Source organism: Crocuta crocuta, unplaced genomic scaffold (assembly GCF_008692635.1).
Source record: "Crocuta crocuta isolate KB4526 unplaced genomic scaffold, BGI_CrCroc_1.0 scaffold46, whole genome shotgun sequence".
Classification (NCBI taxonomy): domain Eukaryota; kingdom Metazoa; phylum Chordata; class Mammalia; order Carnivora; family Hyaenidae; genus Crocuta; species Crocuta crocuta.
Window position 1 is genome coordinate 1,009,434 of NW_027530975.1, and position 72,089 is coordinate 1,081,522.

General features: G+C 39.5%; 1 protein-coding gene across 2 annotated transcripts; it reads left to right on the forward strand.

Moving 5' to 3' along the window:
• Positions 1 to 4,934: 4,934 nt before the first annotated feature.
• Positions 4,935 to 57,614, forward strand: SLC16A9 (solute carrier family 16 member 9). Of its 2 annotated transcripts, none has more exons than XM_077770145.1 (6): positions 4,935 to 4,966; positions 28,515 to 28,747; positions 40,746 to 40,889; positions 51,614 to 51,709; positions 54,179 to 55,096; positions 55,505 to 57,614. In XM_077770145.1, the coding sequence occupies exons 2-6, from the start codon at positions 28,552 to 28,554 to the stop codon at positions 55,681 to 55,683; spliced, it is 1,533 nt and encodes a 510-aa protein (XP_077626271.1). In that variant the 5' UTR covers positions 4,935 to 4,966; positions 28,515 to 28,551; the 3' UTR covers positions 55,684 to 57,614. The 2 variants fall into 2 exon arrangements, with proteins under 2 accessions (XP_077626271.1, XP_077626272.1); XM_077770146.1 differs by lacking the exon at positions 4,935 to 4,966 and adding an exon at positions 6,196 to 6,274.
• Positions 57,615 to 72,089: the final 14,475 nt, after the last annotated feature.

Below are 72,089 nucleotides of genomic sequence, written 5' to 3' on the forward strand. Positions count from 1 at the left end.
TGATTCATTTATGTGTAGAATCTAAAAAACAACAATAGACAGAAAAGCCAAAACCGCAACAGACTCATAGATACAGAGAACAAACCAGTGGTTGCCAGAGGGGAGGGGCACGGGAGACAGATGACATAGGTAAAGGGGATTAAAAGGTACAATCTTCCATTTATAAAATATATAAGACATGGGGGATATTATGTACAGCACAGTTGTTACAATATTGTAACAACTTTGTATAGTGACAGAGGGTAACTAGACTTATTGTGTGGCCATTTCATCATGTATATAAATATTGAATCACTATGTTGTACACCTGAAGCTAATACTATATTATATGTAAATTGTCTTCAGTTAAGAAAAATAGAATAAAATAGAGCTTGTCAGAGTAAGGCAACTGAAGAATATTAATGGTCTATTGCAGCAAAAAAGTCACTAACAATTTGATCATGCGTTTATGCATTCATGGCTCGTTTGGTCATTCATTCATTCAACAAACATCTACTCTATTGCTGCCACTGTATTCTAGGGAGCAGTGATGAACAAGATAGGCCACGTACGTGCTTTCAAGATTTTATAGTTTCTCTGTGCAAACAACTAATGAGTGCATTATACATGTTGGGAGTCCTACATATAGATATATGCTGGATGCTTTGGAAATTGGTATATATAAAAACATAAGTTATTTTTGGTTATGGTCTTGGAACTGCACAATGCTAGTCAGAAGGATGTGAAGTGGAAAGTGTATATATGTGTACACACATACACACAGAAGAACACACAAGTTCCATATAATTTTATGTTTCCAATTTCCACTTTTATGAGAATGTAGAGTGTAGTTCAGAGCACAGTTCTCTCTAGCCTGGATTCTGGATTCAAACTCCAGCCTACATGTCATGAACTGTGTGATTGAGGACAAGTTAGTTAACTTCTCTCTGGTTAATTTTCATCAGCAGCCAATGTGGATGATAATCATAGCACCTACTTCTTAGGTTTATTGTGTGTCATAGGGAGCTTAGTGAGCTGGCAGTGTTACCTCTTACCAGCCTTGAATCCTTTTACTAAGGTAAAGTGCGAAGGGCACAGGCTTAGCAATCAGTCAGACCAGAGCCTGAGCCCTACTCCATCACTTACTCGCGAAACAAGTAGCTCAATCTATGAATTCCAGTTTTCTGATCTGTGAAATGAAGATAATACCTAACGTCAGGAGATAGCATAGTTCTTGGCAATTACCAGACACTCAGAGAACACCTTTTATCCCTCTTAACCCTAAGAGGGTTAAATAATCTCCTAAGATTAAAAACCACTTCAGCCTAATAATATGATAAAAGTAAAGGGAAGAAAAAGATGAAACAATGTTCTGGAGAATTACAAGCAAAAATATGATATAGTATGTCTTTAAGGTCATGTCTAACATTTGAAAATTTGTGTCTTAAACAAATGTCTGTAAGTAGGAGAGAGAATGGTTTACCCACTTTTGGTATTTTTTTTTTATCTTTTATCTGTTAGTGTGCAAGGGAATGAAATGGAATTAATGGAATCATCTTTAGATCTGAGCTAACTGCTATAAAAACTCTAACGTCTGTTTTCTTTATTTTTATTTTAAAGTGTAGTGTCCATGTAGCTATGCCATCACTCACAAAGAACAGCATGTAAAAGAGAAAGAAACCTGTCCTGGTATAGTAAGTCAGGGAGGAAAGTCTGGTCAGCTGGACAGGTGACTCAGGTGCTGTGGAAATGTCCCTTGCTCCCCTGACCAACTGATGCCTTCACCTGCTCTCCGTATTTCTGGCCTCAGGGCTAGGAGGAAGTCTGCAGAGCAATTTTAGGTTAATTTCTCTGTCTTTTCTCTAAAGGACTGAGTCAGCAAATGGCCTAAGAAGGGGTGGAGCTTTGGCTATTTCCCAAGTCACAAAGTTCTTAATAAATGCTCTATAACAATAATAATAATGCAAGGCAGAAAAACAAACTTCAGCTAAGACATCACTTCTGTATCAATTTTCCTTTGAATGCATATTCAATTTTCTTTCTTCCCAAGGGGGTTTCATTAAATCCAGCTTAGTTTTTAAAACAAATTTTAATGTTTGTTTATTTATTTATTTAGAGAGACAGAGCACAAGCAGGGGAGGGACAGAGAGCGAGGGAGACCAGAATCCAAAGCAGGCTTCAGGCTCTGAGCTGTCCACACAGCATCCTATGTGGGGCTCAATCCCACAGACACAAGATCATGACTTCAGCTGAAGTCGGACACTCAACCAAGACACCCAGGTGCCCCTAAATCCAGCTTATTTAATGACCCATCTTTTTTCTTTCTCTCTTGAAAGCACACACACTTTTGGCCCAAGAGAGACCCAAAGCAAAGGGCAGGGGTTGCACAGAGCTATAAAGCTAGCAATATTGAACTATCTGATCCTCAACTCGCTAGCAAATCTTGCTTCTTCCTGTCATTGGGAACAAAAACTCCAGATGGTAGGAAGGTGGTTTTACTACTGTCTCTGTGAACCTACTCTCTACCCCATTCTGTGCAGTGGGCTGGGCGGGGTGGGGGTGGGGTGATCAGAACATCCCTAGCTTCTCTGGGTCAAATTCCATTCATAGGTAACGTGTCAGGGCATGGATTAGATTTCTGAGTTCTCCTTCATGTCTAATTGCTCTGCTGAGGTGTGACTGAACGATGAACCTTCACAAGAAAATAGGGGCATTCTCACATTCTAGCAAGGAAAAAATTCTCTAAGCCAGCAGGCCACCTCTCCCAGAGTCATCTTCCATGCTCCTTAAGTTCTCCAGGCTACCTTCTGCCCACTTCATTCATCACATTATGAGTCTGGGCCCCTAGCCATTTGAGTTTTTGACCCCTAGGATCCAGTCTTACACTAAAGTTGGGACCATGCCCCGGTGTTTAAGAATGAACTCATTTTGGGGGCGCCTGGGTGGCTCAGTTGGTTAAGCATCGACTCTAGCTCAGGTCATGATCTCAAGGTTCATGGGTTCGAGCCCCCCGTCGGGCTCTGTGCTGACAGCTCGCTCAGAGCCTGGAGCCTGTTTCAGATTCTGTGTCTCCGTCTCTCTCTGACCCTCCCCTGCTCATGCTGTCTCTCTTTCTCTCTCAGAAATAAATTAAAACATTAAAAATTTTTTTAAAAAGAATGGACTTATTTTGTTCTTAACTGATAAGCGAGGACTGGCCTGAGCAGACATGGAGTGCTGGTCACATTCTCTCTATAAAGGAAATCTAGGGAAACTTGGTGGAGACAAGAACAGAGAGAAGACACCTTCAGAAACCAATTGGTGAACACAAGCAGCTTTCAAGCAGTGATTCCTTGTCCTCAAAATATAATTTTACAAACATGGATTAGTTTGACCAAACTAACTGTCAAGATGACACTTGCTTTGGTGGTTAGAGGGTTATTGAATAAAAAAAAACACTTTCTAAAATATCTTTTATCAAACATAAACTATCGGTGTACAGGTCAATGCATCATTTTAAAGCGAACACACTGGAGTAACCACAAACTAGCTGAAAAATAGAACATAATGAGAACTCCTTTTTCATCCTCTATCCTTTTCAGAAATAAATTTTTGATGGTGTTGACAGCATCACCTCTCCATTTTTCCTTCCAGAAACTGTTCCTGGGAGCACCTCCCTCTCATTCTTACTGTTACTTCATTCCACCAGCCCACCCCACCCCCAGAATCTTTCTTCCTCTTAAAACAGAAGCAAATATGCACTGACCATTCTCTTTCTCATAACCTGAAAGTCAGTAAATTGGGTAGAAAGGGATGAACCAGTGTTTTCATATCTGTAAGAAAACTTGACATGTGTAGTCAGGATCCTCAAGATTTTTGGAACTCTCATTTCACATTGACACCACCATGCAGGCAAGGTGAGAAAAAAGAAGCTCAGGAAAGTTAGGGAGCCTAATTTGGACTTCAGAAAGCAGCCCTATGCAAGGTGTAGAGCTTTTGTCTAGGCCAAAACCAGAAGCCTCGGTTTATAAAGGGAATTCTCATCCCAGTGATGGGTGACCCTATACCTGTTTGAAAAGCTAGTACAAGTATAGACTTGGGAACCCCAAAAGTGCATTATCACTTTAAGAGTCCCCTCACCCAGTGAGCCACTGGTACCTACAAACTGCCCCCACTCTGCTTCAGTGATTCTCTGTGGGGTTACAGCACGTATCCAGTTCAGCTCCCGTGCCCAATTATCTTTCAGCCAAAGACAGGACTGAACCGTCAGTGCAGTCCACCTGCCCGACAGTCTGAACTTGTGTTCAGATGCACCCTCCCTCTCGCCACGCTGTGTTGCACTGCGGAGCGCCCTCCTTTCCCATGGAGCTGCCACAAAGGACAGCACTTGGCATCCCCACTCCTCACTGCCCAGGAGCACCAGCTACACAAAGTTCTGGTGCCTGTTTCTCTGGGATCCCTGCCAGCTGGGTATACAGCTCCGGCCAGGAGGGCGCCCGGCGGCCCCAGGAGCCTGGGAGACCGAGGGCGACTCGCACTCATCTCTTCACGCCGGCTCCCCACCAAGTGCGCTGGGCCNCGAGCCTCGAGAGCGGGAGCAGCGCCCCTACCGCTCGCTTTTCCGCCTCCATCTCCTCCGCCTCCTCCTTCCCCGTCACCCGCGCAGTCACAACCGGTTCAGACTGGCCAGGGTGCCCCGCAAAGCAGGGAAAGAGAGGGACCAGACCGCAGGGAAGAACTTCTCGGGAAGGAGGAGGAGGGAGAGAAGGTGGAGCCCAGAGGAGGGGGCCGGGCCCCTCTCTGCAAGCACGCGGCCACCGCAGCCGCCGAGGGGCTCGGCGGGGGCAGAGGGCGGCGGCTCCCGAGGCCGCGCGTAACGGGACCGATTGCCCAATACTCCGACAGGGGCCGGGGCCCCGGATAAATACAGCCCGGCGGGCCCCGAGCAGCAGGGAGAGCGGCGGCCGCGGCCCTCCCCGCCNAGCCCCCAGCCGAGGCCGCTACCCAGGTAAAGGGCTGGAGCTCGCGGGAGGGCGCCGACGCTCGGCGGCCGCCCTCGCTGCCTCGCCTCCCGGAGGCTAGAAGTGACTCCTCGGGCTCGGAGCAGCGGGAGGCGGCGGCGGCGACCACGCTGTCCCTGACGGCAAGCACTTGGGAACGGGTTTTTGGTTCGGCTGTGTACCTGGAGCCGCGAGTGTCCTCAGTGCGCCCACCCCTTGACACGCTCCCCTTTAGATGCGGTGCCTGTCCGCGGTCGGCAAGTTTCCCCAGGAGTCCGAGGGAGGCATTTTGCACGGAGCCCGAAGAGACAAACAGCGATACAGAGAAAGAAAGGGGGTCCTGGAGGGGGGACCGTGTCACGGGTTGGACTCGGGGCCGAGGTCTGTCCTGGAACTCCCGAGACAGCTTCTGGGACTGCTGGCGGCAGAACGGGGGCTGGGAGGAGCGCGACCAGGTGGGCCCTGGTCCTGAGGGCGGCAGGGCCTCCAGGTGCCCCGGTGGGGAGCCGGGGCCGCTGTCCCGGGAGGGTCTCGGCCAGGGCGCCCCGCGGCTGCAGGGCTGCGAGGAAGGCGGCGCGCGGGGCTGGGGGCCCCTGAGCCGCCGCGCCAGGTTCAGCACCACCGGGTCCGTCCGGGCGACCGCCGCGGGAGGCACGGGCACCTGGGCCGCCTGGACACCGAGCGGGAACCTTGGGAGGACTTGGTGCTTAACGTTCCAGCTGTGGCTCGCCCCACGTAGCCTGCTCTGGCTTCAGCAGCACCCAGAGGTTTTGGAAAGAGCTGACCACCTTTTAAGAGCTCGGCCATCAAAAACAAAGCAATGCTTCTCGGGGTCCCATGTCTGATTCAGCACAGGTCAATCCATCCTGGAGGTTTAGGCGGGCTTTACACTAAATACATTACTTACATACTAAGTTATTTGATATAACAGTTTTTTGGACTAATTTCCTGGGTCACAATTTGTTTGGGTGTATTTTTTTAAATCTTGGATTATCTGGATAATAGTGTATTTTTTTCTCTTATCAGTAGATTATCTGGATAGTAGTTTGTTTGTTTGTTTTTAATCTTGGATTATCTGCATAGTAGTTCAGATGGATTATCTGGATAGACTGCAGATGGATGTTGACTTCCAGAGTAGGATGTTTAGTTGTTCCATCAAACTGTGTTAATTTGGTACGTTTTAACAGTTTCTTCGATTCTGGTTGGCACTAGCTCTGAGAAAGTGTTCTGGCTGGAGAAGATTCTGAAGTGAGAGTACCCATCTTCATGATATGATCACACCTTCTTTTAAATAACATGTGAATGCAGATAACAGGGTTAGTATCAATATCATTGCTAGAAAAAAGTTTGTTTCTTTTTAAGGCCCTGGGAAATAGAAATTATATAATAAAATAGTTTAACCTGCCATCTTGCAACTACTCCTAATTTTAGCACCATGGACTAAGAACATCGTTCTCTGTTGCTTTCCATTTGTGTGTGGGCAACAGAGGGAATAAGGACCCTTCCTATCTATAGGATGAATATAGGGAAGGACAGGTGACATGGGGAAGTGCATCAGGACACTAGAAAATCTATTCCAGCTCTTGGCTGTGACTCTAAAGGGATGGAGGTGACAATGAGTGTTGGTTGGTGCCTGAATCTGTATCAGGGCAGACTGTGGGGCTTTTGGTTGGATCTGGTCATGAAGCTGAAGCTAGAGGATGACAGTTACAAAGGTGAGGTCAGATTTTCTTTCTTCTTCTTTTTTTTAAATGTTTATTTATTTATTTTGGGAGAGAGAATGTAGTCCCTCCCATGTTCTCCCAGGAAGAGAGAGAAAGAGGGAGAGAATCCCAAGCAGGCTTGGTGACGGGCAGAACGCTGTGAGGAGCCTGATCGCCCGAATCATAACCTGAGCCAAAATCCATAGTTGGAGACTTAACAGACTGAGCCACCTGGATGCTCCCAGACTTTCAAACTTTATTTTCTCACTCCAATGTTTTGAATCCCGAGGTTTTCTGATCTTTTTCTCAACTGAGATATCTCTTGAATTTAATTTATAGAAAGAAATTGAGTATAGAAAGCCAGTGGGTAGTGCAAAAAGCCACAATGCTTTGCTTGTATAACTATAGCTTTTCAAGAAAATTTCGCCTAGTGACTTTACTTTTAATTAAAGATTGCAAGAATGCACATATTTTGAGCTATTTGGCTTTTTCTTTGGGGGGTTCTTTGTAGATACCAAAGTCTTCCTTGTATATAAAATGAGATTGAACTAGAACTTACAAGTGAGTTCAAGCAAAGAACACATGGTCCCCACCTTTAAAGAGTTTAGTTTAGTGGGAAAGATAGGTATGTTTACAAATATCTATAATACAAGATAGTATAAATGGAGTCATGTGGCAGTAACATCAATAGAGTCCTATTGAATGGCAGAGAAAAGGAGAGGTTCACTCAAGGTTAAGAACTAAAAAAAGGTACGTAGCAGGTGGAGTGTTTGAGCTGGGATTTGAAAAAAGAAGAGATTTCCTCGGTGGAAAGGATCCTCACTGGAACAAGCAAATAGTACAGAGTCCTGGAAGTCTGATGTGTCCAAAGGAAGCAAAATAGTTTGGAGTTACTGAAGCCTGGAATTTAAGCTAGATAAGGCTGGAGGTAGGATGGGGGTAGATTGTAGAGAATATAACAAGCCATGCAAAGAAATTGAAAATGTGATTGAACATTATTATTGTATTTATACCAGCAATGTTAATATCTTCAACTGTAGTTTGTACCTTAAAGTTCAGTACTGTTTATAACCTAAAATTAAAAAAAAATTAATGTTTATTTATTTTTGAGAGAGAGAGAGAGAGAGACAGAATGTGAGTGGGAGAGGGGCAGGGAGAGAGAGAGGCAGACACAGAATCTGAGGCAGGCTCCAGCCTCTAAGCCGTCAGCACAGAGCCTGACGTGGGGCTTGAATTCATCCACGAAATCATGACCTGATCCAAAGTAAGACGCTTAACCAACTGAGCCACCCAGGCACCCCTGTTTATACTCTAAAATAAATAAATGGATAAAATCTCAATGATATTTGCTTTCTGTAAACATTAGTGTAAAAGAGTAATGTATTTTAAATAGCCTTTAAATGTATTTTAAATGTATGCTTTATGTAAGTCCAACAGTTTTCCCCCAAAGTCTGCAGTCTTATGGACTTATGGTATACCAGTCTTATGGTATACCAACTCTTAGTTTGATGAAAACTTTGTGCAGGAAAACACCTCCACATTCCTGGGCAATATACAGAGCAGAGCCGTTGTCTATTTTGTTTCAATTGTTTACTAAACATGATATGTCATTTAAGCTACATGCCTTATTTCATCTAGGGAAGCATCATTTTGATCTTAGGCTGATAATTTTAATGAGGCCAGTCAGCTAAGTAAATGATGGGACCAGGATTTGAAGCCAAGAAGTGTCTCGCAGAAGCTTATCCTTTGAACTATTCTGCTATCATTTAACAAGGGGATAATACATCATAACTTATTAAAAGAACTTGGGGACGGGCACCTGGGTGGGTCAGTCATTTGAGCATCTGACTTCAGCTCAGGTCATGGTCTCGAGATTTGTGGGTTGGGGCCCCACATCGGGCCTTGTGCTGACAGCTTGGAGCCTGGAGCCTGCTTCAAATTCTGTGTGTCTCCTTCTCTCTCTGCCCCCTCCTTCTTGCTTGCACTCTCTCTCTCCCCCAAAAATAAACATTAAAAATTTTTTAAAGATTTTAGAGGGGCCGGGTGGCTGAGTCTGTTAAACATCCAACTTTGGCTCAGGTCATGATCTCATGGCTCCTGAGGTCTAGCCCTATGTCGGGCTCTGTTCTGACAGCCCAGAGCCTGGAGCCTGCTTCAGATTCTGTGTTTCCCCCTCTCTCTGCCCCTGCTCTGCTTACACTCTGTCTCTGTCTCTCTCTCTCAAAAATAAATAAACATTAAGAAATTAAAAAGAAGTTAGAGGGGTGCCTGGGTGGCTTAGTTGGTTAAGCATCAGTTGGCTCAGTTTGTGAGTTTGAGTCTTGCATCTGGCTTGGGATTCTCTCTCTCTGTCTCTCTCCAATTCATGCTTTCTCTCTCTCCCTCTCTCTCAAAAAAAAAACAAAAACAAAAACAAAAAAACTTAAAAAAAATAAAAGAAGTTAGAAATTGAGCCTTCTAACTGTAGAAGTGTTTCTCTGTTTTTAAATTTGGACCTTCATTCCCATTATCCTGATTTTGTTTGTTTGTTTCTTTATTTAGAGAGGGTGCATGTGAGGGCAGGGGGCAGAGACAGCAAGAGAGAGAATCCCGAGCAGGCTCCATGCCCAGCTAGGTGGCTGACATGGGGCTAGATCTCATGACCATAATATCAAGACCTGAGCTGAAATAAGGGTTTCAAGCAATTATTTAACTGAATGAGCCACCCAGGTACCCCAGTTTTAGGGTTTTTTAAAAATTGAGTTATAATTGACATATAGCTTTGTATGACTTTTACATGTACAATGTAATGATTCAGTATATGTATATATTGTGCAGTGATTACCACAATAAGTTTAGTTAACATCCATCACTACACAGATTTTTGTTGTGTTGTGGTGTTTTTTTTTTTTTTGGTGTTGAGAAATTTTAAGGTCTACTTTGTCAGCAACTTTCAAATATATGATATAGTATGGTAACTGTAGTCCTCATATTATACATTGCTCATCATTCTGATTAATTTTACTTTACAAATCAACAATGAGACATGTAAATTTTTTAACACATCTTTAAACTATTATATGATCTTGTGCTTTTATGATCCACTCAAAAGAAACTCATAAGCTTTTTGAGAAGAGATGGACTATGGATGAGAAAACATTAGTGAGTGTGACAGCATTAAATACAAGGACCAGATCTTCCAGATTCTCTGGAAGGGTGTCAGTTTCAAATATTCTTGTCATCCCCAGTAGCCCCCAACCCCAAATGCACCAGATCTTTTTGTTTTTCAGCATCCTGTATATGTTGCCTCATGTCTTGAGTTTTTATTCTGAAAGTCATTTAGCAAATATACCAGCTTGTACATGGTATACTCAAGTGTGTGTTCAGACAACAGATTGGACTGTACATAATCATGTACAAATTATGCAAAACATATACCAAGCAAAAGAACACACCAGTGTAGATGGCATCATCATAGATTTCTTTCAGAACACTACTACTTGGGCCAACCTGTGAGTGATATGGTTTGTGTGGAATAGAGAAAAGCTGAAGCAAAAGCCCGCAGCATACGGAACATGGCAAGAGTATGAGACGGATGCAGGGAAATGATTATGCCAACTTGTATTGAAGTGTCTGGCCCTCATTTTGCCTATACTTAACTCTGTTAAATCTAGATCTTTTCATCTTTTCACAGGTTCTGAGTGGTTTACAAATTCTGCTACTTTCTCTTCTGAGCCTGAGAGCAGGACTGGAAATAAGTGACCTTTCACTGGATTGGTCAGTGAGGGACCTTGGTACTGGTCTCTCCTCTAGTGTGACATCTCTAAACTTCAGTGTCTTCATACAGAGGAAGCAACTGAGTCATTGATGAGATCAGTGGTGGCAAAGTCCCAGGGCTCACCCAGGGGAGATAGGTGTCATATATAAGAAAACCAGACCAGCAGTGGTGGGAGGGGAGAGGATAGGTGAAACTCAAAATGCCAGTCAACCTCCATCGTATGTCAGGGAGATGTTAGGAAGTGGAAGGAACTGGAGAGAACATGCCCATTCGATGAGGGTGAAAGTTGCTCAGTTCTAGCCAGTTGTTATGTAAGAACAAAAACCCAGTGTCTCCAGATCTTCTGATTTTTTTAAAGAATAAAAAAATTCAGGTTTTTATGTGAAATACTCATTTTAAATCATTTGCAATTCATTAAAAATTGTTAAAAGTAAAATAAAAATAAATTAATAAAATAAAAATTGTGCAGGCTAAAGAGAGTACCTCTGACCTAGAGATTAGATTTGGCCTGAGAGTTGTCAATTTCTGGATGATTTCCAGGGCTCCTTCTGGCTTCAGGCTTCCATGATCCTACATGAATCCATTTTATCTCTAACCCATTTCTTCTGCTTTGTTAACACGTAGTTATGCTTTGGGGAATAACTTAGCTTTACAGGAGTTCTTTGGCAAGTGCTGAACTATGATAGATCTGTAAGGCTTATAATGTCCTTTTTTGATGGCCATGCTGTTTTCATAATTCAGAGGCTCCAGCAGTTAAGTACCTGTGTTAATTATCCCTTTCTGGGACAATTAATGTGATTCAATTCCAAGGCCCAGAGCTATTTCTCTAAACACTTTTCTTCTGGCTCTTCCTTCTCACCCCAATAGGAAATAATATCCAGTTGGAAAATTGATCTTGGTTCCCACTTGGACAAGGTATATTTGTAGCCTGACTTATGGTGCTCAGACAAAGAAATCTTCATCGTCTTTACCCTGGCAAGATTTTGCCATGGAGTCTGTCTCTGCTTTTAAACTTAGAAATGTCTGGGAACAACATTCTCGAACTATAAACTGAATTAAGGGTTAATTAAGGGTTTGGCTTTTGAGTTGTGTTAATACAGGAGTTTAGGCTCCTTTTTAAAAAAAGCATATTTATATGGGCCCCAAAGTAAAAATGAAGACCCCAAACCACAGATTTGCGTATGATCTCAATCCCAAATTATTTTTAGTAACACTGGTTCTTTTGCAGTGAAATTCTTTAGTATATATATAGATATATATAGCTCCATCTATTGAATTTGACTGGCTAAGATGTGTTCCTCACTTTACATCAATGAGCTATTTCACAAACAAGTGAGTGTGACTCTAACTGAAAAGTTCAGACAGATGTTGACAATGAGAAGGAAGCGTCTGAGTAAATAAAACAAGAATGGCATGTTTAGAGAAACCACATATCTTCTTGAGACTGAGCTGATTTCAAGAGGATGAACAGAAGGCTCTGGTTGACAATTCTGAGCCACAGTTTATCCTTGTTCTGGCTCCAGTAGTGAGTCAACACCACACTTCAGAGTGTGTGAAGTATAGACTCTGGATGTTTAACATTTAAAACCAAATCTGAGAGAACCAGGTTACTGTCTGAACCATTAAAGACATACCATTTGATGTTATACTGGTAAAAATTTTGAATTAAAAAAATCCTATTTCTGTATTTCTACCCATGTATTTGGCTAGTCCTTCTGATTCAATGATAGAGCAGGCTCTAAGCTCCATGGAGGCAGGGACCACATTGTCTATTAAGTGCATTCAGTTCATTTTCTTATAAACAAATGCACGATGCCTTCTAAAGGCACTTAATTCATTTTGTTGAATGAGAGATGTTTAATTAATCATTTTAATATACAGGAGAGTTAGGTAAGTAGCTTTTCCAACATTCATTAATTTCATAAAGATTTATTGAGTTTTTATTATGTGCCGAACACAATTCTTAGTGCTAGGGATGTGAGATGGGCTTGGAGGTTAGATACTTAGCAAGGAGTAGCAATATATTGTGATGAATGTTATAATAGCAAGATTGCCCAAACTGATGTGAGATCTTAGATGAGGAATGACAGACTGATGGAGATTCAAGAAGGCATCAAGTTGGAGGAGACATTTTAGGCTAAGTCTTAAAGGAAAAGCAGGAGTTTGTCAGTAGGCAAATTGGAGACAGGCATTACAACCTCTCCCTAGAAGAGGGAGGAAACATGGCTTGAGTGTTGAATTGCAACAGTGGCTTGGGGACCACCGGGTTGTGGGACATCTTAGAGTGGTGTAGTTGGGGACTGCATTGTTGCAGAGCTTTAGAGAAAAACAAAAAGAATCCAATAACTTGCTGGGTATTTAAAGATCTAAATATTGAATATATTGAATATATAGACAAAACATGGCTATGTAAAAACAATTTTTCGTTTTAATTTATAATTTTTGAATAACTTTATTGATGGGGAACTGTAAGCTCCATGAGGCAGGAAAAAAATCATCTTTGGCTTTCTTATATGCTTATGATAATGAGTTAAATTTGACCTCTGCTAGTGGATACACTGTGGGTGGTGACAGATTTAAAGAGTAGAGGTGGAATTGGAGAGGATGAGGAGCATGGTTTGGCAGCAGCCTGCCAGATGGTCAACGAGTAGGTGGCTGTGATGGTGCAAAGATTTGCAAAGAAGAGGCACAGGAGGAGTCGGACTGTAGAGCTCATTGTCATGACCCTGGTCCTGGCTGACCTGGAGTGCAGGGGAGGAGGAGCAGGGAGGGGATAGAGAGGGGGGATTTCTGCTTGGGCAATGGCAGGTCTGGTTGTGTTTTTTCTCCAGATGAAATTCAGGAGGAGGAATTATGGATTTGTTCATTGTGAGGGGCTTGAGCACAGCCAGGTGGGATCTTGACATAAAAACTGGTAAGAAATTGTTGAACATATGGGTCTGGAGTTCTGAGGAGAAGTCAGGCCTGCAGATGGAGACTTGGGACTCCTTCCTTTGCATACATGCAGTCACTTGGTGAGGCTAGAGACAGCTGGTGGGGTCCTGTGAGAGTGGGCTCAGGAATGCCAGGGGGCACTGGTTTGCAGAGAAGATAAATGTGTAAGGTGTCAAGATGGTGATTGAGTGCAGGCCAGAACTGACTTAGAGATAAGGCAGTGGGGGCTCCACAGTAAGAACATTTCTCTTGTTTGGATGCCTGGAAACCAGGGAACAGTTGAGGAATCATCAGGATGTGAGAAAGAAGAGGCAGGGAGAGTGTTCCTTCAAGTTTTTCTAAGAAAACCTTTGAAAGATACAACAACAAGAGCTGCAAGCATTTGCTCTAGGCCAATCATCATGCCTGGTGTTTCACAGAGATAATTTTCCTATATTCCTCCTAAAAATCCTAAGAGAAAGGAGTTTTACTACTTCCATTCTATAGATGAAGAAACTGAGAAGATTGTTAACGCGCTTAAAGAAAGTCACACGGCTGATGGCGGAGTTCAGTCACAAACCCAGGAGAAATGACTCCAGGGTCTATGTTCTAGCCCAGGGACTTTCAGTGTTTTAAAATGACCTACAGGAATATGTGTTTGTGAGTCCAGCCCTGCACACATATAAACACTGAAGCCCAGGTTCACAGAATGGTACTGAAGCCTTACGGCCATGCAGGAGGTATTCTTATGTTTTAGATTCTTATCTATTTTATTCTATTCTAAATCCCAATTTTAAAAAATGCTACTCATAACCCACAGTTGATTTCATGACCCGTGATGCATTGAAGCTTCAACAACACTGCTCTAGCCCACTGCTTTGCATTCCTTCCCAAACTATAGCTTAATACTATTTTCTATTACATTCAACAAACATTTATTGAGTGCCTACTATATACATATATGTAGAAAGAACATATAGAATATAAGATGTGCCCTGGTCCTGGGAATTTTCTGTTAGTGAAGAGGATGGGAAGAAAGCAAGTAAATGGCTAATTATAATGTCACACACACACACACACACACACACACGAGTATTACTCAGCCATAAAAAAAAAAATGATATCTTGACATTTGCAACTATGTGAATGGAGCTAGAATGTATTATGCTAAGTGAAATAAGTCAATCAGAGAAAGAAAAATACCGTATGATTTCAACTCATATGTGGCATTTAAGATACAAAAGAGATGAACATATGGGAAGAGCGCAAGAGGAAAGAGGGAAACAAACCACAAGACACTCTTAATGATAGAGAACAAACTGAGGGTTGATGGAGGGAGGTGAGTGGGAGATGGGCTAGATGGGTGATAGGTATTAAGGAGGGCACTTGTGATGAGCATTGGGTGTTGTATTTAAGTGATGAATCACTGAATTCTACCACTGAAACCAATATTGCACTAGATGTTAATTAACTAAAATTTAAATAAATTTAAAAAAAAGAATAAAGGTCAAAGGAGATTTGAAGACCATGGTATTCTGTGTATTTTTCTCAAAGGTCTTGAGGTGGTCAAAATATTATTATTATTTAGGTATCAATTTGTTTAGTATAAGCCCCTGAGTGATGTCAGCAAGTTCAATCATTTTAAAGTATATCCATTAAAAAAGTTTTAAAATGAAAGAGTATCCAATAAAAAAAAATTACCATCAACTTTCCAAAGTAAAGTAATGCAACCATACAGACCACTTAAGAAAGAACCTGCTGGGGCGCCTGGGTGGCTTAGTCGGTTAAGCGTCCAACTTTCGCTTAGGTCATGATCTCGTGGTTCGTGGGTTCGAGCCCCGCGTCGGGCTATGTGCTGACTGCTGGCTCAGAGCCTGGAGCCTGTTTCAGTCTGTGACTCCCTCTCTCTCTGACCCTCCCCTGCTCACGCTGTTTCTCTCTCTCTCCTAGAAATAAAAAAAAAAAAAGAAAAAGAAATTTAAAAAAAAAAAGAAAGAAAGAAAGAACCTGCATTAGGTGGTCACTCCTTGGATTACATAGAGAGAGCTTGAAGTAGAATCTAACAAAAAACCTAGGGACACTGGGACAGAATGAGGATTATCAATACCTACCTAACTTTTATGTAGAGTTGTATATCAATTAAAAAGATAACATTTGAAAGTCCTTGGCATTGTGTCTGATATACAGAAAGTGTTCATAGGAAATGGTAATTAGAAGTTATTCCATGATATGGCTAAATAATAGTACAGTTAAACTGTAGAAATTTTTCTTAATTCCTAAGAAAACATGAAATTATTTTTGGGATTTAAGGACATTTGAAATATTTTTCTATAGCCACAATTGAAATGGGTAAAAAAAAAAGAATTTAAATAACCAAAAGCAGCCAAGTCTTTCAATTTATGACTGTATATTAGGACGTGCAGTTGTTTAAGATGACCTGTAGTGCTGCTGTCCCCTTTTGCTTAGTAACCACACATTTAAATCACCTGGAGCCCTCTAACAGCCTGGCCTTCCCTCCAAACATCCTGTTTGCATTGCTATAGGGTGGGCCCAGGCATCAGGGATTTTTAAGCTCCTAAAGTGATTCTACTATGTATGCAATCCCCTTCGTAATCCCTGCAGGTCTTAGTGTGCTAAATGCTTAGTATGTAAGTATGTGCTTAGGAAGTATGCTTAGTATGCTCTGATGATTAGAAACAAGCTCATGTGGAGATACAACCTTAAAATGAGGTTTTTCATTTGCCCTTTTGATGCACATGTAGTTATCACCTTTTCTTGAGAACTGGTTTAGAAAGGAAGATCTTAGGAGTCTTTGGAATAAGAAAGGGGTTCTTTGAACTGGGAAGATTAGAAAACAGGGACATGAAGAATACAAAGAGAATCTTGAGATCGTGTAGCGCTTTCAGAGACAAAGTAACTGATTTTTAAAGCCGCTTGTAGCCCTTGTCAACCCTCATGATCAATGCTCACCTCTGCCCCACCCATTGGCACACTACAAACCATGGTGGCTGGGAAAGGTGCTGGAAAGCCGTGTGGCTTTGAGTTGGGAAGAAAAGGAAAGAAGGAAATGAAAGGGAGAAAGAGAGCAAAACCCTTCTTTGGATTTCAGTGCCTCTCTGTTTTGTCTTCTCTGGGCTGTTGGTGACCTAAGAGTAGACTGCCATCGTCTTCATGTTCTCTCCTCACTGAGACATCCCTCTTCCCATGTGCCAGCTTTATCTTACTGTCAGGACATTATCCAAGATTTGAAAAATGTCACTTCCATATCACCACCCCCCTTTTCTTTGGAGGGAGGAATTTGGTAGCGGAGTGTGTGTGTGTGTGTGTGTGTGTGTGTGTGTGTGTACGCACGTGCTCACTTGAGTGTGCTGTTGTGGCAGGGAAGGAGGGCAGTTGTGGATGTTCTGGCCAGCTGTATTTGTAGGGAGGGTATTTTCAGATTTTGAGAGGGTCTCTGCCAAGATAAAAAAGAATACTTTTATGACAATTATGTTTAAAAGGATAAGAAATAATAATATACACTGAAATTACTGTGTGCCAGGCACTGTACTAATAGCACAATAGTCTGGTGAGGTAACTGATATCATTCCCCTCACATTTTGGATGAAGAAAGTGAGGCACAGAGATATTGCAGTAATTTGCTGAAGGTCACACGTTTGGCCAGAAATGGGACATGTACTCAGGTTTATCTAGGACACACGCCCAAAATCTTATCCTCTATTCCTCAGTTTTTTAGAATAGATACCTTCATATATTTATAGATGTATGTGTATGTATTTGTATGAAACTGTAGCTACTGACATAACAAAAATGTGGAAACCCTATCAACCATTCTTTGGGACCACATAATACTACTACAAGAAGATCTTGACTTCTCTCCCACTACCTTCCCCAAACTCAGAGATCGTTTGGCTAATTTGAACAAATTAATAGGTGGCCTCATCATTATATTGACAGCTTTATTATAATTATCACCAGCAGCAGGAGACTCTTCTCAGAGTTTTAGCTGCCAGCTGCATGCCTGCTCCGCTGGGGAATGCGGACACTAGCTGGGGCATATGACCTAGATCCAGAGAGATGAAGTGACCATTTTTGCATTGACTATCTGGAGATTTTTGGAGGTGCTTCTTCCCAGGTTTTTTTCTGGGCTGCTGTACAGCAGAAGGATGGCATTATGGGTGAATGAATGATTCTCTAGAAGCAGTGCACCCAGGCTTGGCCATTTGGGACAAAGGAAAAGAGGCAGGAAAAGACTTTTCTTTCCTCCGGCTGGCAATGGTGTGTACTTGCTCTCTCTGGAGCCACAAGGGTGGAACTGGGCTATTTCTCCAGCTGGAAACCATCCAACAGATTTTGGGGGTTTGCCACATCAAAGTGTGGGGTTAATAGCATTGCCACCACCAGTAGGGACAGAGCCAGATGTCACAAATGAAGAGGGAGCAGGCAACCTTCCATTCCTTTGTTCTCCCTTTGCACTTCAGGGTGCTTAGAAAAATAATTGGACCTCCTGAGAAGGTCCAATTATTCTGCCTTCTTGTTTTGTAAAGTTAGGATTCTTTGGAGAGAGATGCTTACTTTTCTATAGGCTTCCAATTCACTAGGGCCCATGTTGCAAGTTGTTTTTTGAGTTGATACACTTTCTGAAACCATTTTCTCCTATTTTCATTAAAAACAACTTTTGCATATCTTCAGATAAATGGATGTAATAATCATCTTTTAAATTTTGTATATAGGCAATGATCCCCTTTGCATTTTCTCAAACATTTTATGGGAGATCAAGAATATAGCTTTTAGGAGTTTTTGCTTTTGATCAGTAGAGATTTAGGGGTAAATAAGCATTGTCTTTGACCTTACTATAGATGACAGGGTTGAGCTAAAATAACAGTACAGTGCTGGCTGCCACTGGGGTGGGTGAGCTCAGAGTGACAGAGTTTCTGAGTGCTCCAGTCCCCACTTCGTCCCCAACTCTTAGCCTTTTCCCTCCCTCGCCTGTGTCCCTTCTTCACTGGGAAAGAGGGTGACAGTTGGTCAGAGGTGGTCCTTCTCTCCTGTAGGACAGTGATTCTCAGCCCTGGCAAATGTGTGGCTGCACATTTGGGTGAAAGGAAGGGTCAGACTATACCCAGAGAGTCTGGGGTGGGCCCTTCATCAGTGATGTTTTAAGCTCCCCAGAGCGCAGTCAAGCTGGAGAACCATTGTGGTTGGGCAACCATTTTGAGTGTATCTGTGGATGACCTTGGTCAGAATCACAGAGTGATTTTTTTAAAAATCCAATTTATGTGATTCCTAACACACTAACAATACTTAATCATCATCATAATCAATTCTAAAGCATTTTCATCAACCCCAAAAGAAACTGCATACCCATCAACACTCACTTCCCATTTCCTCCCAAACCTCCTAGCCCTAGGCAACCACTGACCTACTTCCTGTCTCTATAGATTGCCTATTCTGGAAGTTTCATATAAATGAGAATCATCTAATATGTAGTCTTTTGTGTTTGGCTACTTTCATTTAGCATATTTTTAAGGTTCATCATGTTGTAACATGTATCTGTACTTCATTCCTTTTTTTAATGCTTATTTATTTATTTATTTTGAGAGAAAGAGAGTGGGGGCAGAGTAGAGAGAGAGGGGGAGAGAGAATCCCAAGAAGGCTCCACACTGTCAGCATAGAGCCTGACATGGGACTCGATCTCACGAAGTGTGAGACCATGACCTGAGCCAAAATCAAGAGTTGGACACTTAGCTGACTGAGCCACCACCCCCCACCCCATGTACTCCATTCTTTTTTTATTGCTGACTAATATTCCATTGTGTGGCTAGACCACATCTTGTTTATCCATTCATTAGTTAGTTGATGGACATTTGGGTTGTTTCCACTTTTTTGGCTATTAGCCTTAATTTTTAAAAATATATTTATTTATTTTTGGGAGAGAGCAAGCAGGGGAGGAGCAGAAGAAAGGAAGACAGAGGATCCAAAGCAGGCTCTGCACTGACAGGCTGACAGCAGTGAGCCTGACACAGGACTCCAACTCACGAATTGCGAGATCATGATCTGAACTGAAGTCGGATACTCAATTGACTGAGCCACCCAGGTGCCCCTGATAGCCTTAATTTTTAAACTGTATCTTCAAACAGATATATTAATTTATTTAACCTCACTGTGGCTTTTTTTCCTTCAATATTAGTATACCAGAAGTCTGAAATGACTTCTGAGACAGTCCTATTAAGGCCACCACGCTTGGATTCACAGTCATACAAAAATTATTTGGAGTTCACTTCTTGTTATAGCAATGTCATATTGTGGAAAATGCTTACAGAATTGTAGATATGTGTCTATAAATATAAACATATATATATTTACATAAAACAAGGATACCTCAGTATGATTTTACAAAGAGTTTTAATAGTTTATAAGAAGGACAGTGGGGGTTCTTTTCCTTTAAAAATGACATTGATCTATAACAGCTTATTTTGCTTCAGAAGAGAAGTCATAAACTGTACTCACTATGAAATATCATTGGAAAAGTCACAAAATTAATCCAGTTACTATAACTTTTAAAGGACTAACACTGGTGTTAGTGTAACCGTGTTTACTAATATCCAAAACAACAAATGGAGCAGATTCACTTGGAAGTTTATATCTTTGACTCAGAGAGACCTGACACTGTTTTAAAGCTTTATGCTACTCCTAGATGGTCAACAAGCAGTCATAGGTATGTTGACTCTTTGGCAAGTGGTGACTGCACATGCTGCACTTTTTACTCAACACGCGCTGTGGAACGCAGCTCTTTGAGAAACAGGAAAGTGAAAGTACCAGCAGAGTGTCGTGTGATAGAGGCAGACTCAAGCACCAGTGACTGCTCTGGTTACTTGTACACCTGAACGGCCTCTATGCGGCTGTCTCCCATTAAATGGAATTGAATTAATGTATATTTGAATTATGACTATCTGTGTATGTCAAAGGATATTTTTTATTAGAACTCCCAAATAATTATTTGCTTATTTTTTATTTTCACAAAGAATGATTTGTTTGCCTGTATTTTTTTAAATGAGAATTTGTCCCAATTTTTCTCAATTCCTAGCATCCCTTGACAGTGGTGAAGGATGCGTGATACATGTTTGGAAGGGCAAATGTCACAGGAGGGAAAGAGCAGTATCAATCAGTGCTAGAACTGCTTCTGGCACAATAGATCTGCTCTGTAGTTTATAAACTTGTTACCCACAGTAGATTCAGAACCAAAACATCATTTCCAGTAGCTTTTGAATATGTTTTACTTTAACAGCTTTGTGGAGAAGTTCATCTATTTATTTATTTTAAACATTTTTAATGTCTATTTTTGAAAGAGAGACAGAGACAGAGCACAAGCAGGAGAGGGGCAGAGAGAGGGGGAGACACAGAATCCAAAGCAGGCTCCAGGATCCGAGCTGCCAGCCCAGAGGCTGACACGGGACTCGAACCAGACAAACTATGAGATCATGACCTGAGCTGAAGTTGGACACCCAGATGCCCCTGAACTTCACCTATTTAATATATATAGTTTCGTGGAATTTTTTCAGGAGTTGTGCAAACTGTACCATAGAAAATAACTTAAAAACATTTTCACTACCTCAAAAAGAAATCTTGTGCCCTTGATAGTCTATATTAATGTCCACCTGTCAAACTGTTTTCCAGAGTGGCTGCTGCATTTTCATCCCCACCAGCAGCACCAGAACAAGGGTTCCAGCTTTCCTCAGCTTGGCCTGTGGTTTCGAACCTTCCATTTAACAGGATAGCATAAATGTAACTGAAGGAAGGTCACAAAGCCCAGGACGGTTTCAACTTTTGACACACTTGATAGACGACCAGGTCAAGACAAAATTAACCTGGAATCAACTATCCCCCCCCCCAATGTAATCACATGATCCTAGGCCCTTAATTGAAATAAAGTGCTTGATGGGATTTGCTCAGAGGATAAAAAAGAATGGAATCTTGCCATTTGCAATGACATGGATAGAGCTAGAGAGTATTATGCTAAGTGAAATAAGTCAGTCAGAGAAAGACAAATACCAGATGATTTCACTTATATGTGAAATTTAAGAAACAAGTGAGGAAAGGTTAAAGAAAAAAAGGAAGAGGCAAACCTAGAAGCTGACTCTCAACTATAAAGAGCAAACTGATGGTCACCAGAGGGGTGGTGGTCGGGGTGGGGGGAGGGTTTCAATAGCCAATGGGGATTAAGGAGAGCACTCGTGATGAGCACCAGGTGGTGTATGGAAGTGATGAATAACTATATTGTACACCGGAAACTAATATTACGCTGTATGTTAACTAATTAGAATTTAAAAGAGAAAAAAAGAGAAGAAAAAAAAAAGTAAAGTACTTCAGGACCAGGTAATTTGGCAGTGATTGAGATTTTTTAAAAAGTTCTGTTTATACCTCCTATGATTCAAGTGAAAAATGTACCTAGGAGTCTTTAGTGAGATATAGGTAACAGTCAAAAAGGGTTATTAGAGAATGATTATGGGGGAGGGGGGCCGGAGGCAAGAGGGACCATCAACTGAAAAGAAGGTCAATAGTAAATTATTCTCAATTTGGCAAAAAATAGTATAATATGTATGTATACACCTCAAGGACAGAAAACTTCTGTGTCAACACTGAATGTTCATAAATGTCAAATATGCAATTCTGGTATTCTATATGTGGAGAATAGACATTTTTAGCCAGTGTAGACTTGAGGAAATAATGAAGGATTGGCATTATTTGAGCAGAAGTAAATGCATAAAGTATTGGGATTTAGCCACCTTGTAAATCAACAGTAAAATGTAGACTTTTCACTTTTCAAAGAAAGTGGTCTGGAATTTGCACTTTCATAAAACAAACTCTAGCTTTAAGATATCTGCTGTCCTTCATGCTATGTTTATCTAATTTGCTTGAGTAATGGTATCTTATTATGATTAGTTTTATTTCATGCTATCTTCTCTCCACTCCAAGGAAGTTTTCTAATATGTAGAACATATTTAATGTTTAAGTTAAGGGGCGCCTGGGTGGCTCAGTCAGTTAAGTGTCTGACTTCGGCTCAGGTCATGATATCATGGTTCGTGGGCTCGAGCCCCGTGTCAGGCTCTGTGCTGACAGCTCAGAACCTTCTAATTTTGTGTCTCCCTCTCTCTCTGACCCTCCCTTGTTCACACTGTCTCTCTCTCTCTCTCAGAAATAAATAAAACATTAAAAAAACTTTAAATGTTCAAGTTAAAAATAAGATATACACTTAAATTATAAGTTAAAGTTAATTTTATAATCTTTTATTAGATCTTGTACTGTGACAGAACTGCCCCTAAATTTTATGCTCTTTAAATGGTCTCTCAGAATGGCTTGCAATTTTGAGTTTCATAGGATGTCTTATCATGCAAAGTCTGGGTTTGTGAACACTCTGGTTAAAAAAGATTCCACAATTTCAAAGAATGTACTAGCATATACCAGAATGTGTGTTTCCAAAAGCATATTTTTATACAGATTTATGATTAAGAGCCCCAAACTTTGAGTATACTCATGGAACACTAGTCCAAATAAAACAACACTTTCTGATACTTACAGATCTTGTTATTTTTTAGAGCAAAAAACAAATCCATTGCTTAGATAATATAAGTGGGCTACTAGTGCCAGCATTTATTATGTAAAGTATGAAAAAATATCTTATCTTGTCATCATAAGTATAGGCTTCTTGAGACACTTTCTTCTTACATTTCAACTGAGAATAGCATCTTTCCAATTTTATTTTCCTCTGTGATCCCTCTATGACCTGCCTTCTTTATTTTCCACCAAATTTAACAGACCTATCCTGATTCTACACCCATGTTCATGTTGTTTCTCTTGCCAGATCCATGCTTTCCTGAATCTCCATTGTTCTTTAGGACCAGCCTACTTCATAGAGCCTTCCACTTCTGCTTTCCTTTCCCTCTGACTCCCAATCATTTCACATCCAGCCACCACTTTGGCACCCATTATTACCTTCCTACCTTGCCTTCTTACCTGGCATGCTATCTTACCTTCCTAACTGGTTTATGAGCTCCTAGAGGGCAAAGGCCATGCTTTCTATTTCTTCTGCCTTCCCTTGGTATCTAGTCAATCTATTTTAATTTGAAGAGATCATAAAACTTGTTGAATAAAGATCACTTTTATAATGCTGTATTTCTGTAAATATTAGTATAAGTAGGCTTAGAAGGAAATTTCAGTTAATTTGCAGTTTTTATTTAAAAGAATGCCAGAGAAGAGATTTTATCATCATATTGAATCGTAAGACGTGAAGAAGGAGGGATAATAAGAAATTTCAAGAAAAGAAGATATGGTATATTCTATATTTCCTGTATTATGCGGTCACAGACTGTACTCCTAAACCTACCCTTTGGCCCAAATGGGATCAAGTGGTATATAGAAACATAAAATAATCAACTTGAAATTACTTCATACTCAAATTTGTTTATTCTGTTCCAAGTAAAAGAAACAAATACAAGTTAACAAAATAATTTCCTGGGTTTGTTCATATAGTGAAATGAAAGGCTGGAGGAACCCACCTTGGGTATCTCCCAAGGTAGTCAAGGTGGTAGGAACTGATAGAGGGTCTCTTCAATGTACTGCCATTGGAATCAGTAAAATTCAAATATATATTTCCTTATAGCATTTCGGTCAAAATTCAGAGTCCTAGGAAATAGGTCCTGCTTGCTTTGCTTGGATCAAATACTATTCTATGGGTGAAGATCAAAGGGCCTTAACCAACAGTCCTACCAACTCTCCACTTATAGAAAAGACCCAAGTCTCCCCAAGGAAATTGGGTACCATTACAAAAGAGGGAAATAAAGATTAGTTTATTTGTGAAATCACCTTGCAGAATATACAATGTCAGAGAAATAGCAGGGGAGAAACCCTTAAGGAATAGAGAAAACTCTAGGGGAAGGTATCAGTTACCCTGAAAGAAAACAAGGCATCACTAAATGGTATTTTCCACCATGTTCTCTTTATACTACATGTACATCAAACTATGAGACAATTAAAAGTTAGAAGCTATTAGCCAACTCTTTATAAAAACTTGTCTTTCTAGTCAGAGTTGATATACGTGGGAGCTTTGTATTTCAAAGGTTTGTTCTCCCAAATATTTACTGTGAGAAGAATTTCTCTGGCTCCTGTTCTGTGTGTTGAAATGTCACCCAAGGCAAGGCAAAGTAAACCAAGGCCAAGGTATTTTGTGTATAAAGGCACTTCTGTCTGCTTAGGTCTGCAAACTGGCAAGGGAGATACTCCTCACCCTTTTACCTCCCTAACCCTTCAGAAAATACTGGCTCTCTTCATGATTCTGGTGCTTTGCCTATATAAATGTGTACTTTTCCTGAAGTGTGATAATTTGAAGATTTAAATGAAGGACAATTTTATATGCATTTGTTCTTATGCAGCCTTTTAGTCTTTTTAGATGTTTGGCTGTTGCTATCCTATATTAATCTGGTTTAGGCAATTAAGACTATGTTTTCTTTAAAAGGGATTTTGAACAAGGAATTTGCAATGGATTAAATTGTCATGAGAAGGACCAAAATGATATTGTTTGCTTTTACAGTAGAGTTGGTACCAGAGAGAGTTGACTTCTGAAGAAGGGACATAGCTGAGTATTTCAAAGGACTTAGATATTTGGAAATTGGGAATATTCTGTCTGCTAACACAATTATTTGGTCTGAGACACTGGCTTTTAGACTACAGTTCTGTGTATAAATTGTAACCTCTTTCAGTTGTGAAGTACCGAAAGCTAATTTATATATTTTAAAGACCCATAGCAGGTCATGACATGATTTTTGCCTGGTGTTCTGAATGTCAAAGTGAAGAAATTCAGTGAATCCCAGAAAAATTGATGAGTGTAACTATGACTCTCTTAAGGTAGTCAAGTGCTCCATCATCTAATAAGAGATGTGCATGAATGGATGAATGATATTTTCTACTGTCTTTCTCTATTATTTGATAAAACCACAGCCAATGGAATGACTTGGAAAAACCTGAGGTCAAAGGAGACTCTGTTGAAACTGTAAACCTGACATGATTTAGTGACATAGAAAGCATGCATCATTAAGTGGGAGTCCCTCTTGGGAGCAGAGAGGTCAAGGCCTGGGCCTTTAAATCCATTGCCATGTAAATTGTTTCAGATCTTCAAAAGAAGTCATATTTTCAAATTCTTTTAAAATATTATTTTGATACCAAAGCCTAGTAAAAATTAAAAACAAAGAAGATATCTCACTTATCAATTTAAAAATTCTTCCTCTGTAGGGGTCCTGGGTGGCTCGGTTGGTTAAGCATCAGACTCTTGATTTTAGCTTAGGTCATGATCTCACGGTTTGTGAGTTTGAGCCCTGCATCAGGCTCCACACCAACAGTGCAGGACCTGCTTGGGGTTCTCTCTGACCCTCTCTCTCTGCCCTTTTCTTGCATGCATGTGCACATACACACACGTTTTCTCTCTCAAAATTAATTAATTAATTTTAAAAAACCCTTTCCTTGTCCCGCAAATAGACTGACATAATCAAAATAATGCATGAACCCAGGAAAATTTAATCCAGTAATTCAAAGATCAATAGTAGAAAATACAGATTTATTACGTTAAAAGTTATATGGAGAAAATCATAATCATCTCCTTGTACACCAGAAATGTGTTTGATAAAATGTAGTAAGCATTTTTAATAATAACACCCAGATAGAGAAATGTGAATATTTTCTTTGTGAAAGAAATCAATCTAAGTCCTAAAGGCAGCACCTTGACATTTGAAGGTATTCTAACTAAGTTAGGAACCAGACAAAGACATATACTTTTATTATTTAACATTATTCTGTATGCCCTGTTAGATGCAAAGACAAAAGAAGTCAATTTGAAGTATACAAATTCAAAATAAGAATATAAAATTATTGCTGTTTGTAGATGATTGTGTAACTTAATTGTATTATACATTGTATATACTCAAGAGAATAATCCAAAAATCTACCTCAAACAAGAGAATTTAGTAGGGTAATGGGATACAAAATTAACATATAGACATCAATAACTTTTACACATACAAACAAAACAAAGAAATAACCCTGATTATAACATTAGCAAAAAGGGTAGAATACTTAAAAAGAAATATTAGGGAAAACTTTAAACATAAAGAACACTTAATATCTACAAATGGAGAAGCACACCATGTTTTTGATGGAAAGACTCAACATCACAAAAGGATCAACTTTCCTTAAACCAATTTACAAATGTAACTCAAACTTAGTAATTAAATTCTCATGGTAATAGTGACTGAAAGGTAGATCAATGGAACAGAATGGAAATTACAGAAATATACCCATATATACCCCAAAATTAGATAGGAATTACAAATGACTCTTGGTCTATGAAATGACACACAACTTTCAGAAAGCTGAGAAATGCAAGTTAAATCTATAATGAAATACTGTTTTACAGTCACCAAATGCGCAAAAATTCAAAAGTTTTATGACACACTCAAAATTGCTGTCCTTTGATGTCAATTTTGTAATACTAGTTACTGATACAATGTTCTTACCTTTTGACTCAGCAATTCTTCATTTGGGTTTTATCTAACAGATATGCATATATAGAAAAAGGTGTATGTATATGTAAGATTATTCATTGCAGCATTGTTTTTCACTGTAAGTCACAGGGTTGAATTAAGAGAAAGCCCTATACTGAAATACAATGCAGCACAAAGAAGAGAATGAGGAAGGTTGTTATGCATTAATGTGAAAGATCTTCAGAATATTTGTCAAGTGAAAACAGCATGATTTTTTTCTGTATAAACAATAGAGGAAATCTATATTTGAGTGAGTGATGTATGCATAAACCAACTCTAGAAAGATATAAAAGAAAGAAGTATTGGTTTCCTGTGGATGATATGGGAGTCAGGTGGGAAACAGGTGTGGACTGTATACCTTGGTCCTTATTTTTCATTTTGAACCATATAAATGTTGTACCTATTCAATAAATAAATAAACGAACAAGTGTGCAGCCATATGGTGAGATACTTTGTGTTTATTAAGAAAAAAAAGACAAAGGATCCTGTCTGTGTATTGACAGAGAAAAATCTTGGGAGTGTTAAGTACATGAGACAAGGTTTGGAATCGATTGTATAATATGCTACTTTTTATCAAAAAGAGGGAAATCTAAGACTATTTGCTTGGTTTTGTTTGTATATTCATGAAGAAAGTCTGGGAGGATACTTAAGTTGGTGGATCTGGTGATGTGCTGCCAATTTCTCCCTCCAGACCCCTTTTGGGAATGAGAGATTCCTGACCCCAGATGTTGAGAGTGCTGGCCAAGGGAAGGGGGGGTGAGCAGGGGCTTCAGCTGACAGTCATATGGGAGTGATGGCGTCACCTAAGGTCATGCACTATTCTTGAATGGTTCAAATCCACTGAAAGATCAATACGGGGTATGACAGGCCAACTGTCCATGCCCAACTCAGGGCAACTCTGCAGGCCCATCCCAGCTTTAGAAGTTCTCTTCCTTAACACTACATGGCAGCTTACTCTTTCTCTCCCTTATTACCTTCCATAGGAAGAGAACAGTCCTAATAAACCTCCTTCTTACTAAGAGTCTGCCTCCTGGGGAATCCAACATGTGACAAGAACCATACAAACCACTTAAGAAAGAACCTGCTGGGGCGCCTGGGTGGCTTAGTCGGTTAAGCGTCCGACTTTCGCTTAGGTCATGATCTCGGGGTTCGTGGGTTCGAGCCCCGCGTCGGGCTCTGTGCTGACTGCCAGCTCAGAGCCTGGAGCCTGTTTCAGTCTGTGACTCCCTCTCTCTCTGACCCTCCCCTGCTCATGCTGTCTCTCTCTCTCTCCTAGAAATAAATAAAAACATTAAAAAAAAAATTAAAAAAAAAAAAAAAAAAAAAGAAACCAAACCTGGAGAATGGGGACAAGGTTTTCACTCTGTGCCTTTTTATAATTAAAAAAAATTTTTTGAACTATGTGGAGGTATTACTTACTCAAATCATCAGTACAAAATTTAAAGTTAACTTGATATTTCAGTGATTTTTCTGCTTTTCCATGTAGAGAAGCTTTTTATTTAATTTAGAAGATAATTTTAATCCAAAATACTGTGCCCCACCACACTCTAAATATGCTTTTCTTTTCCTTTTTTTTTTTTATTTTTCTGCTTAGCCCCTACAGAGGAACACCTCCTTGATCTCACCTTACGATGGAATTTAAAAAGTCACCTGATGGTGGATGGGGCTGGGTGATCGTGCTTGTCTCCTTTTTCACTCAGTTTTTGTGTTACGGATCACCATTGGCTGTTGGAGTCTTGTACATAGAATGGCTGGATGCCTTCAGTGAAGGAAAGGGAAAAACAGCCTGGGTCGGATCCCTTGCAAGTGGAGTTGGCTTGCTTGCAAGTAAGTGGATAAATTTATGCTTCTCCTAATTCCTTTATCATTTAATTAGATTTGTTGCATCACTGAAACTGTGCAAGGCATAGGAGGCTAAGTATCACATATTTTCCTGCCTTCCTTGAGATTATAATAAATCTATGTGAAAGTACAAGAATGCATAAGATATGCATTCATTTCTTGATTTGTTTATTTGCCATTATGTGCCAGGCAGTGTCCTAGTTGCTAGATATAAAAAGATGAGCAGTAAACACACTGTACCTTCCTTAAAAGATTCAGTCTAGTGAGAGACACCTATGCTTCCATGAGTAAGAATGATACAGGGAGATGAAGGCATCCATCCAGGTGCGTTCAGTGTATGCTGGTGAGCAAAGGACCACACGATGTTCACTGTCCCATAAACAGTTCCTGTACAATTCGAAATTGCTCCTCTTTGATTCAGGTACATTGTGAGCAAATTGCGTGAACTACATTGTGTCACCTTCATGAGAAAAATTTGACGTGCCAAAGGATAGTCCCATCTCACAATGATGACATAATTCAGAATTTTAACTCGGTGTAATGTATGATACACATGTGGTACCACATCTGTATTGGTATAATATCTCCAAAAGTAATATTCTTGATAAATGTTTACATATGATGGAATAAGGATTCTTTCTTTAGAAAGAATCTTTAGAATGAATTTCAAATGAATCTTTAGATTCATCTCTAGAAAGAACAGTAAAGGTGTTTTCATTTACCTTTAAAGGACGAAAATCATTATGGTGCTTCCATTTCTGGAGTAATAGTTTGAAATCTGCAGTAATGTTTAGTGACCATCGATCTGACTTACTTGGAACTATGTAAGCATAGTTGTGCTAAGATGGTGACTTATTTAGGGTCAGTATTCCTGGAGTCTTTTCCTGTGTGCTGTGAGGTTGACCTGGATCACTGAGCAAATCACAATCTCTATTCTGTGGGGATATAAGGACATCATGGGAGTATAAGGAGAAAATAAGGACATTGAATGTGGTGATTTGTAAGGTAATTTTCAGCTTTGAAAGGATTTTGTGAACACAAACTGCATTAGCTGTTCCTTCTTTTAAATATATTGTCTTTTCTAATCACTAAAGGGGACTTCTTAAGATAAAAAAAAAACAAACCCAAAACATTTGTTTCCAATTGATGTATTATCCTGTTAAATCAAAAGCAAGACTTGAAAACACAGTACTGGATATTGTGGGCATGTCGGATAAGATAACTAAACATAACTAAACAAATGAAAATAATACTGTCATTATGAGCTCAGGAGAAACAGGAAAAGTTTGCTCAAGATTTGTTTTAAAGAGTGTTTCAAAATGTGGATCATTTGCAAAGCTGTCAAAGTACAAATGGATGATAATTGATATGTTAATAAAGGAGCTTGCAAGTACTGATTTCTAGAAAATTATCTGCACAAAAAAGAAAATTTATTTTTAAATGTTCTCCAATTAGTCACCATTTCTACTAGCAAATATTAAGTTAAACAGAAAGGTAATTACCCTGTCTTCCAGCAAGGGTCAAAGGACAATTGAAATGATATCTCAATTAGCACATACTCAGAGGACAGATTTTGTCACTAAGTCCATCCAAGTGAGAGTTGAGGATTCAGAGAAGCTAATAGCTCCTTAGGGATGGATGGGGCATTGGTGGTCTGAAGGGCAGCTCGGCACTTTCTCCAGTTTCCCACTGCTTCAAGGACCAGGAGCTGCCCCATTAACTTGCAGCTGGACCAGCTACACAATTTGCAGGTCCCAGTACAAAATAAAAATGCAGGGGCCCTTGTTAAAACTTAAGAACTTTAAGGGGCTCCTGGATGGCTCAGTCGGTTAAGTGTCTGACCTCGGCTCAGGTCATGATCTCACGATTCGTGGATTCGAGCCCCGCATTGGGCTCTGTGCTGACAGCTAGCTCAGAGCCTGGAGCCTGCTTCAGATTCTGTGTCTCCCTCCCTTTCTGACCCTCCCCTGTTCACACTGTCTCTCTCTTTCAGAAATAAATAAAAACACTTTAAAAAAAAAAAAACCTTAAGAACTTTAAGACAGCAACACCAGAGCCGTAAATCAATTATGTGGCCCTCAAGCCCTGAAGTCAGCTCTGCTTGCAGGGCTGGGGAAATAGAGCATCCCACCAAAGTCCAGGGGAGAGAACAAGTACTAGGGGGAGCACTGGGTTGAAGTCGGAAGCTAATTCAAGTCCTGGCACTAAGATTAGTTAGCTGAGTTACCCTGTGTACGTCACTTAACTTCAGTGCCATCAGCTAGACAAGGAGGCACTTGCACCAGCTAATCAAACCCTTTGAAGATGAACATAGAATAAAGAGACCAGAGGTCTTGACAATGAGGAAGTGATAGGAAAGAAATGATGGCTGAAGAGCTACCACTTATAGGTGTGTGTGCACTTTATAGGTGTGTGTCGACTGAACATGTGATGTTGGCCTCCCTTGGCTCCTCATAGCATAAATTAAAAGACAGATCCTGAAAACAATGGTAATAAAGTATTAGCAAGATGTGTCTAGCATGTGTGAGCCACATCAGCCTTTTGTTGACAACTTTGTTCTGCAGAGAAAAACAGATTAATACTATCTTGGAAATGGGAAAAGTAGATCTCATGTTGGCGACCCATATCTGGTTCTTAACCAGAAAGATAGAATCATCTGCAGAAATAGTTTAGCATCTAAAAACCTCTATTTGACCCTCAGACATTCTAATTCAGTTGGTCTATGAAGAAGCCCACATATGTGAATATTTTTAAAGCCTAAAAAGTAATTTTCAGTTGGGAACTACCACTAGCCTAAGCCCTCTTGACTTAGATTTTAATCTTGCACTTTATTGTAATTCTCCAGTGTGTGATTTGCTTTGACTTACTTGTAAAGGGGACTGCTTGGGTTTCTTCTGCTGGGTTGTAGCACTGTTCATTCCATATAAAACATGAAAAATAGTGTCTAGTGGCTTTGATTCTGATAAAAAAAAACACATAAGTGGATGTTTTTGCATCTTTTTGATAAAATATAATTTCTACATATATGAATATATGTCTATATTCATACATCTTTTTGATAAAAATGAGCTTTATATATATACATATGTATATACCTGTATAGATGTATACGTGCATGTGTGTGCGTGTGTGTGTGTGTGTGTGTGTGTGTGTGTGTGTGTGTATTTGCTCTTAAATTCCGGGCTATATATGAGTTACTCAAGGTTGTCTAAAAAGACAGTTTTTTACCTATCAGTGCAGCAGGGTGGGAATAGGGGGAGTCTTTTAACTAGCTCCTCAGATGACTCTGATGCAGGTAGGCCATATTATATCTGAAAAACATGAGTTATTGTCTTTACCCAGTTTTGTCCACAGAAGGCATAGTAGGAATCTCAGTTCTGTGATCCAACCTCTGGAGCTTTATAAATGAGCAAGGCACAGAAGAGTAAGCCCATTTGCCAAGCAGCATATAAATTATATGTTCTTGTACTTGTCCCTTCACTTCACTAGGTGTCCCTTGTGTGTCTGTCTCAATCCCAGTCACTTTTACTTGCTTGATCTTAATTGGTCACAACAGTGCGCTGAGGTAGGTATTATTGTCCTCAAGTTTAGTGTCCAGGTTGCCTACATGAAGATGCAGCCCAAGATAAAGGACATTCTCTAAGAGGAGAAGAGGCACCCAAGCTCCAGTTTCTCTAACCGGATTAGCCTGTTTTGTCATCTTTAAATTGGAGACAATAAAAGTACTATCTTATATGATTGTTGTGTAGAATAATTGAGGTGGTGCTTGGTATATGGTAGGTGCTCAACAAACTTTAGCTATTAAAGAACAAGAATCACCACAAATAAAATTACTTTCCCAAGAAATTGCAACCAAACTGTGGGATCCTCAAAAGAACAGGACCTTTCAGAATGAAATACAAAGACATTTCTAGGGGGATGGGCTGGAGGGAAAACTGAAACTTTGCTAGGACTGTGCCTAAGCATCTTGAATTTAAAGTCCTACCCCTTGTCTCTGGCAAAGTGAGATTTGAATGGTAGCTCACAGTAACACTCAAACAATGTAAGACATACATGTCTTCACTTTACACTCCTCATAATCTTAATTCTTCATTCCTTCTCTTTGAAACTAGAATAATAATAATTGAGGAGAAAATACTTCTTCCTTTTGTCTGAATTATTTGCTTATCCAGCTGATCTTTGAAATGAATAAAGTTGGGAATTTGGGTTATACAAGCTCACTACCATTACATGAGTTACATGAATACATCCATAGAGTGTCCTTTGCTCTCAGGATTCCAACACAGAAGACATCATCTGTACTTACAAGGGATTTTAGTTTCAAAGAAGAGACAGAAGAGGCTTACTGATAATTTGAGATTTCACAAAGGCAAGGGAAAAGCAATGTCTGGAGTTTTATAGAGACAGGTTGTGAGGTGGGCCAGATGGGAGGATGGGCTGTGCAAGGTGGACTATCAGGGAGCAGGCCATCCATATGGAGTCTACTATGCAAAGGCCTGGGAGCCAGCACCATAGGGATCCATTCTGGAAGAGTAAATCTGGTTAGAGAGGGAGGCATTGCTTTGGGAGATGTGATGGTCTGTTTCAACCTGGCTAGGCTACATTCCCCAGTTAGTCAAACACTAGTGTAGGTGTTGCTGTAAAGGTATTTTATAGATGTGTCAAAGTCCATAATCAACAGACTTTAAGTAAGGGAGATTATCCTAGACAATTTGGGTGAATTCGATTCAACCTATAAAAAGCCTGAAGAGCAGAACTGAACTTTCCAGAAGAAATACCATGTTTTGGCTGTATGGTCAGCCTGTGCCAGAGAGTTTCAACCTGACCTTCCTGTTGGGCTGCACTCTGGGTTTTATACTTGCCTAGTCAGGTCTCATAATCGCAGGAGCCAATTCCTTGCAATAAATCTTTTAACACAAAACTTCTGGGTCTGTTTCTCTGGTTGAAATGTAACTGATACAGTAGGGATGGAACATAACTAAACTCATGGGCCGCCGTGGCCTTGCATTGTTTTCAGCTGAGCTAAAGCACGGTTAGACGTCATTCTTTAAATTCAAGAAAGTTGGGGCCATTTTTCAGACAACGGAGTTGCTGAAACAGCACGCAGACCTTTTGTTCTATATTTTTGGACTCTAAGCAGACTTAACAGTACCTCCCCTTCTCCTTAATTCCTCCAAAGGTCTTCAAATTGATAATGAGTCAATACATCTATCCTCAGTCACTATAGCCAGTTGGGCTTGCTGGATGAGTTCTGCGCTGGCAGAATTATACTTGAGGATACCTATACAATTTTACTCCCAAGTCCGATTAACTCATACAAGTAGGAATGAACTTCTGCTTCCTACAAGGATTCTGTTGCATATTGGCCAGTTCCCAGTGTGCTAGGCATTTCCAGGATCGGTGAGAATAACTCCAGTTTTGGTTAAGCTTTCTGTACTCTCTATATCTCACCAAACCAAACAGCAAGCAAGTCTTGTTATTCATTCTCAATATTCATGAGATCAAGAAATGAGTGGGTGTGGCCTTTCTCTTCTAGGGAGATGAAATTAAAATTCTGGTCTCAGCAGGAGCAAGGAGTGAGGAACCTACAAGGTTGCTGGGCTCCCTGCATTGTGGGTAGAGAGCTAAGATTCCCATGGGCCCCATCATCTGCTCTATTAGGGAATTCTTGCTATGCTGCAGGCATACAGTCTGGTTACTGCTATATTTTGTTTCCCACTGTACTGTCAGCCTATTTATGGCTTCAGTGCAGGATGGCTGGCCATCCTACCACTCTTCGGATTTTGAAACTTTTTAGGAGAAATAAGTGCATGGAAGGTGATTTGTTTCCCAAAGGACATGATTCCTTACCCATAGCTATCTTATAATAATTAAAAATTGGGAAAACCACATTATGTTTCTGTTTCCATTTAGAATATGTTTTCATCCCTTTTGGTGATATAACCACACTTTATAGTCCATCCAGGCCAAGGTGCAGTTTCTTGGCCCATGGTGCTCTCCCTTTTACTGAAATCCCAAAACACATGATTTGAACCTTCCTTTTGGTACCATTTGCCCATGATCTTGGGTTTTAATTTAACTCTTGTGTGTTTATTTTGCCTTGTGATTTAGGTATTGGATTGTGTGCACTCTGTCTTCTACCATGATATGAGACTCCAGTGCTGTGCTGTCCCACCAGCAGCCACCAGCCACATGTGGCTGTTGAGCACTTGAAGTGTGGCTAGTTCAAGTTCAGACATGCTATTAAGTGTAACAAATTCATACTGGAGTCATTCGCAAAAAAAAAAAAAGAAACCAATGTAAAATGTCTCATTAATGAAAACAAAATGTTGAAATGATAATATTTGGGCTATATCGAATCAGATAAAATGTATCACTAACATTAATTTTACCTTTTTTTTTATTTTTCTAATGTGCCTACTAGAAAGTTTAGAATTTCATATGTGGCTCACATGTGTAACTCGTATCGTGGAGTTTTGCTATTGTGGAGTGTTGCTCCACTGGACACTTGATCAATAGTGAAGGAATGGCAGTCATCAATTATTTCTTTTTTTTTTTTTTTGATTAATGCAGACCTAAATAGAATGTTACTAACATACTTTTAAATTTTAAGAAGTGTATTCTTCCTCCATGCTAATTTTAACAGCCAGCAACAATTTAGCTCTGTTGTTTCTTCCTACAGTACCCTGAGGGCTCAAGGAAACAGTTTCATCACTTACTTGTGGATCATTCTGACTTCCTTGTAACAACTCATTCTTCTCATTTTTTAAATTCACCCATGATCATAACAAAGCACTTTTTCAGTTAGAATGTTCATTTTCATTTCCCTTTTTATTCCCCTCATCAGCTGAAAATTACCCCAATCAGTCTGATGTGCAGATGACCATTAACAAATTATTTTATATTTTTTGTTTCATTTTGTATTTTAGAGGTTGCAAGGCTTGGAATCTCATCCTTATCTTCCTTCCTTTCTTTGCTCCTTCCTTTGGTTTGTAGGGTTATTCCCTAATACACAGGTTCTTAAATTTTTTGAGTGAATGTGTCCCCATTGTGCCAAAAATGTGGCCAGGACCCCCATGCAAGAGAACAATATCTTTTATTTTATTTTATTTTCTTAAATGTTTTATTTATTTCTAGGAGAGAGAGAGACAGCGTGAGCAGGGGAGGGTCAGAGAGAGATGGAGTCATAGACTCTGAAACAGGCTCCAGGCTCTGGGCTGGCAGCACAGAGCCCGACGCGGGGCTCGAACCCACGAACCGCGAGATCATGACCTAAGCAAAAGTCAGATGCTTAACCCACTAAGCCACCCAGGCGCCCTGAGAACAATATCTTTTAAAAGCCCTGCATACCATAGCCTGGAAAAGGCAAAGCTGTTTAGCAGTTAGTGCCCCACACTGCTGTCTAACCATCCTCAGACCTTTCTTCTGTGCTCACTGCCAGCTTTGCTGCTTAACACTCAGCCAAGGACTTTCAGTTCAACCAACCAGTCAAGATTAATCTCCCAATGGAATGTAGTAATAGTAATAATGGGTCCCAAACACCAGTATACATACAATTGTAATTTCAAGGAAAGTTTTCATTGAAGGTGAAATTAATATAAAGGCAATGATACTGTGTGTGTGTATATATAAAGTTCCCACTATCTTCTTACTATCTTACATTTTATTCTGAAATTATATCCTGCTCATTATTTCCCTATTAAGATATTTCTTCCTGCTCTTTAATGGAATGATAGCAATAACACAAAGTTGTTACATTAAAAAAATGACCTTAGTTGTTAAAACCCTGGCAATCAGATGATGAAGGTTTCTTTTTGCTTTTTTTCTAAAATGTTACAGCTTTCAAGAAGTGGGATCACTGGCTCACATTATGAGTTAACTAATGTTTGTTCCCAAAGCCACTTCTGCAAAGCGTTTGACCTGACACATTATATGAAATCTCCTCTGAAAGCAGTCTTTTTATTCAATTTATCCCTCTTGAAACTAGTCCAGTATTCTATGGTTTATCATCTTGGAAACTGGCCTGTTATTACAAAGAGCTAAACATGTAAATGTGTCATGTTTTATGGATATGATCTAATGCTCAATTCCATTTATACTTTACCATAATTGTAATTGATGAAATATGGGGTTAATATGGTTTAAATCTATGTAAACAGAATCTAGAAATACTCTGGTTCCGAGGACGGGCATAAAATTATTTGCCCTAAACACCAAGATGAGCATGAATGTTATATTTCATTTGCCCTCAATTCATAAAACTACTTGAGCTGCAAGATATTAACAAAAGTACATTGGTGTTCTTTACTAATATTTTTATTTCTAGGAAAAAAAATAAGACATCAATTGAAATACTTCTTAGTTAGAAAGAATGCTAAGCTGACTTGGCCTTAGCCCTGTCATTGATTGGCTATGGATGTTTGTTCAAATTACAGAACATTTCTGACTTCAGTTTTATCATTTTTAAAATGACATGTTTGGACCCTCTCCAAGGCCTCTTTCCTCTAAAATTCTGTGTTTAGAATCTCTGACGTCAAGATATTTTTCTCTAAGTAAGCAGCAGATGGCAGTATGAAAGTGGAGAATTTTTTAAAGAGTTTTCAATTTACTGTTTTTATTGGTCAAAGAATTTCTGCTCATTTCTTCCTTAGGCTTAATTGTTTTCTGTGAATCATGTATTAGACAAAATAATTTATGAACTTATCACATAATTGAAAATTATTATGTACTTATTAGCATGTAATAGTTACAGTGTTACTGCACATGCTATGAAAATTAGGACCCTTCATCCCTACCCCTGGCTTCCCAAATTCTGTGTCTCCTTGTAGAATTAGTATGCGTTAAGGAGCATAGATTTTAAAGTCCTACTTTGAGGATGAAACTTCAAACTTTTCAGGTATGCCAGCAATAATTTCTGTTTTAATTCCATTGTGCCTGTTAAATTTGTTGACGCTGATTCTCAATGTCAGTGCAGTTTGGTAAACAACACAAGAAGGGTCATGCCTTTATGATGTCAGACATCCATTTATGAAATTTGACCTTTAAAAAAATTCCTATTTTTGAAGTATCTAAGTACTCCTCATTGGGTACACAGGCAGCTGAACTCTTGGATGAAAAGTTTGATCTTTCAAATTTATTTTCTTTCTAAAACACTGGCACAGAATATTCCCCTCTGTTTAAGGTATAAATGTATCAGCCTGCTCTTCTGTACTGGCTCACATAGAAGGCCTGAAATGTCAGGGGCCGGTTCATGACCAGGGAGAATGTGGGAGAGCCATCATATTGAGAGCTATGTAGTATCTTAGTGGTCATAACCTGGTCTTAAGAATGCACTTGAGAGGGTATCTGCTCTTGGCGGGAATGTTGGACTTGGGGTGGTCAGATCCTGGCTTTTTCACTTACTGACATGAAACTCATTCTCAGTTTGAGGTTACTTACAATGTTTAAAAATCTAAATAAAAGATATACGCAGGAGCGTGCCAGGTGGCTTAGTCGATTGAGCTTCTGAATTTGGCTCAGGGCATGATCTCGTGGTTTGTGAGTTTGAGCCCTCTTTGGGATCCTCTCTCCCCCCTCTCTCTCTGACCCCCTGCCGGCTCACACACACAAGCATGTGCACACACACACGTGTGTGTGTGTGTGTGCAATGTGTGTGTGCTCACTCTCTCTCAAAAATAAACATTAAAAAAGATATATACAGAAAAGTGTACATATCATGAATATTGCTTGATGAATTTTTCACAAACCAAATACACCCATGTACTAAGCACACTCACATCAAGAAACAGAACATTGATCGGCACTACCCTGGAAATTGGGCTGTGCTCCCTTCTGGTTGTAACTCCCTACCCATTACCAAAGATAACCATTATCCTGACTTCTAATCATAGATTAATTTTGCCTGTTTTTGTACTTTTATAATTGTAATGATATAATGTATACTTTCTCGTCTTTTTAAAAAAATTTTTAATGTTTTATTTATTTCTGAGAGAGAGAGAAATGCAGCATGAGCAGGGGAGGGTTAGAGAGAGAGAGAAACAGAATCCAAAGCAGGCTCCAGGCTCTGAGCTAGCTGTCAGCACAGAGCCCGACGCAGGGCTCGAACCCACGAACAGTGAGATTGTAACCTGAGCTGGTCAGACGCTTAACTGACTGAGCCACCCAGGTGTCCCTATACTTTTTCGTCTTGAGTGTCTTTCACTCCATATATGTTTATGAGACACTTCTGTCTGTGTAGCAATAGATCCTTTATTCTGATTGCCATACAGCAGTCCACTGTGTGACTACCAGAATTCACTTATACATCGTATTGCTGCAAACATTTATGTACTTTTGGTACAGTTATTTCTACTGAGTATATATATGGAAGCAGAATTTCTGGGCTATACCATGTTTCAGGTTTAGGAGACAATACCAGCAGTTTAGGAGAGTTCTGATTGCTCCATATACTTGCTAACACTTACTGTTGTCTGTCTTTTGCCATCTTGGTGATTATACTTTTTAAAAATTGGGAATAATAATCTGTACCTTGAAAGGTTGTTGTCAACTTAATTAAGGTTTCTCTTTGTTTTTAAAACCTGGGCTCACTCTTCTACCATGGGCATGGACAACCTCTGTGAGCTTCAGTTTCCTTCATGTAAATGAGACTATGGGGCACCTGGGTGGCTCAGTTGGTTGAGTGTCTGACTTGGGCTCATGTCATGACCTCACTGTTCATGAGTTCAAGCCCCACAACAGGCTCTGTGCTGACAGCCAGCCCAGAGCCTGGAGCCTGTTTCAGATTCTGTGTCTTCCTCTCTCTCTGACCCTCCCCTGCTCATGCTGTCTCTCTCTCTCTCTCTCTCTCTCTCAGAAATAAATAAAAACATTAAAAAAATTTTTTAATGAGACTAATGTGCTGAATAATCCTCAGTGTCCTTTCTGATATACTCAACTCTGTAGTTGTACATGCTATGTAGGTACACTGCTAAGTGGGAAAGAATTTTACTATCACTTAAATCCTGTTCCATGGGCCATTGCCCACTTCTGCATAGAACAGATCCATATAGTGGTCACTGTAGCCTGCCACTCAATAGTGCACTTCATCCCTCAAATTCCAGGTTATATGTAGAATGTAGGACAGTGGTACTGACACCTGTGCTGGAAAAGGCAGGATGCTTCTCCGTTTGGTCCCACCTGCGAGAATATTCTCTAGGAAGTGCATAACCACCCCACCCCCACATCATCACTCTGCAAGGTGGCGATTAGTTGTGTTCATTCAGTCATCAAGCTTATTTTCCCCATCAATTACATGACTGGCTTCATTCTGGAAAGGAGCTCTGGGGAGGAAATACACATGGAACATGCAGGAGGAAAAGTCCTCAGAATAGTAAGGTGGTTAAGACACTGGGCTCAGGCGTCAGACTGCCTGGGATTTTACTTCCTCTGTTACCACTTTGGTGGCTGCTGCCGCCACTCTCATCATGGAGGAGCTGGCACTGATCAGGGACTTCCTTGTCCCAGGCCTTGTGATCAGCTTGACACCTGGGCTCTCGTTTGTCCTCCCTGTAACACCACGAGATAGCATGATTATGATTCCAATCTTCAGATGAGAAAACTGAGGCACAGAGAAATCAGATAAATTGACTGAGAGTAAACTGTCAGCAAGTGGTAAAGCTCAAATTTGAATAACGCCTGACTCCAGAATGCCTGTTTCTTACCTACGTGGACTTACCATCCTGAAACTTTAATTTCCTTATCAAAAAATGAGGTTAATAGTAGCATGTACCTCCCAGGGATGCAGGGAGATTAAAATGAAATGAGACTGTTTCTATGAAGTATCTTGCAGAGTATCTAACACATAGTAAATACATAGTAGATGTTTACTACTAGGGTTGTTATTGTATGATGGAAAGAGTCATTTTAAATTTTTGATGGGATGGATCCTAGGATTGTGGGAAGGAGGTTACTGTTACCTAAGTGAAGGTTTCATTTATTATTTTAGGTCCTGTCTGCAGCCTCTGTGTCTCCTGTTTTGGAGCAAGACCTGTGACAATCTTCAGTGGCTTCATGGTAGCTGGAGGCCTGATGTTGAGCAGTTTTGCTCCCAACATCTACTTTCTGTTTTTTTCCTATGGCATTGTTGTAGGTAAGAAACCTGGTCACTATAATTCTTCTAAGCCTCAAGAGTTAAACATCATTTGTCAATGTCAGGTTTATGATTCAGTTAATATAAGATGTGAAAATGATAAAAAATAATTTACTTTCAATGACCACTTCACCAAAAATTATTGCCTTAGTAACACGTCCACCCAGTGAATCAAAATATTTGAAAGGATAAACATGTTTTATCAACACGTGCTATGTTCTCTTGCAAGGCACAAGAAGGGTTTCATTTCAGTGCTGGCCTCTAATGCACACAAGGGGAAAAAAAAGAGGAGGGAGCCTGTGGCTGATGCCACTTCTCGATGACTTAGGAAGTGGTCCCTTTCATACTGGCGGGCTAAGCAGGGCTCTGCTGGGTTGTTTGTGTTCTAAACATCGTGTGCTTCTAGGGCCCACATCACGAAGTTACAGCAGAATTAAAAGGGAGATTTTAAAACACACAATTATTATTATTTTTTTAAAGATAAGGCATGAGTGAAGAAAACTGAGTGGTGGGGAGAATTGACGGTGATCCTAGCTACAGGAGAAGAGTAGAGGGAGCCTGAGGGCACTGACGGCTCTGGGGCAGATTCCTTTGTGATGTGTTGTCCTAATTGTGTTCAGTTTTCAACATCATCAGACTATTCCTAGGGGCAGTTGTTAGGAATTTGAAACAGATGATTCCAGGTTTCCAAGTTTTTCTTAGTGTCTGAAAGAACCTGATTTTGTTGGGTACTAATAATCCTCTTTTTCACTTGGGACTATTTCCAGAATAATACCTAATAGAAATAATAGCAGCTAATATGTACTGAGTACTTACCATGTGCTTGGCTCTGTGCTAAGTGCTTTACCTGACCTTATTTAATCTTCATAAGAACCCATATTACAGAGGGGGAAAGTGAACCTCAGAGAAATGAAGCTACATAACTAGGAGATTTGGGGTTGAATGCTGTCAGTCTGACACCAGATCAGAGTCAGGTCAGTCTGACTTGACCTGAGTCAGATCCTGACCTCTTTCACATTTTTGTAATTTTTTTGGGTGCTTTTAGAACCCTTAAGGTTTATTGTTAAATGTAACTACATACCCTAATACTGCTGAGAACTGAATATAAATAAGCAAGTCAATTCTTTAAGAACATGTCATTTATGTTTGATATTTTATATTCTGTGTAGTGTTTAATACAGTTTTGGGCTTATGGGTACAAACACATTAATATATGGTGTAAACTTGAGAGTTTTCATTTGATAAGCATTTTGCATTCTTGTCTAAAATCATAAAAATAAAAATGTAGATATATGTTTTTATGCATGAATATTGGATTATTCCTTTTAGGACAAATCCCTTTTTACATAGAAAATTGAATCATTATGCCATTGATAAGATTTAGTTCAAACTCTGGTCTACATGTTTAAAATTGCATAAGATTTTACTCCTTCACATGGTTTCATGGTTAATCAGGCATACAAAATTGTTACCAACTTAAAAATTGATAAGCAGTGAGTGATACACAGCATTTGCATTACTGATAGGTAAAAATGAATTTTTAGGAAGAAAATATTGGCTTGCAATGTCTAAGGTTTATATACATTTGACTGTGTTAAAAGAATAAGGATATATAGAAAGAAAAGACAATATTAACTAACTCCCAAAACTAAGTTTCAAAATTTCTGTAGCAATGGGGGGTGCTTTTTCAACTTGTGACGTTAATTTTGATTTGGTTTATGTTGTTGGAACCTTTTGATAACTAACCATGCCTCCTGACCTCCTGAATCTATGATCTTCAATTAATTAGATAGGAATTGAGATTGGTCTGACTTATCCTTTCAGCTCATGGTGATGGTGGTGGTGGTAGTGTTACAAAGCTTTCACTTAGCTTTCTCCACTATGATAACTCATACCGTGGCCAAGGAACAATGTAGGAGGTTATACCAACCATCATGTATGTGTGAACCAATGAAGTAGCGGGAATGTGGATGGGCCCATGGACTCAATGGATCCATTGTAAACCAGACCTGGGCAATGATCCTATATATTACCTGGCCCCATATGACCACACTTGAAGGGAAGGCCGTGTAAATGCTTCAGGCCCCTAGTTAACATTGCCGGTTCATGTTCTGTGTCCAACAATGCTCAAAAGGTATCCCACTTTCCCTAGTGCATAATTACCTAAATAAGTGGCCAGAGTTGTCGTTGGGGAAATATTTAGGGTACCATTATCTATATACTTGTCATAGTGTTTGTTGCAATGTCCTCCCTCCTGGAATCCTAGCTTCTCCTTCACTTAGCGGATTGTGGGTCAGAAAACAGGCTCAGCTCTGAAGACTGATTTGGCGATAGGTTCTGAATCCCTGCAGCTAAGAAGAAATTGCGAGCTCATGGAGAGAGCGCTGGGCTTAGAGTCAGGAGACAGATTCTGTGAGCCTGAGTAAGCTTGACCACGAATGGCTCTTTCTTCATCTGTGAAAGCAGCCTGGGAAACCTACCTTACACAGGTTTTGTGAGGACAAAATGAGGTCAAGAGAAATTAAAAAAAAAAAAGAGTTGAGTTAGATTTCAGTTAGTAAAAAGTCACTCTCTGGTAATTATTGGGGACCCGTGACCTACTCCTGGCTAGCAGATAATTAATACTTATTACGGTGGTTGGCGTCTTCTTTCTTTCTTATTTTCTTCCTTCCTTCCTTCCTCCCTCCCTTCCTTCCTTCCTTCCTTCCTCTCTCTCTCTCTCTCTCTTTCTTTCTTTCTGTTGGCTTAGCATACAGGGCTCTGCTCTTTCTTCTTTCTTTCTTTCTTTCTTTCTTTCATTCTTTCTTTCTTTCTTTCTTTCTCTCTGTTGGCTTATAGTACAGGGCTCACAGAATATCTGTGGTATAAATAAGTAAGATAATAGTGAACAACAATACTTCCATTCTGTCATCATTTAGAGTATCCAGTTGAAAAGGAAATGACAGGAAATTATTATCATCTAAACTCATTTTCCTTTTTGTATTGAGTTTCTTAGAAACAGCAAGAAGGATTCAGTCTGATGATAACATTCACTGAGCACCACTTCTGTGCAGAATTGTATACTAAGGATTTTCATTTGTCTAGAATGAACTAGATGGTGTCTTAAAATAGACAATATGCAGAGAGACGGGTTACTTAACTTCTGTTTTCTCATTTTTTTTAAGTTTTTAGGGGCGCCTGGGTGGCTCAGTCGGTTACGCTGCCCACTTCGGCTCAGGTCATGATCTCACAGTTCGTGGGTTTGAGCCCCGTGTCAGGCTCTGTGCTGACAGCTTGGAGCCTGGAGCCTGCTTCCGATTCTGTGTCTCCCTCTCTCTCTGACCCTCCCCCACTCACACTCTGTCTCTCTCTGTCTCTCTCTCTCTCTGAAAAACTAAATCAACATTAAAAATTTTTTAAAATAAAGTTTTTAAATTTATTTTGAGAGAGAGAAAGCATAAGTGAGGGAGAGGCAGATAGAGGGAGAGAGAGAGTCCTAAACAAGGTCTGCACTCTCAGTGTGGAACCCTATGCTGGGCTCGAACTCACAAGCCGTGAGATAATCACCTGAGCTGGAATCAAGAGCCCGTACTTACCTGGTACCAACTAGGTGCCCCTCTGTTTTCTCGTTTTTTAAACCTGCATATAATAATGGCATCAACCTTAGAATTTTGTGAATTAATGAAGTAATGCAATAATATTAGCTAGCATTACCATTATTATTAGTTTTGTGAGCTTGGAAAATTATTTATTCTCTCTGAGCTTCCATTTTTATTTTTTATCAAATGGGACTAATATGACTTCACAGTAATATTGTGCCCATTCGCGAGCAAGTGTATACACAGAGGCACAAAGAGGTATTTCATACATGTTTTTCCTTTTCCTTAAATTCCTGCTGACCAATTAGTTCAAGACCACAGCAGCAGTTTTTTGTTACTGAGGAAGCTTTATTGAGTCAGCAATATTTGTATAACAGATTGAAAACATAGAAAGAGAAATCAAAGCTTTTTAGTATGTTTAATTATGATACACAATATAAACAAATACTGAAGTTTATTAGTTGGCATAATTCTGTTTATCCCTTAACTGATATTTTAAAAAGTATCATCTTGAAAATACGATGTTATCTTGTTGTAGATAACATAAAATGGAAATTTCTCCTTTTTCAAGTGACTGTAAGCCACACTGCCAAGCCTGGTAATTCAGGCTTTTGTTTTCTCAATTACTTTACCAAACCAGAAAAAAGAAAGTATGGTGAGGGAGGCTGGAGGGGGCCAGCAGGAAATGAGCACTTAATAAGCTCGGGCTTCTCCTCAATCATTTCCATTTGCTTTTCTGGAAAGCACAACTCAAGATCAATGACTTACATTCTCTTTTCTTCAGAGTATACTGTTCTTAAGCTGCCTGGTTAGTTTTTGCTTACTATTCCCTTTTGGTTTTTGGAAAAATTCAATTTTCTCTTCCTTTGTTTTCATGGTAATATCTGGCTGTGAACTGTATCTGCACAGTGTACTGAGATGGGAGGGAAAAACCATGTTTGCAGACAGTCTGATGCTCCTGTTCCAATTATGGCAAATGAGATAAAGGTCATTTCCTGGCGTTCATTTTAGCGGTTAGAGTTTTATAAGCCTTTTTGTTTTGTTTTGTTTTTAATGGTTATATCATTAAAGAAAGTCTTTTTTCTCTCATGGATGTTCAACTGTAATAAGGAAGTATGATTTTCTAATTAGTCTGAAGCTATTATTGACATAATGTCATAATACTCAAGTGAAAAGTGAAAACAAATATCAATAAAATGGTTATTTTTTAGTACTTACTATATTCCAGGCACAGATACTAAATCTTTTACATTTTTTATGTCTCTTAATATTTTTTTTCTGAGAGAGAGCAACAACAATAGAGCAAGAAGGGGAGAGGGACATAGAGAGGGGAAGAGAATCCCAAGCAGACTCCACACTCGGCATGGAACCTGACACAGGGTTTGATCCCACAACCTTGGAGATCATGACCTGAGCCCAAATCAAGAGTTGGACACTCAACCGACTAAGCCACCCAGTGTCTCTTCATCTTTACAGCTGTCTTGTGAGATTATTTTAAAGATAAAAAAACCTAGAATTAGAGAGTTTAAGTAAACTCTCAAATCCCCAAAGTCACTCAGCCAGTAACTGATGGAGCTGGGATTTGAATCCATGCTTACCTGATTTCCAAGCCTGTGCTCTTAACTAGTCAATGTCAATGTTCAGAGTACTAATGAGTACTCATGCTAAGCATACAAAAGAAGGAGCCAGTTTATTAAAAAAGCAGCCAATTGCATGTACTTTTTAACTTCCCATGCAGATGTTTGAAGCTAGAAACATAAAAACATTTGGATACGCTAAAGTTACTTATCTTTTTTTGGCCTCTTAAGTTACCTTCCCACAATTTCATTTCTAGAAGTAGGTATTTCTGGAATACTATATGTAATTGCTTATTCTAACCAAAGGTTAAGTTAATAAAACATATTGACCCAACTATTCTAAGAAGTGATTCAAATACTTGCTTTAAATCATACATAAGAGGAATTCTCCCAAATGATTGAGAGACAGGTCCCCACATTACAGTGACCACTGTCTTCGTTTGTCCAGGGCTAATGGGTTTTCCAGGATCTGATACTTCTAGTGGCCAAACCAGGAATGTCCTGGACAGCACCTACCCCCACCGTACACAGTATCTGGATTCCGTAGTTTCATCCATATTGCTTTTTAGGATTGCTATGCTAAAATGAACTGTTACTAAATGTTTCCTTTTCCTAAAAATAATACTTCAGGGAGAAGTTTCATATGCAAATGTAGGACCTTAATAGTTTCTGTTCAGTTACACACATAACCAAGAGTTGAACTGACCCACTGAGCACCCAGGTACCCTGATAACAATGTTTTTATAAGTATTTGTTTAAAGACTGCAGAAGTCATATGAGTAGGTGCACATACATCAAAGCATGGCATGCAACAGAGGCCAGATGACAAAATGTTTTTATATGGACTTTCTTGCAGGAGCATGATGTGATGAAAATTATATGGCAACAGCTTAGAAGGTAGATTGCTGGGAAAAAGTCATGGAAGCTGAGACAGTGATCAGGAAGCCAGAGTTCAGCTCAGAAAACATGAGGAGGTGGACTGAGGCAGTGACGGTGCAGAGATGGAGGGAGGTTGATAATTTATGCATGGGTGTAATAAAGAGTTTCTGCCTAGTTTGATGGGAGGAGATGAGACAATAGTTGTGATCTGGCCCAGAGGTGTGTGAAATGGAACATAAGATGTGGAAAGGAAATGTTAGAACATGTAAATATATTTAGTTTGTACCTATAAAGGTAAACAATATTTTACTAATATTTACTAATTTGAATTGTTAGTAATACAGGTATTTAGCTTAAAAATTATTGCGCTTATACTGCAGGCTGCTGCTCGGAATTTTTTTCAGTGATAGAAGCCTGATAAAAAATTATTGGTTAAAACATTGGTCAGAAATAATTGGTCAAATCCCTTGGTCAAGGATGCTTTAAGATAGTGGTTTCCAACTGTACAGACTTGGGACCCTTTATACTCTTTTATTTAGGACCCCAAGAAGATTTTGAATATATGGATTATGCTTATTGATATTTCTTCTGTTAAAATTAACTCTATTAAAAGCTAGGAAATTTGAAAACATTTGTTTGAGTAATTAATTTAAAGACAATAACAAACCCAATATATGTTAATAAATAATGTACTTATTATCAGAAATAGCTCTACTTTCCAAAAGAAAAACAAACTTTAGTGAAAGAGCTACACTATTTTACAGTTTTTCAAATCTCTTTCATGTTTGGTTTCATAGAAGACATCTGGATTCTCATATCTGTTCTGTGCACAATCTGTTGCAATCTGTTTTTTTGACTGAAATATATGAAGTAAATCTTGTCACATGTAAAGATGTAGTTAAAAAAGAAAAGAGTTTTTAATAGCCTTTTCAGGTAATTGTAGATACTCTTCTTCGATACTATACCAAAACTTGATAAGTGATGATTTTCCAAAGTTAATTGTAATATGGAACCTGGCACCATATCAATATACTTTTCATACTCTGTTATATTTGTTTATTCTGCACTTTGAATGGCTCTTCATTCAAACCTAATTTTGTAATATCATGAATTGGTTATTTGAAGAATATTGGTTCACTAGGTTCACTAGGTTATGAAAGAACTTATAAATGTTGACACATTTCATTATATGACATCAAAAAATCACTTTTGTTACTTTCACCAGAAGACTTGTCAGAAAATCTTTATGTATTGGAAAGCTGTCAAATTCATGGTCCTGGATATAAGTTTTCAAAAATTTTATCTTTTTCTGGAAAGTTTAGATTTTATCATCGTTAACAATTACTGCCACTAGTCTCTCTTCTTAGTTTGTTTTTAAAAAAATGTCTACCAAATACCCAAGTCTGGGTAACATATTTTGTCTGTCAGATATTCTTTCAAATAAAAACAAGGTCACAAGATAAAAAGGGGGCTATTTTAGCTGGCTACTTAAATAATTGTGTAAAGAGTTTTCCTTGCAGCAATTGTAATCCAAATGAAGAATTTTAAAAAATATTTTTGTTTTGAGTGTATGATTATGTAGCATAATTTGATATCAAAGTTTGGTACCAATACCTTGATTTGTGCTGAGGCCCTTCTGGTTTTATCACCATCTCTTTTGTTCCATCAGCCTAACTGTAAACACAGTGAATAAAGCAGGGAACATGTTAGTATTCATGGGATACTTATCCACAGGAGAAACCGTTCAAGACTACCAATGAATGTCTGAAACCATGCATAGTCATGAACCCTATGTACATACCCGTGATAAAGTTTTATTTATAAATTAGGCACAGTAAGAGATTAGCAACAGTAACTAATAATCAAATTGAACAGTAATAACAATATACTGTAATAAAAGTTATATGAAAGTAGTTTCTTTCAAAATATCTTATTGTGCTGCATTCACCATTCTTCTGTGATGATGTGAGATGATAGAATGCCTGAGTGATAAGATGAAGTAAGGTGGGTGACATAGGCATGTGACATAGCATTAGGCTACTACTGACCTTCTGATGGTATATCAGGAGGAGAATCATCTGGACATTCTAGACTGTGGTTGTCTGCAGGTAACTGAAACCATGGAAAGCAAAACTGTGGGTAAGTGGGGGACTAGTGTATTATGAAAATAATTTTGAGTTTACAGACTCTGTGAAAGATCATGAGGATTCTAGGGAGCCCTCTTTAATAATAACTTCCCATTTAAGATTGTCTTGGCACAGATGTAGGAAGGCATCATGGTACCTTTTTGAAAAGTTGAAGGAGAAAGCATTTTAAATTTCTGCTATGTTAAAAAAACAAGTGAAATAGCATTAACTATTAAACCTTGGCCTTGAAATAATTTTTTTAAATGTCTTTTTTTTGGTCTCAGGTTAAAATTTTAAAAGTTGCTGCTTCAACTTTTCTGACTTGACATTTAGCAATCAGAAATGTCTTTTTCCTCCTTGTCTGTAATGCCTAACATTTGACAGAGTCCTGACAAGCAAATCACAGAAAAGTAAATTCATTCCCCTTCCAAAGGCTTTCTGAGGTATATAGTCTTAGTTAAGGGTGACATTTTTTTCATTTTGAAATTGATTGTTCAGAAACAGTTAAAAAATTTTTTTTAATGTTCATTTATCTTTGAAAGAGAGAGAGAGTACATGCAGGGGATGGGCAGAGAGAGAAGGAGACATAGAATCTGAAGCAGGCTCCAGGCTCTGAGCTGTCAGCACAGAGCCTGATGCGAGCCTTGAACCCATGAACCATGAGATCATGACCTGAGCTGAACTTGGACACTTAACCAACTGGGCCACCCAGGCACCCCAGAAACAGTTTTATTTCGTATCTTGAAATGTCCTATATATAAATAGTAATGACAAATATATAAATGACAACTGTATAAACTGTATTTCAACTCATGTTTTAGTTCATGTGATAATATTTTTCCCCTTAAACAAGAAGGGGATTTTATTTTAAAAGGTTTATTTAGGGGTGCCTGGGTGGCTCAGTAAGTTGAATGTGAAACTCTTGATTTTGGTTTAGGTCATGATCCTAGAGTTGTGGGATTTGAGCCCAGAGTTGGGTTCCATGTTGAGCATGGAGCTTGCTTAGAATTCTCTCTTTCTGTCCATCTACCCCTCTCCCCTGCTTGTGCTCTCTTTCTCTCTAAAATAAAAAAAACATTTTAAGAAGGAGAAAAAAAGGTTTACTTAAAATATAATTGTTTTAGTCTATCTCATTTCTTTAAGATGACTTTTTATGGAATCACACATGATCTTTGGAGTCCTAGATTGTTTAAAGTGTTGATTTCCTAAAACACTTATGCAGTATAGTTGTTAAGCCCATGTATTCTTTCTAATCATAGTTTAGGTGCCAATTAAAGGCAATGACAATGATCTTCACTCATTTAATGGGCCATTGTTAAAATTCAGTTTTTAAACTATGCCTTATGTGTTGTTTATAGAATGATCCTCAAGAACAGATGATGTTGCAGAAGAAAGGCAAAAAGCCATGAGTTAGAAGCCAAAGGAAAATTTTATGAAAAACTAACTGGCTTTAATAGGTGCTAAATAGGGAAGAAAAGATTAAGCTAACAAACAAAAGCCTTGGAGAAGATGTGGAGATAAATATAGTCCTTGGGTCTCAAGAAAGGGAAAATTAGGGACACTCGGATGGCTCAAATTGGTTAAGCGTTTGACTTTGGCTCAGGTCATGCTTTCGCAGTCCATGCGTTCTAGCCCCACACTGGGCTCTGTGTTGACAGCTCAGAGCATGGAGCCTGCTTCGGATTCTGTGTCTCCCTCTCTCTCTTCTCCACCTCCACTCATCCTCTATCTTTCTCTGTCTCTCATAAATAAATAAATGTTAAAAAAATTTTTTAAAAAGAAAGGGAAATTTAGTAAGTTTTTCTTAATTATAAAAGAATTTCAAATCTACAGACAAGTAGAGAATAAATAGTATAGCAAACAAACTGTATGTTCACCACTTAAACTTAACAGTTCTTAATATTTTAGTGTATTTGCTTCCTTTTTTTTTTGCAAAGATATTTCAAACTAAATCAATACATTTCCTCCTAAATAGAGTAGTTTACATCTCTGAAAGAGGAAACTTACAAATATATATTTTATTGTGAAGGGATGATTTGAGAACCCCAGAGGCCTTTGTTTTGCAGACTGGGGGTGTGCAAGCTATAAGCTCTCGCAAAATAGCATGGAATGATGAGGAGAACTTTCTCAAATTGTTTAGAGCACTTTGAGAAGGAAGGACACTGAACTGAGGGCAAAGACTTGGAAGTGAGACTGAATGGGCAAGTTTGGTTAAATTTTACAATTTGGTGCTATTTGGTGACTTAACCATTATCTCTACCTCCCTGTAAAATCTTGACTTAAATTTGCATTATTCATCTGTGCTTGAGAAGTTGGACTTTTTTTTTTTTTCACTTGATCCCAATCCTATGGGTGTGGAGTGAAAACTGAGCCTGCCCAAATATGACCACTGGAGATGCACAAGTGACATCAAAGGACCTAAGATCCAAACTCTGAAGAGTTATAGCCAGTCAGTAACAGAACAACCTAATGGAGATACTTAATTAATATTTTTTCTTCTTTTGTTGTTTTGGATTGAAGTAATATAATCTATCTTAATTTATGTAATGTCTTCTTATGTTTAGGACTCGGATGTGGTTTATTATATACGGCAACAGTGACTATTACATGCCAGTATTTTGACAGCCACCGAGGCCTTGCTCTTGGCCTGATATCAACAGGTACATTTTCAAAATAAGTACAGCATTGTCACTATTCAGTTTTCTAATCGAAGTTAAAAGTTACCAAACACAGTATGTTTAACCATCCACCACTTAGGTAGCTTATTTTGTTTTACTCTAGCCTGAGAAGAAAATTTTATTTTCCACTTTAAAAAAGGGTAGTGGGTCCAAAAAACCCTAGGATACATACATTAAAAGTCTGGGACATTTGATGGCCAATATACTAAAGGAAAGAAAAGCTTATGGCCCCGTACATGGAGAGTCACAAGCTGGTGAGAGCCTCAATAAAAGAAGCAGCGTGTACTTATGTAAGGCACCTTCTCCCTGAGAAAGGTAGGAGAAATGCCCAGAAAATGGAGGTTCCAGGGCCCTGTCAGAAAGCCTGCTGTTGACATCTTGCCATCCCCATTTACTGTGCAATGTACAATTTTTCTGAATTGAAAGAAGTACTTTCTTTACAAATACATTTCCCTGGCCAAGTGCATATCTAAATGACAGACCCTTTACTCTTGTTCTTCCTTTAATAATAAAGAGATGATCACTGAGGGAAATGTAAATATAAAAGCCTTCTGGAAGTCTCCGATGTTTTAAAGTGACATCATCATCATACCTTTCAGATGGATTTTTTCCTAAGCTGTTTAGAGAGCTTTTCAAAATTTTCCGTGGGCAATATTTTACCAGTTTGCTTACGAAACAGCTGCCAAATTTAGTAAAAGTGGCACATTTACATATGCTACTTGTTAATGAGCTGGTGTTCCTGGAGGTCAGACTTTGAAGTAAACAGAGGAAGTACAATGATCTCTCTGGCAACAGGACCCAAACTAATGTCTTATTCCTGAGATCAATCCAGTGGCAACAAAGCGATTCCAGATTGACTTCAGTTAAGCTGGATATTTCCCGAAGGTGGTTTAAGAAGCATTGGCAGGGGGGAAATGGGAATCCATTTCCTAAGAGGAGATGGGGCCAGAGTCTTGAGGACATGGCTTGGCTAAGGCAGAACTGGAAGAAGAAATAGCAAAAACAGAAGATGGAGAATCCAAAGAAGTTGGAATGCAGTTCAAAGAACCTTACAGGATCTCCCCCAGGTGTGGGGTGGAGTGTGAAGGTAGCATGAGCTTAAAGGACAGTAGGTCTTGTCTATACTCCATTTTTGTAGAGGTGCTGTAATGTAACAACAAGCACAGACCCCAGAGCCAGACCACCTGGTTTTGAATCCTGCCTGTGTCACTTACTGGCTCTCTGGTAATAGGCATCTAACTGTCCTGTTAACTGTTGAGTTAAGCCTCAGTTTTCTGAACTGTAAAGTGGGGATAATAATAGTACTCATCACATCAAGTTGTTGGGAATCTTGAAGGAGCATACATGTAAGACACATAGCAAGGGTCCTAAAAGCATGAGTTATTATCATTATGAACTGGGGTTTCCCTAATGTCCAAATTTGTATGTGTGCCGAAGATGTCAGAAGTTGTATGCTGTATGCTTTCACTCAGCCTAGAAAAAGGGCAAGGCCCTAGGTCATGGCACACTGAAATAAAAATGGATTGACCCTAGACAATTAAGATTTGGCAGAATTAAGGAATTTTCAGTTTCAACTCACAGGGAGCTAGGTGAGCCAAAATTAAGGAGAACTGTGAATCTACTTAGTCCTTTTGGGCTGCTGTAACAAGGTACCATAGACTAGGTGACTTCCACAAAACATAAATGTATTTCTCAGTTCTGGAGGCTGGAAGTCCACTAGCAGGATGCCAGCATGTTTGAGTTCTGGTGACAGACTTCTTCCAAACTGCAGACTGCTAATTTCTTGTTGTGTGGCATGTTTGCATGGTGGAAGGGGAGAGAGGAAGCTCTCAGGGGTCTTTTTGATATGGCACTATCCCATTCACGCTTGCTCAGTGGGATCATGACTAATCACCTCTCAAAGGCCCCACTTCCTCATACCGTCATATTGGGGGTTAAGATTTCAACATGTGAATTTGGGGGGACATGAACATTCAGCTTATAGCATCTACCTTCAGTGAGAGAGATGACACACAAAATGAAACTCACAGTAGAATTTCTTAAAAATCAAAAAGAAACAAAAAATAAAAACGTGAAACATTGTGACCTCACTGAAAAAAAGGAACATGGGCATGAAACAAAGGTTTTGGGGGAAGCGATTTTGTTCTATGGTGAACAGTGGTTAATAAACTAATGTCCATGGGTCAGATCTGGTCTACTGCCTGTTTTCAGAGAACTCATGAGCTAAGGACAATTTTTACGTTTTTTTTACAGTTAAAAAAATCAAAAGGATATTTCAGGGCATTTGAAAATAATGTGAAATAAAAATTTCTATGTCCATAAATAAGGGTTTATTGGAATAGAACCATGCTTCTTCCTTTATAATTCTTCTTTGGCTAATATCCATAATGGTTGTTCTGAGAGCCCCAGATTGTAAGAGATTCAGACTGAACAGCTCCCGTTTCTTTTTAGGTTCAAGTGTTGGACTTTTTATATATGCTGCTCTGCAGAGGTTGCTGATTGAGTTCTATGGGCTGGATGGGTGCCTGCTGATTGTGGGTGCCTTAGCTTTAAACATATTAGCCTGTGGTAGCCTGATGAGACCCCTCCAGCCCTCTGATTGCCCTTTGCCTGAAAAGGCAGCTCTGGAAAGTGCACCAGAGAGATACTCTATTTACAGTGAAAAGGAGAAGGACCTGGAAGAAAACACAAACATTCTTGGAAAGCACTACGGTGCTGAGGAAACATGCAGGAGCACCTTCGCCAGTGGTGGCGGGAAACAGGAGAGCCTACTTCATAAAAGCCCTACAACAATGGCACACGCAAAAGAAACTGAAACGTACAAACAGAAAGTTGCAGAACAGACATATTTTTGCAAACAGCTTGCCAAGAGGAAGTGGCAATTATATAAAAACTACTGTGGAGAGACTGTGGCTCTTTTTAAAAACAAAGTATTTTTAGCACTCTTCATTGCTATCTTTCTTTTTGACATTGGAGGATTTCCGCCTTCATTACTTATGGAAGATGTGGCAAGAAGTTCAAATGTGAAAGAAGAAGAGCTTATTATGCCTCTTATTTCCATTATTGGCATTATGACAGCAGTTGGTAAACTCCTTTTAGGGATACTGGCTGACTTCAAGTGGATTAATACCTTATATCTTTATGTAGCTACTTTAATAATCATGGGCCTGGCCTTGTGTGCAATTCCATTTGCCAAAAGTTATGTCACATTGGCGATACTTTCTGGGATTCTAGGGTTTCTTACTGGTAATTGGTCCATCTTCCCATATGTGACCACAAAGACTGTGGGAATTGAAAAATTAGCCCATGCCTATGGGATATTAATGTTCTTTGCTGGACTTGGGAATAGCCTTGGACCACCAATTGTTGGTAAGATCTTTCTTAAAGCATCCCATTTTTACTGTTCTTCTTTGTAATATCTCTAGATATAGAAATCCAGAAATTGTAATAGTAGCACAGATTAGCACAAAATAAATCTGCATAGATGTCTGATGGTAATGATTTACTCATAATCAGTTTGATATAGTTGAAAAGGCCAATATACTTGCTCAGGGATGTGTGTTCATTTTTTATTTGGGAGAAACTCAAAAAGCCTGCTTATCCTTGTCCAGATTATTTGGGAGAGTCTCCTCTGCTAACTCCCAAGAGGCTGCTATCGAGTACATGGGGTTCTATCTATCCTAATCCTTATTGTATACAAAATTGATAAAATTAAGGGATGGGCTTCCAAGTCTTACTATTTCTATCAAATTCACTTTTTTCTTTCTCTCTTTTCAGGTTGGTTTTATGACTGGACCCAGACCTATGACATTGCGTTTTATTTCAGTGGCTTCTGCGTCCTGCTGGGAGGTTTTATCTTGCTTCTAGCCACCTTGCCTTCCTGGGATACGTGCAGCAGGCTGCTGCCCAAACCGGCCCCAACAACCTTTCTGTACAAAGTTACCTCTAATGTTTAGAGGATACTGGAAAGCTCTACAGACTGTTTTCTCATAGCAAAATTTCACTGTGGCTGACTCTGAATGAATTTTTTGTTTGTTTCTTACAAATTCTATTCTCTATGTACTGTATACATAGCTTGTATTGCCTGTATTTCCCCCCCTTCTTTTCTTTTCCCAAGAAGTGGGACTATTCTGTTTTACTCTTACTCATGGGTTCTTGACATTGTAAAGATTTTGGCCAGCCTTAGAAAGTCTTTCTCTGTGTAAAGAAATATAATTTCTCTGTAGTCTCCATTAGTTCCACTGAAAGGCACTCAGAGGGGGCTCTTCTATTTTAGACCTGATGCAGGCAGCATGATGAGATATATGTGAAGGCCACCAGGGACTAAATCACTCTCTTCTCTATGTTAGACTAGCTAGTATGTAGAAGACTTCAGGCCAGTCAGGAGATGAAAGTGGTTACTAAAACGGCGTTAAGAATTGCAGTGGAGCAAGCTGATGTTTTGGGGTTTTTTTCCTCAAAGATATTTTAAATTACAGCCACTGGTTTTCACTATTTTGTTTTATTTACCTTGAGGCAGCACCGCATCTATGGTATCCACTATGCTTAAGTCTTTTCAATTCCTAAGGTGTTTGCCAAAAGCCAGGCAATCTCCAAACTGGGGCACTCACCACAGCCTTGCTTCACGGTTGGCTGCCATAAGCATCCTCACTCTTCTCTGTCAGCATCCTGTTCAGCTGATGCTTCCCAGGAAATTCTGATTTTACCTGTTTCCAAATTGGAAATGCATAAACCATTCCGTTCTGGCAAATAGGAAACATCCATTTGCTTCAGGCACAGTGGGGATGAATTGCATATCCCTGCGTGTCATCTTGATGAAGGATTTATTTGCTACTATCAGATTTTACCACTATCAGATTTTAATTCAAGGGCAGAACTAAAATGTGTGTGTGTGTGTGTGTGTGTGTGTGTGTGTGTGTGTGTGTGGTGTGGGTATGTGTTGAACTCTGAGTCTGTATGGGACATGGGAAGACAAAAAAGCAATAAGAAATTAACACCCTGATCCAACGTTATTCAATCTTAAGAAAAATGTTTTGTATGAAAATCAATGCATAATGTATAATAAATGGACATTTTTCTAAAGAAATATTTTTTGAACTTTGCTGTGCATCAGAATCCTCTAGATCCTTTTAAAAATATGGTTGCCTGAGTATTACTCTTAGAGATTTTAATACTGTAGGTCTAGGCTATGGGCCAAGCATCTATATTTTTAGCAAACTCTTCAAGGAATTCTGACGACACAGCCAGGTGGAGAATGAGGGTTACAAGACTGGCAACAGGAAACATTCATTCTCTTACACAGAAAACAAAAAAGCAATAAACCATTGAGGTGAGGGTTTTTTTAATAAATAGCCAACTGTGGTTCCTTAAATAGGACACACTCTTCCTATTTTGCCAAAATTGTTTTTTCATTTCTTTTGAAATATATGATTTTATACTTGTATGTTGCCTTTCTTCTAAGGCACCTGAAGCACTTTATAAGCATGAAGCCCCACAACACCTCAGTGAGGTCCATAAATAGATCTTTTCTATGCTGTAAACTTGGAGTGTGGGGGAATTTCATAACTGAGTTAATTCTGCTTAGTGATGCAATAATGGGGCTCAAAGTGCCTTGGATTTCTCCTCCGTACTCAGACTTTTGGAAAGTTTTCTGTACCTCATTCTTCGGTCACTGTCAAAGTTAATAAATAAAGGAAGTGACATTTTAAAAAGTTAAACTAAATGTTTTTGTGTTGAAAGTTCCTCTTTGCCAACATTATATTCAGGAAGTCCAATAACCTGGAAAAATTTAACTTTCATTACATCCCACGTTCATCGATGTTGATAATTGTCCAAATGCATCTTCACTATGTCTACCAATACCATCCAGAGTATGCATTTACCATTGTCTAGGGAATGAGTTTTAAGTTAAAATAAAATATTTTTTTGTTTGTTTTGCATTGGTTTGGATGCTTTTTCTCTTAATGAGTCCTCCTTCTCTGAATTGCAGTGACATTTCACTTGAATGTAAAAAAAAATGATTACATGTTCACTTCAGACCCCAGAATTGGTGATTGGACCTCAACATATTCAAAAGTCAAATTTGCTAAACTATTTTGACCATTGTCTTCCAAAAGGCTAACATGTCAATCCTACAGAATCCTTTTGAGGAAAAAGGGGACAGATTCATCTTTGAGAATCTTGTCAAGATCATTATTAAGATTCTCAGCAGTCCTACTGCTGGGTCACAGGGGTGTTCTATTGTTAATTTTTTGAGGAGCCTCCAAACTGTTTTCCAGAGAGGTTGCAGCAGCTTACATTCCCACCAACAGTGTAGGAGGGTGCCCATTTCTCCACATCCTCGCAAGCATCTAGAGTCTTCTGATTTGTTCATTTTAGCCACTCTGACCGGCATGAGGTGGTATCTCAGTGTGGTTTTGATTTGTATTTCCCTGATGATATGAATATGATATGAAATGACACTGAGCATAATTTCATGTGTCTGTTGGCCATCTGGATGTCCTCTTTGGAGAAGTGTCTGTTTATGTCTTCTGCCCATTTCTTCACTAGATTATTTGTTTTTCGGGTGTGCAGTTTGATGAGTTCCTTATAGATATTGGATACTACCCCTTTATCTGATATGTCATTTGCAACTATCTTTTCCCATTCTGTTGGTTGCCTATTAGTTTTATTGATTGTTTCCCTGGATACAGAAGTGCTGATGCATAGGGGCACATTTACCCCAATGTTCACAGCAGCACTCTCAACAAGAGCCAAAACATGGAAAGAACCTAAATTTCCATCAACTGATGAATGGATCAAGAAGATGTGGTATATTTATATAATCGAATACTACATGGCAATGAGAAAGAATGAAATCTGGCCATGTGTAGCAACATGGATGGAACTAGAGGGTGTTATGCTGAGCAAAATACGTCAGGCAGAGAATGGACAAATACCATATGTTTGCACATATAGGTGGATTAGGAGGAAGTTAACAGAGGATGATGCGGGAGAAGAAGGGGAAAAATAGTTGGAGAGAGGGAGGGAGGCAAACTATGAGAGACTCTTGAATGCTGAGAACAAACTGAGGGCTGATGGAGGTGGGGTAGTAGGGAAGGGGGGTGATGGGCATGGAGGAGGGCACTTGTTGGGATGAGCACTGGGTGTTATATGTAAACCAACTTGACAACAAACTATTTAAGAAAAAAAAGATCATTATTAATATTCTCAAAAAGGAATCTGTCCCTTTTTTGGTGGAATTGTTAATATTAGTGGAATTTTTAATATGTTCTAGGCACATTATATTATTTATCCTTCATAATAGCCCTGTGAGGTGAGGATGCTAATCCTCAGTGTATGGTGCAAAACATAATTGTCATGATATGGACAAAATATATAAGTAACTTCCAAAAGCAAAAGGTAACAAGTTTCTAGTGAATGTTTTGATTTCTAATATGGCTGGAAATGGGGCTTAGGAGGAAGTATTGCTGTAGAGCCAATCCTTTAGTGAATAGAGAAGTCATGTGTATGTGAAGACTTGTCTATTTCCTAAGAATTAGCATTTTTTAAACTTTATTTATTTGTTTAAGTAAGGGGCCGGAACTCATGACCCCGGCTGGCATCAAGAGTCACATGCTCTTCCCACTGAGCCTGCCTGGTGCTCCAAGAATAAGCATTTTAAAAACATACTTAATAATGAAATTATATGATTAGGACATAATCTTTCTTTTGTGACTCAAGAGATGTTTCTTGACTTTCCAAGTGCCCGGGGCTGAGTTGAGGAAAGAAACTTTGTTAAGTACCTTCTTTCTTCCTTTCAGCCCCCCTGCCTCATTCTCTCTGATGAGCCTCCTAGGAGCCAGTTGGTAAACTCATTTTCTCAAGGGTGACTGTGTCATCAAGAGAGAAGTTTCAGCCACCAGCTTTTAAAGGTCCCATGAGGAACAATTCCCAAGAACCAGCAGCTGCAGCACTGGGAGGTCATGACCGCATGGTAGGTCAATTGTTGTTGTGCTGGCTGGAAAGTCCCCTGATCTCAGATAGCCTCAACTTCCAGCAGTCAATCTAGGATTATCTTAGTTCGGGATGTTCTGGGAAATAAAGGAGAGCTCTATTTTGAAGGAAAGAACGTCTCATTTTTTCTTTTACTTAGGAGTATTATTTTAAACACATAAAATATACAGTTTACATTAGCAGCGCCACATAATCTCTCCTTCATTAATAACAATCCCGGGGCCTTTTGCTCTGCTATCAGTTGTGTCTGAAGGATGCCGGTAAATAAAATGCCTCTTTGCGTCAGGAGTTTAACCACAATCAGTAAAGGTGATAGGAGATGTATGAATACATGGATAATATTCAGAGATGCAGTATACATATTTGTTACGGTTATGGTTTCTGGGTTCGAATCCTAGCTCAGTTCCAATGGCTAGGTGATTGGGAGCATATTATTTAGCTTCTCAAAGCCTTGGTTTCCTTATTCATCAAACACGTCATAGGGCTTTTATGGGAATTAAACAAGATAACCCCATCCATAGAAGTTCCTGGCAACTGTTCAGCAAATATTAACTGTTATGATTTTTGTGGTTATCATTATTAGTGTCTGACACCTCCCTCTCAGTATCTGGGGGATGTGTCAAGTGTTCCTGGGCACAGGTGTGGGGTAAATGTTTGTGTTGAAAGGCCCTTATTTAGAAGAAGAAGAATAAGCTTTCTCTTATCTCTAAGGTGTACAGCTGTCACAGCTCTTACCCTCCTCCAGGCATGTTCTTGTCAAAATCTTTTATCCTTAGGGATTCATGACTCAGCACATTTTTTCTGGAATTGCCATTCAGAGGTTCTGACACAAAACAAAACACAAACTGTTCCTCTACAAATCAAATAGAATTCACTTTGTAAATTGAATTGCTATGGGAATTTGGACTTTTACTTATTTCCTTAAGAACTCATCACCCGAGCTGTTTGGAAGGCAGTCCTAAAATTACTTGGAAAGCAAAATGCTGTCATTTGTTTACTGAGCACTAATTAGCCTCAGCTCAGGGCCCTTAGGTCTGTCTGCCTTCCCGGGACGTCTTTCAGATTTACTCTTGGGAGAGTGTGATTCCAGGTCTTCTGGGATTCTGTTCCTCGTAGGCTTGTCACATTAGTTGCTTCTTAGTACATGGATTCCTTGTTCCAAAGAGTCATTTACTTTTATTCTCTCTCCTTGCAAAAATAATATACATAGATAGATGATGTAGATAGATAGATAGAATAATAATTTTTTTCTAAGTGATAGTCTACAAACATTGGTGAATGGCATATTCTCAATAAAGAATATTTAACAGCAGTCAAGGTGCTGTCCTGCTGTAGGTCACCCTAAAACTACAAAGTCACAGAGACATGACTGTTTTTCCTCCCTGGAAAATGCCAAACGTGCTAAGGCAAGTTATTCCTCCAGCTAGATCTGAAAATGCCTCAACACCTACAGCTTTAAAGGGCATTTCTAAGCATAGCTCAAATGGCTCTAGGACCATAACAACAAAGAACTGGCTATATCAACCTCTAAAAGATGGCAGGCCAGACTCAACAGTCCATTTTCATATAGTCTCTATGGCTGCTAGGAGGGTGCCATTTTGAGGATCCTGGGCAGGATCCCCTCCTGAAGGAAATTTTCCCTGAAGTGTGAACAAGGGCTGATGAGGAATCATTTGGACCAAAACTGAGCTGCACAGTTGTCTCACTGCCAATGAGACACAGAGTCAGGATGAGCTCAGGTCCCTGGATGGAACTATATATAGACTGTTATATAAAAATGGGATTATATGGGACCTTCCTCTGCTCAAGATTGGAAACAGCTCCAATTTCCAAGGGGGGTTTTAGCAATCACTGGCTGAGAAGCATAAGTAGGGACCAGAGTTGGGCCTGGGCTTTATTCTCAAAGCCCTGGGAAGTGGTGTGAACCAAGGGAAGGTGACAGCAGAAGCATTAAGGAGCCCCAGGAGGCAGCTCTGATGGAACTGGGAATGGATGCCCCAAAGAAACCTGAGAGAAACTGTGTGCGTGTGTGTGTGTGTCTGTGTGTGTGTGTGTCTGTGTGTGTGTGTGTCTGTGTGTGTGTGTGTGTGTGTGTGTGAGAGAGAGAGAGAGAGAGAGAAAGAGAGAGTTCTAAAACTGGGTGTTCCAGAGAGAGAGATAGTCTCCTCATTACCTCAGCCTGCGTCCACTGAGGTAACAGCTATGAAACATATCAGAAAGACCTGTTTCAGAAAATGAAGCATCTCAGTCTTTCCAGAAAGACCTGAAAATTGAAAAGCTCCAGGTTGTTTTCAGGCAAGAGGAAGCCTCCCTTCATCAGGAAGTTAGAGGTAAACTTCTTTTGCGTGTTCTTGACTTTGCCTTAGGGGAACTTGCCCATCCCCACCCTCCTTGAGAGATCTTCAGGAGGGCTGGGGCTCAGTGTTGGAGTAAACTGCAATTCAGTGCTTAGTTAGCTAGGACAGTTCTGGGAGTAGGAGCATACCCCAAGGAAATCCATGGAGAACCAAGGGCTGTTGTAACTGCCTGGGGCCTGGTAAGCTGAACATCAACGATGGACGTTAACAAGAAAATAGCCCAGCATAAAGGAGAGAGCATGGGATCTGGAGTCCAACAGAGCAGGCTTGGCTTCCTATCTCTTCCAGCTACCATCTTGCTATGTGAGTAAACTTAGTTTTTATTTGTTAAATTCTCTGAGCTTCAATTTTGTTATTGGTGAACAATACCTTTGGAAGGTTTAGGAACAATAGGTGCAAAATGTCCAGTGTGCAGTAGTTTCTAAAAAAAAAAAAAAAAAAAAAAAAAAGGAAATTATTTTTAACCTTTGCTCCCATAATGTGAATCCCAATATTATAAAAAGTAGGAAGTATATGGTATAATAGTAGATACACATTATATATGATAGATTCGATTCTAATCTCACTGGTATATGTTGTGGGCATGTTGTCAGACTATTCTGCAAACAATTTGTGTGCATAGTGGTGGAATGGTAGGGGACAGTGTATCACTCCTAGGAGCTGTCCTAAATTCCAGAAATACAAGAATAAATAAGAAAGGCTCTTGCCTGAGAAGTTCATGGTTCAGTAGGACGTACTTATCCAAGTAAGTAGAAATGCAGAACCCACTTTTAAATATTTGCTTGTTAATTTATGTATTCATTCAAGAAATTTTCATTTAGCACACACCATTTGGCAAGTACATAGGCTTTGAGGTAATAGTGATAAACAAGACAAATGTGGTCCTTGTGTTCACGATAATTTATTTTTTATTTTTTATTTAGAGAGAGGGTATGAACAGGGGAGAGGGGCAGAGGAAGGGGGAGAGAGAGAGAGAGAGAGAATCTCAAGCATGCTCCATACTCAACACAGAGCCCAACGCAGGATTTGATCTCATAACCCTGGGATCATGACCTTAGCTGAAATCAAGAGTCAGATGCTCAACCAAGTGAGCCATCCAGATGCTCTCACAATGATTTCTTAAGACAAAAATTAGATCCCATGTTACTCTAGTATTTGTGTTTTAAGGCCAGTTCCCTTTATGAGATTGTCCTGGGGGAGGAAAAGATATACATGTGTGCTTGCTGTTATAGTAGATGCTGTAGTGTGATACCCAGACACCCTTTAGGACCCAGGTACTCAATTCTTCAGGGGCTGGGATTGGCTGTTGACGGCTCACAGCTGATTCCTGCTCTGAGAAATTGCCTTCAGTTGAAGATATTATCCTACTCCCTCAGGGAGAGCCAGAGTTCAGTGACTCTGGCCTCTTTGACTGATGAATGGCTTCATGGACTCAATTGGGACAACTCCAGAGTGCCATCCCAGCTCTAGAGCTTCCTGTAGGAACTCAACTTTTCCCTCTGCCCCATCCTATTTCCCCTACTTCTTTACAGGTGCTTTTCTGGAAAGCACTCCCCAGTAAACTTGCTGCATGCAAACTCTATTGCACTGTTTGTTTGTTTGTTTGTTTGTTTTTTAACCAAGAAATCTGACAGGAAACACCTGTAATTTCAATACAGTGGGATAATGCCCTGCACATGAGGGCCTCAGAGACATGTTTCTTGAGGGCTTTTATGTACCTGGTATTCTTTCAGGTACTTCAAAACTGTATATCGTCCTATTTAAGTTCCAGACTTTGTCAAAAATTGGGTGTCATCATGTGAGGCTCACTGCTTGACTATCAAGATGGCATAAAGATGCCTTTTATCTTGGGACATTTCCGGTATGGCTGTCCTGTGAGAAGTCCAGGTACTTCATTTCTTATTCATCCATCATATGTTAACCGAGCACCTTTTATGTGTTGGGCACTCTCTCAAGCACCAAAGATATAACTGTGTGCAAGATAGACAAGGTCCCTTGTCCTCTTGGAGCTTTTCGGGGCCTTGAAGCTAGTTGTAAAGAAGCCCCAGCCCCTGTGGGAAGCTCTGGAGCTGGAATGGCCCTTCAGCACTGTCCCAATTGAGTTGTCATCACTGACTCATGCTAAAATTCCCAAAAGAATGAATACAGGAGCCAAAATGCCAATTATTGATTCATATGAGCAATATAACAGCCAGGAGGACTGGACTTTCCAGTTCACCTGGTCATATCCCTTTCCCTGTAGGTAAGGTCAATAGGAAGGCAAATACCACTAATTGGAAGATGTTTGGTTCCTGGGACAGGGCTGTGGTGGCTCACTGAGTGGTATGAGTGTTTAACAGCATCATGAGAACATAGCTTCATTCAAACTTTGTCACTTTAAGGAAGAGCCTCTAGACAGTGCATAGTTGGGCACAGACAGTATTTGCTTCCATGGCAATCCTCATACAAATGCACTGTGACTGACCAGTCCCAATTCTCTCCCCAGAATGTTACTAACTTTAATCAGGTTACAGACACATGCTACTGGTCAGAAGCACTGGGCAAATGTCTGCTCAGAGGTGTTATGCTTGATTGTATATGACATTGCTCAGAAGGCAGTCTACATGGGCAAGTTTTTACTGAGGGAGCCACCATCAACATGAGACAGGTGAGAAAACCAAGGAATCAAAGGAGTTAAGCAATGTGCTCAAGGTCACCCAGCCAGTATCTCAGGCCCAGGCCCAGGCCCAGATCCTGTCTGTTTATGGAGATGAGGAAATGACTGTGCCTATGGAAATTATCTGATCCAACCCATGACCTCACAGAAGCAAACACTATGGGCCAAGGTCCAGAACGGAACTCTCCTGCATCACTATTAATACCCAGAAATTCATGACACCATTTCTGTCCCTCAAGAACAGGCATTTACTATATAACCAGAACTTTATTATTAGCAAGAACTTTCTTTTTTTCCCCAATGAGGTAGGCACTAGAAACATGTGGCTACTGAGTATTTGAACTATGATTTATCTGAATTGAGATGTATTTTAAGTATAAAATACACAGTACACTGGATTTCATCCTTAGTACAAAGCAAGTAAAATAAGTGAATAATTTTAAATATTGATTATATATTTAATGATTATTTTATGATTAGATGATAATATTATGGCTATATTAGGTTAAAATATTATTGAAATTAAATTTCTCTGTTTCTTTTACTTTTTTAATGTGGCTATAAGAAAATTTAAGATTATATATTGGGCAGTGGGATTGTAGATACTGCTATCCAAAAACATATTTTGAAATGTTTACACATACTATATTTGGTTGATATGAACCTTGAGTCTCTTTTAAAGATTTTCCTCTGATTTATTTGTTGAAAAAAATCATTTGTCCTGTAGGGTTATTCTGGTCTTGCTGATAGCAACCCCCGGTATCATTTAATATATTCCTTTGTACCCTGTATTACTTGGAAACTAGTAGCTATATCTAGAGTTTGATCGCATTCAGATTTGATTATTTTGTTAAGAAAAAGTAATTGGTGGGTGTGTTCTTCCTTCAAGACACACTAAATGTCTGGTTGTCTTTCTTTTTCTTTTTTTTTTTTTTTTTTTTTTTTTTTTTTTTTGGTGTTAAGATTGAACAGAGGGTCCAGTGTGATTATCCATTATAAATTTCCCCATGTTTTCTTCACTTAATTTTGATGCCTAGATTTTCCCATCAGGTTGACTCTTAAGCACTAATGATACAAGCTCAGTAATCTTTGCTAGTTTATTTATTCCATGATAAAATAAAATGTTATAGGCTCACTCATCTTATGCATTTTCTACCCCAGATCTGGAACTAGCCATTCCTCTAAGGACCATGAGGAGATGGTTTTTAGACCACAATCTGGGCACTGGGGATTCTCATCACCAGCAGATTAGGGATTGTTTCTTACAAAATAGATATTTTTTGTTTTTTCAACAGAAAATGTATCATGTGTGATCATTCTAATTTAAATTGAGGATCACATTTTTTTTTACCTAACTTCATTGATTTTATACTTAAACTCTTTCCTTTGATGTTGAAAACCCTGATTTTCTAGTGATAGTATTTGCTCTATAGCTTATCATGTGTATCCCATTTTCAAACTAATGATATTACTATTATTACTAGTAATATTACTAAAACACTTTAAGATTGTTTCACAGTTCATTTCCTCCTAAGGTAACCTATTCAAGATTTGTGCTCAGATTATTATATTTCAGTCCTTTGAAATAGTTCCTCGGGGTACCTGGGTACCTCAATTCGGCTCAGGTCATGATCTCATGGTTCGTGGGTTCGAGCCCTGTGTCAGGCTCTGTGCTGACAGCTCAGAGCCTGGAGCCTGCTTTAGATTCTGTGTCTCCCTCTCTCTCTCTCTCTCTCTCTGCCCCTCTAGCTCATGCTCTCTCTCTCCCTCAAAAATAAATAAATGTTAAAAAAAAAAGTTCCTCTCTGTGTGGTGAAGTCACCAACTTTGCTACTCAGTAAGGTTTATTTGTGTCATTCTAATTTGCATCCCTCCTACTATGAGTGAGGTTAAACATCTTTTCATACATTTAAGGGATATTTGAATTTCTTTTTTGTGAACTGTTTTTCTACAGGGATATTGGTTCTTTTATTTTCTATTTTTAGAAATCCTTTATATAAAGGGATATTTGTCCCTTGTACTGTACATTTAAAGTTATTTTTCCCAGTTCGTCATTTGTCTTTGTACTTAATGATATTTTTTTGCCATGTTGAAATATTTTTATGTTTGTAATTGACAGATATTTTTTATTGAATGTTTTCAAACTGATTTTTAAAATTTTTTTTAGATATTTGTTTATTTTTAAAGGAGAGAGAGATAAAGCATGAGCAAGGGAGGGGCAGAGAGAGAAGGAGACACAGAATCTGAAGCAGGCTCCAGGCTGTGAGCTGTCAGCACAGAACCCTCCTCAGAGCTTGAACTCATGAACCGCGATCATGACCTTAGCTGAAGTTGGATGCTTAACCGATTGAACTCCAAACTTATTTTAAATACAAATTTGTATATTTTAGATATAGCTATGTACATGGCTTTAAACTTGTATTAACTTATAATTATAATATAATGTTTTTATGTTATGGAGTGAACTTCATGAGTACTTTGATTTGTGAGTTTTGTGTAATGCTTAGGAAAGTTTTCACAACTCCAAGAGGATAAGAAAAATGCATCAGGTTGTTTTTGGCTATAAGCTGTGGAATATCAAACTAAAATTTGCAAGTATATTAACAGTATTTATTGGTTTTGATAGCAAAAAATCTGGAGCTACGAAAATCCCAACATTCATTAAATTCATAGCTCAGCAATGTCATAAAAAACACAGGCTCTTTTTACCATTTTATTTTGTAGTCGTAACAGTTGACCTCTCGGGCTGGCCTCAGAGGGCTGCTGCTATTCCAGGTATCACATTCAAACAACTACAGGCATAAGCATTGGATGCCCCTCTTCACACTTCCAGTTTTGAGAATATGGAAAATCCTTCTCAGAAGTCCCAGGGTGAGTGTCTAGTCTAAACCATGTCTTGCACTCATTTCCAATGCAATGACTGGCCCTGGAGATGGAATCTGCAAGGTGACTCTGGAATATTTAACCCTGGGACTTGGGAAGGGCCTGAAGTCAATGATCACAACATATCTGAGCATCATCTGGATTTTGAGAGGAAAGGAGAAAGAAGAAATCAGTAGTGCATAGTTTTGCAGTTTCTTTTTTTTTTTTTTACACATAAATCTTTGATCTACCTAAAATTTATGGTTATGTAAGTAATGAGCTAGGGATCAAGCTTATTATTTTTTCCTAAATAACTAGCTAGATGTTCTATTTATTAAGTAATTTCTCTTTTTTTAAAATAAATAGTTTATTGTCAAGTTGGTTTCCAACAACACCCAGTGCTCATCCCCACAAGGCCCTCCTCCATGCCCATCACCCCCCTCCCCCCCACACCTATCAGTCCTCAGTTTGTTCTCAGCATTCAAGAGTCTCTCATGGTTTGCCTCCCTCCCTCTCCCCCACTATTTCCCCCTTCTTCTTCCCCACGGTCCTCCGTTTAAATAATTTATCTTTTTAATCAGCTCTCTTATGAGAGTTCCTGAAAGGAAACATTGAAGAAAAAAATCTGCTGATCTCATGGGAATTTTTGATCCAGTCTTTAAAGTTCATGATCTCACATAAACTCCTGCGAGGTGGCAACTTAAAATTGAATTGCTCACACCTACCTACCTACCACAGTGTGAGAGGCTGAGATGCAATTTCTCTCTTCATCTGAAACTTAGACAAAAAGTATGGAATACAACTTAAAAATCATGAATCTTATGCTAAGAAGTCATGTGAAATGCTAGCAATTTTTTGTGTTGAAAATCAAATGGTTAAAGATACTTGTATCTTATTTATTATAAAAATAACAAAATGCCAACTATCTGCCAGGCAATAATATCCTTTAGAAGCTTAGATTTTAAGTAAAGATGAGAAACACAAACAAGTATCTTGTGAATGTGTACGTGTATAGGTATATGTGTGTACGTTTGCACAGACGGGTGTTTGTATACCTGCATATGTATATATGTGTGTGTGTGTTCAAGTACACATATGCATACAATGGATAACAGACATTTAAAAGGGATGTGAGTGGCAGGGTATGAGGACTTTTTAAAATGATTGTTTGGTCACCTGGGTGGCCCAGTTGGTCAAGCGTCCAGCTCTTGATTTTGGCTCAGGTCATGATCTTGCAATTTGTGAGTTCAAGCCCCTGACACACAGAGCCTGCTTGGGATTCTCTGTCTCCTCTCTCTCTGCCCTTCCTCCACTTGTGCTTGCTCACTCTCTCTCAATAATAAATAAACCTTAAAATATGATTGTTAGGAAAATTTTCCCTGATGAGGTGACTTATAAGTAGAGTCATAGTGGAAACATGAGAGTGAGTTATGTGGCTGTCTGGGAGAAATCTGTCCAAGCAGGGGAACAAAGTGTCAAGACCCTTAGGCAGGAGTGTTCTTGGCACTGATGGGTAGAGTGGAGTGTGTGAGGACATGAGATCTGAGAGCAGAGATCAGAGAGTGAAGGTGCGTATACGTTTTCATATGGGGCTTTATACACCATTGTAAGAACATTGCTCTTCCTCTAAATGAAGCTGACAGCACCTAGTGATGAGGGGAGTGAAGGAGAAAGTCTGAGGGAGGGAGGAAGAAAGGAAGGAACAAAGGAAAAAAGGAAGAAATAAAGGAAGGAACAAAGGAAAGAAAGAGAGTAAGAAGGAAGGAATATCTGATTAATGTTTTAAGAGGATTGTTCTGGGGTTTGTGTTGAGAATGGACTATAGGAAGACTAGAGGAACAGCAGAGAGACAAGGCAAAAAGCGATTGTAGTAATTTAGTTGGGAAATGAGGGTGACTTGGAACTGAATAAGGGTGGTGACAAGTAAACAGACTGTGGATATACTTTGAAGGTAGAGCAGGAAGATCTTCTGACAGGTTTGACATGGGGAATTAAAGAAAGAGGCAAGTATGATGCCAAAGCTTTTGGTTTCAGCAACTGAAAGGATGGATTTATCAATTGCCGAAATCAGAGAAGTTTTTGCAGGTTGTAAGATCAAAGTTCTGCTATGGAATGTTAAGTTTGAGATATCTATTTCACATCCAGGTGGAGATATTGGGCAAGCAATGGATACACTGCAATGAAGTTCAGGGTTGCTGTTCATGTATTTGGGAGTTGTCAGTCCTATGGAAAGTTAAAACCTCAAGTCTGGTGAGTTCATTAGGAGGTGATTGTAGAGAGAGAGAAGAGAAGGGGAACAGAGACTGGGTTTGCACATTCCATCATTTAGGTATTTGGAAGATAAGAAGGAATCAAGAAAGGAAGCTAAAAAGGAACAAAGCAAGTGGGTAAGTAGAAGGAAAAAGAATGGCATCCCTGAAGCCCAGTGGAGAAAGTGATTCAGGAAAGAAGGATGGTCATCTGTGCTAATTGGTGGTAATAGGTAAGGGGAGGCCACAAGCACTGTTGTCTTCCCAGTGTGGACACCATCAGTTGATGATCTTGATAAGTGGTCTGGAGGAGCAGTCAGTACACAAATGTCTTGTTCAAGTGGGTTCAACAAAGAATGGGGAAACGTGAGGGGGATCACAAATGCAAACCACTCCTGAGGAGTTTTATTCTTAGTGTGGTGAAAATATTGTTAACCTCTGTTGACTGAGTTGGGACTGTGCTAATTAACCCAAAATCACTACTTCTGTTACTATGTGAAATTTAAATACAGGGTCAATTAGTTTTGCTTTGTCTCCTGGCAAAAAATGAATTCCTGACTTTGATTATCTAGGATAATCTCCTCTGGGGATGACCTCAGAGAGTGTGGACAGATCATTACAAACTCATCCACAGTCCTGGAAAAACAGCTTGAAATGCCTGTCTAATAGGTGATCCCTGGATTTATTTCCTATGAAAGTTATCTCTACTGCATTAAGCAAACTGGAACAAGTCATTCCCAATGGGCCTGTGAGGTGGCAGTTGCTATAGGTAAGAGTGGAAAAGAATAACACCCCCTTTGATTCTATAGCACTGCTTGGCTTACAAAGTGCTTTTTTATCTAGTATCTCACCCGATCCTCATAACAACCATACAATGTAGGCTGGACAATGATGCTATCACCATTACAGAGGAGGAAACTGAAGATTCCATTGGCTGAGGAACTGCTTCAGGGCATAGAGCTGGGATGGACACCTAAAACTTCTGACCACCTATCTCCTATTCAGTTAGATTCTGCTGCTAACTCAGCCCTACTGCACTTGGCTTCAGTGACAGCAGCTGATCTGCTCCCGTGGGTCATGTCTTCCTGTAAGAGGAAGGAAAGAAGGATGGCATCTAGCCCTCATCATGGTACTTCTACAGCCTGAGGCGCCCAGTCCTGCCTCAGTTTCTGGAAGTCAGCTCTGGTCTGGCCTCTACTCTCCTCTCTCAGGTCCTTTTGGACTGTGTTTTTCATAGGTTGTGACTCAGTTTGATGGGAGATGACAAGCCTAGCAGATTGTGCTGGATGAACTCCACTTCTATTAAAATCATACGTAACTCCTTTTAACCCTCAGAGATTAAAGCATTAGATGAAATGACAGGTGTCCCTTCGTTTTGTGTTCTTGAAATTATATAACTTCTCTTCCACTTCTAAGAATGTTCCAGAACTAATTTTAGAAAGTGTGGTCCACATACTAATGTTATTAGCCAAAACAAATGAAATGTATGTTATGCTTGGATGGGAGGGCATTAAAGGGGAAATTTGGAACTGAGAATTGAGGAGGCTAAGTTTTATCTGATTGGTCCCCCTTTGTATGGGCAGAGGCATTTAGACACTAGTACCGGGGAGAAACCACTACCATTGGGGAAAATGAATGGATCATGTACATAAATGTGGGCAGGGGCATTTAGACACTAGTACCAGTGGGAAGCCACTACCATCCTGCAGTGGAAACTGAAGTTCCCCACCTGCATCTCCTTTTTAGGGCAGATGCACCCATTCACAAAGACTGATAATATCCACTGTTGTTGGCTCACAAATGACCCTTCACTTGGCTGCCCTCAGCCTCTATATGGGACAGGTTCCTTCAGGTTACATTTCTTCTTGGGAGTGGTCATGGCCAATGACTATCTGACATAGGGATATGAAAGCCCAGCCCCTTTTCTCAATTTGGGACAATTCTGAAGGGTCATCCCAGCTTCAGACCTTTTTGTGCCATCATGTGGGGTTTCACTGAACTTCACTTCATGTTAGCTTTTCCTTCTAGCCATTCCTGCTTGCCTCCTTTCCTTATAGGTGTGTATCCAAAGAGCATTCCTCAGTAAGCCATCTGCATTCACCTCTCCTTCTCACTGTGTTTCCAGAAACCTAGTCTAAGGTACATGTCTAGAGCTGAAGGGACTGAAGCTGCTGGAGTCTGGAGTAGGGGCTGCATGCAGGAGCTATAGGTGTGTAAGAGTACAGCTACCACCAGAGATATGG

Coding starts and splice junctions, on each gene's coding strand:
- SLC16A9 (XM_077770145.1), top strand. CDS start 28,552: ATGGAATTTAAAAAGTCACCTGATGGTGGATGGGGCTGGGTGATCGTG. Junction 28,748..40,745: donor TGGAGTTGGCTTGCTTGCAA/GTAAGTGGATAA, acceptor TTATTATTTTAG/GTCCTGTCTGCAGCCTCTGT. Junction 40,890..51,613: donor TTCCTATGGCATTGTTGTAG/GTAAGAAACCTG, acceptor TCTTATGTTTAG/GACTCGGATGTGGTTTATTA.